A 72,089-nucleotide genomic window follows, 5' to 3' on the forward strand; every position below is an offset into this window, starting at 1 on the left:
GTGAAGAAGATCTGACATGTATGATGGTACCATATCATTTTGTGATTTATATACAAGTACAGTACGATATTTGCATCTATATGTAAACTTTTACTATTTTCACTCCCGCTTTAATACACACGACGATGACCGTTTTGGTCTTTTTAATATTAGTCTTGCAACCCTTCTTTGTAAAGGGCATATTTTATTTATATAGTCACCATTGCCTTTACTTCAAATATGACAAAATAGTAATGGAAGCATATATGAATAGTAGACAATACATGGCATACCATCGATGAGATAATAAATAACTTTTTTGAATAGCGAAAAAAAAATCGTACTGACCAAGTCAATCTGAGAATGCCATTTGAAATTGCTATTGGTACGAATACAAGGAAGCTTTTGATTATTTTCATTTTCTGGAGACGTTCCATCTATAGCTAAGTGACGGTTGGATGCTCTAGACTGTTTTAATGACTGTTCCGATAATCAAGCATTTTGATGAATTAGAATGTAAATACATATTATTTACCTTACATTATTCTTCTATGCCTTTCATATTATATTGAAGCTTATGTTTAATTTCTATTAATTTGAAGCTTGCTCCATGCAATATCGAATCATCTGCATATGTCTTCATTTATCTTATCAGTGCACAAAGCAATGTCATTTATATAAATAAAAGCAATAGTGGTGTAATTGTATACCCTTGTGGTACACCCGCAATTCGTTTAGTTTAAACACAATTTAAATACAACGATTGAGAAACAAGTTATTACAACATTATAGCAATCACTATCGTTGGCACGATTTCACGCGAGAGGTTGGGAAACGGTAGTACCCCGAGGAAACCCACTTAGTGACCACAAACAAAACTTGCATACGCAGTTGGAGTGGTTACTTATACAGTCTTTAAATGTGGGTTGCCTGTTAGTTAGTTAAGACTTAAAGACTGTAACGAACTGTAAAACTGGTAATTTTTGAGTGTTTGCAAACTAATTTCATGATCCATATAATCAAATGCTTTCATCAGGTCAAGGAAAACAGTTCAAATAAGTGTGTCCCTGTCCACATATTTATCCATTTGTAGGACCTGTTAAAGCGGTGTTACAAGAATGATTCCCCATTATCCCGGATAGCTTATTTTGTATAGTATTTGTTTAATGAAAGTAAGACTGAATTTGTTTGAAACAGCCAATTGTATTCCGATATTGTAAGTCGATAGCTGTTGGATCGTTTTTCGGTTCTTCTTTAAAGAACAGTGACACTCGTGCATTAATAAGTTTACCTGGAAATGTCCCCTTGCTATAACTTTTGTTTATAATGGAAGCAATACATGGTGTTTCTATGTCCGCACAGAACTTAATACTCTTTGGACCAATTTTATCATCCAGCAGATAAGCATTTTTACTGATCTTCATGGTACATATATTATAATGAGCTGCGGGAATATAGTTACTAAGGGCCAGTTGAACATGCTATTAAACTTATTATTAAATATACTTATGTGTTTATCTTAAAAGTGAGTTTATAAACACATTTCTTTAAACCAGATTATTTTCATCAATTTAAAAGACAACAAAATGTTCCTGTTCAGAGTGCACGAAAGAGGAAGAAAACCGTTTTTGTTACAACAGGTCAGTGTACTGGAGTACCGGGGTAAGGCGGTTGAATTCAACATGGTGGCATAGGTTGTCCGGTTAGCGCAGTGGTTAGCGCACTCGCTTCTCACCAAGGCAACCCGGGTTCGATTCCCGGCCTGGGCGCATGTGAGTTTGGTTAGTGGTCACCAAGCCGAGGAAGTGGGTTTTCTCCGGGTACTCCGGTTTCCCCCACAACACAAGATCACACTCTCGCGCAACATCGTGCCAACGAGAGTGACTTAGTATAAGATATCATAGCTTGCTTCACAATCGTTGTAAAATATATAATGGTTAAAGTAAGTCCCCATGCCCATGGTGTATAAGATTTGCATCGACACTCAAATATTGAACAAAGTGTTAGACATAAACTAGAAAACCTTATCTGTCTTTATGAAGTCATTATACCATATGACCGCGTAACAATTCTTCAAAGAACTTAACCATTTTATTTAGTTGTCAATATGTGATAATAAAGAAACAGAATAAAGACAGCTTCAATGTCTTAGAACAAATTACCTAACGTACTGCAATCATTTTCTCAACGTTAACAGCATGGAACAAAAGAGTTCTTTGTTCGATTATGAGAATGGCAATAGAATGCTATTGGTGCTTTTCAAATTGAAAAGCTTTTATGCATCGAACTAAATCCATTATCATACCATGTTATAGATTGCGTGAATCTTTACTGAATACTGAACCCTTCACATACACCCACATACTATAACACATGCACGCACGTTCACGCGCACGAACACACACGCGAACCGGAATGGTGGTTTGAAGATTTCCAGTGTTTTAAAGTACTTGTACAGCAGAACTATGTTTACATGCAATTGATCTGTCTTTGGAGATTTTTCACATTTTCAGTTTTTAGTATTAGACTTTTAAGGAAAACCAACAATTAATATCAATTTTGCAAATGCATATGTGAACAATAAAACCTTATATGCACAAAACAACCAACAAGTAAGTGTAAATCAACTGTTTAACTGCTCTAGTCACCGGAATTACGTTGATAAAAGAATGTTTAGATAGTTTGCTTTTCGAAGAAATTTCTGTTAACATATTTCAGCTATGGTTTGCATTTTACGAAACTATAACACGTTTATGGCTACAGCTATTTGTTTTAATTGTACAAACCAGTCATTAAACTAGTGATCCAGCTGAATGGTTTTTCTTTGTTTCAACAGAGAAAACAAATCAGATAGTTTACAGCTCAAGGCTTCAAACCCACTGACATAATGTTACAGCAGTTTGTTAAACAACGGCGTTACTATCGCGGATATTTAGAAAAGTTAAATTTAATTATTTTATCCTAAAGTGAATGTTTAAAAAAAGAAGGTGGAAAACATTTCTCTCCGATCAATGTATCAGCCTAAATTGAGCTGAACGCGAATCAACAAATAAAGTCGAGTCAGTTAAATAATTAAGTAAGTAGTATAGCGGAAACAAGAAGAAAAATGACTGACTACTAACACTTTACTATCGTCCATCTATGTATCTTTTCAGCGTCAAAACATTGACTTGCAAAATGTCGATAATTTGCAATTACGACCAAAGGCCTTCCCGTATATGGAACCATTGTTTGATACTTAACAAGCAGGATAAAGTCTATGACGCTATACTACGATAGTATATTGATGAATTTACTTATTTGTTCTATAGCTGTAACTTCAATAATCTTTGAACGCACATTAACATTCTGATTACTTTAATTTTTTCTTTACCAATATATGTGTGCTCGATATTTTCAATTGTGACTTTTATATCTGATTTGTAGATTGATTCACTGAAATTCTTCATTAGTATATGAGAGAACACAACTATGGATCACCATATATATTCACATTATCTCACTATTACCAAGGTTTAGTAGCTTCTCTGTGCGGGTTATTGGATTATTCCCACACCGGAAACCGGCAGTCACGAGGACGCGACGGTAACTGGTGGAAGGTGCTCTGCTAATCAAATGATAGTAATGGTGCCCGACAGCTCAAAATGTTTCTGTGGTGCACTCATGGAGTTATTAATAAAGAACAAGAAGGTCATCAATAGTAGTATGTGCTTTATGTCAGACCTCAACAAATACAAATAATACAGATGGACTGGCTTTGTATGCACTTTAACTATTTCGCGTTTCATAAGAACTGTTAGAACGTATATGTTACCAATGAAGCTAAGTTTTGATTAAGAGCAAATATGGATACAGATATAAAACCGATGTACATACATGCAAACACAATCCGCGAGAGGAACGATAAAGGCGAGTCGTCTGATGGGAGCGACGTGGAATGCACATGCAAAATGTGTTCGGTGCACACGAACTCAAAATGTATTGAACGTAAGAGAAGAAAGAAACACGTGATTTCATGGTTGTTGCGTTGGAATGGATGTGATAAAAATACAATGTTATTCGGGTTTATAATGTGCTTGACTTTAGTGTTTATAATTTATGTAGCCCATTTAACTCGTGAGATAAATATAATTAAAGAATCGTGTTTATTCAATGATGTAGATGAACACATGCTTGATCGAAATATGGAATCATTGCTCATTTCATTTACTAAATCGAAAAGACGTATCAAACGAGGAATCAAGAAAGAAGCTAGTAAAACTAAAACATCGCACCGGCACAAAAAGGTATGCCAAACACTGTCGTTACTTGTAAATTGACTTGTAAAATTGACCAGGCCCCACCTTCTCGAAGCTTCTTAAGCTAAACAGGCTTAAGTATCTTATTTCAATTAGCAAAAACACAAATTTTAATTGAATTTTGATGTTTGAAAATTAGTTTATTGTGATTATCGTAAAGATAATTCATATCTTAAGTATAAAAACTCTTAAAGAAGTAAATATTACGCAAATTAATGGAAAAAAAATAGTGAGTTTAGCTTAATCCTGTTATAAGAGACTTAAGAACTTTCGAGAAATTGGGGCCTGGGGTGGTATTCAATATATGACTTATGGTCATACATCAATGAATGCATTCACTCTATTGGTCAGTTATAAAATCAAGTAATCCGATTAGCTACATCGTTCTTAGATCAGCGTAAGAGCAATATTGAATACCAGCCCTGATCAAAACTTATTACGAAAAGCATGATTGTGGTCCGGATTGTATCCATGTTTCCGATACAAATGTTCATCGGTTTATCCTTCCTGTGCAATGATTAAACACTACGGCCCATGTTTCCAATGACATTCTGTTCCTTTATTTGAGTCACGGTCGACTTTGGATGTTGCCGATTTGTGGAAACGAAGTGTTGGCCCGTTGACGACAGATTTTTCTGCCAGCAGACGTGCTCTTTTATCACCGTAATTTACATTGAACAAACCGGGCAATCTCAGACAATATCATGTATCCCAACATCTGACTGCTTAACAAATTTATCGTGGTCTTTCGCTGAATAAGATCAACGCAATATCAATTTCCCAGAATTAGGCTCACTTTAAAACAGGAAAGTTTAACCTGCTCTTACATCGCTAAATTGTCCATAGCGATAGGAAAGAACTCACATTTCAAATAGACGCAAATGTCAGTGTAACATTGCATTAATTTCATCAGTACGTTTTGGCTTGAACGGTTTAGACATTTATCATAGTTTCCTTCCTAGATTCTCGTCTTTGTTTTAAACTTTATTTATTGTACAAGGATTGTGAAGAAAGTTATGTTTACTTATACTAAGTCACTCTCGTTGACACGATGTTGCACGAGAGTGTGGTCTTGCATTTTTGGAGAATTTAAAAGGGACTGACCGGAGAAAGCCCTAACAAAATCATTGTTTCTGCTATTTATTTCATTTTAAATTATATTCGCTGAATTGGACAGAGAACAAAATGCATTAAAAAGACAATAACTTTTGCCAATCATTGATACGAATAAGTAAATGTGAATGTAAAAGGTTAAATCAAATATGGTCCAGTGTATTGCCGTATTGACGACCCAAGCTGCATGCTTAAAATTGAACATCAATCCAAATCAAAATATACAATAGTTTAGAAGCAATCTAAAATATCGTCAATTTTTTGGGGCAAGTTTCGTCGTTGCACAGACAATGCGATTGATTTTCAGCCAAAACTCATTTTGCGATGATGGCATGGACATTTGTTAGTGTCAAAGTGAATATGTTTCACTGGCATTTGACGACGTCCCAATCTAATTTCTTATCATTTCGTTCTTGTTCTGGAATTACAATGATCAACAGAGTCAACCATATACGCACACGCCTTCGGGGTTAGACGAAATATTGCATTCAGTATCTCCCAATAGACTGAGCCTAAGGTGTAAATTCTTATTGACTGACAGATAGTGCCCATAATGAATTTTGGCAGAAGGTAATATAATTGAGTATGACTTGGAAAACTCAATTATATTGCCAGCATGCGCGAGTAAACTGCAGTGTGCTGGGTCTGCATTTTCAGAACGTTTTTTTAAATATCGGTATTGTGGATGATTTAATTCTCTTTCTATACTGTTATGGTTGCATTCCTTATTTATAAATGTTGGAGCAATTGTGAGGTGGTTGATTTTTACTCCAAATGTTTTAGCAATTTTAGGGGGTTGGTTCAAACCGCACAGTTGGGCCATTGTGAGGCGGTTGGTTCAAACCGCACAGTTGGGCCATTGTGAGGCGGTTGGTTCAAACCGCAAAGTTGAGCCATTGTGAGGCGGTTGGTTTAAACCACAAAGTTGAGCCATAGTGAGGCGGTTGGTTAAAACCCCAAATATTGGAGCAATTGTAAGGAGGTTGGTTCAAACCGCAAAGTTGAGCCATGGTGAGGCGGTTGGTTTAAACCCAAAATGTTGGAGCAATTATGAGGCGGTTGGTTTAGACCCAAACTGTTGGAGCAATTGTTGGAGAATTTTGAGGCGGTTGGTTTTAACCCCAAAATGCTGGAGCAATTGTTATGTTGTTGGTTTAAAGTAAAACCAAAATGTTCGCGTTGTCAGGCGGTCGGTTTCAGCCCCGAATGTTGGAGCAAATGTTAGATAGTTGCTTTCAACCACAAGTGTTGGAGCGATACGGAGGCGGTTTGGTTTAAACCCCAAAGGTTGGAGCAATTGTGAGGCGGTTGGTGTAAAGCCCAAAGGTTGGAGCAATTGTGAGGCGGTTGGTGTAAAGCCCAAAGGTTGGAGCAATTGTGAGGCGCTTGGTTTCAACCCCAAAGGTTCGAGCAATTGTGAGGCGCTTGGTTTCAACCCCAAAGGTTGGAGCAACTGTTAGGCGTTTGGTGTAAACCCCAAAGGTAGGAGCAACTGTTAGGCGTTTGGTGTTTCAACCCCAAAGGTTCGAGCAACTGTGAGGCGCTTGGTTTCAACCCCAAAGGTTCGAGCAACTGTAAGGCGGTTGGTTTCAAGTTTCAACCCCAAAGGTTGGAGCAAATGTGAGGCATTTGGTTTCAACCCCAAAGGTTCGAGCAACTGTGAGGCGCTTGGATTCAACCCCAAAGGTTCGAGCAACTATAAGGCGCTTGGTTTCAACCCCAAAGGTTCGAGCAAATGTGAAGCGCTTGGTTTCAACCCCAAAGGTTCGAGCAACTGTTAGGCGTTTGATTTCAACCCCAAAGGTTCGAACAACTGTTAGGCGGTTGGTTTGAACCCCAAAGGTTCGAGCAACTGTGAGGCGCTTGGATTCAACCCCAAAGGTTCGAGCAACTGTGAGGCGCTTGGATTCAACCCCAAAGGTTCGAGCAAATATGAGGCGCTTGGTTTCAACCCCAAAGGATCGAGCAAATGTGAGGCGCTTGGTTTCAACCCCAAAGGTTCGAGCAACTGTTAGGCGTTTGGTTTCAACCCCAAAGGTTCGAGCAACTGTTAGGCGGTTGGTTTCAACCCCAAAGGTTCGATTCGAGCAAATATGAGGCGGTTGGTTTCAACCCCAAAGGTTCGAGCAAATGTGAGGCGTTTGGTTTCAACCCCAAAGGTTGGAGCAACTGTTAGGCGGTTGGTGTAAACCCTAAAGGTTCGAGCAACTGTAAGGCGTTTGGTTTCAACCCCAAAGGTTGGAGCAATTGTGAGGCGGTTGGTGTAAACCACAAATGTTCGTGCAACTGTTAGGCGTTTGGTTTCAACCCCAAAGGTTGGAGCAATTGTGAGGCAGTTGGTGTAAACCCCTAAGGTTGGAGCAACTGTTAGGCGTTTGGTTTCAACCCCAAAGGTTGGAGCAATTGTGAGGCAGTTGGTGTAAACCCCAAAGGTTGGAGCAACTGTTAGGCGTTTGGTTTCAACTCTTAAGGTTGGAGCAAATGTGAGGCGCTTGGTTTCAACCTCAAAGGTTGGAGCAACTGTTAGGCGTTTGGTTTCAACCCCAAAGGTTTGAGCAACTGTAAAGCGTTTGGTTTCAACCTCATGAGTTCGAGCAAATGTTAAACGTTTGGTTTCAACCCCAAAGGTTCGAGCAATTGTGAGGCGTTTGGTTTCAACCCCAAAGGTTGGAGCAACTGTTAGTCGTTTGGTTTCAACCCCAAAGGTTCGAGCAACTGTTAGTCGTTTGGTGTCAACCCCAAATGAGTTCTTATTTTTTTTTTTATTAAAAGACCACACCATGGCGGTAATCCCAACATTTACCAATAACGAATTGATCTTTGTATGTTTGTTCTGTGTTACATGGCCTTGATACGTGGATCTTAGTTCAATGTTTGGCCTTAGTCAACACTCTTTACGAAACTGCAAGCGATTTATGCCAGATAAACTATAATGCGTTTGCTTAATATGTAGATAATACCGACGAAAGACCCAGTAAACGAACATTAAAACGCCCCGAACTATTTAGAGGCACAGGACAAAGGCCACAAAGACAATTAACTAGAGACGAAACGTGTAAACACCACATACACAAAGACAATTAACTAGAGACGAAACGTGTAAACACCACATACACAAAGACAATTAACTAGAGACGAAACGTGTAAACACCACATACACAAAGTCATTCACCAAAACAGACCTGGCATTCATCCAAAAAGCTTTTCCGATAAATGACGATAGTGTAGAGCCAAGGTAGTCTGTTTTCAGTGAACTAGAGTTTTACTGACCGTTCAAAGGTGGACAAACCATCATGGTGTTTGTACATGTGTTTGTGGTGAGTGTTTGTGTCTACAGTTCAGTGTCATTTGGACCATTACCCCGCGCCTCTTAACAGGTTTGGTTTGTAGTTTTAATTGCATTTCTAGAAGTAATTGTGAAAGAAACAAATGCTATTATGCTTAGTTCAAATTCACTTGTGATTGCCCTGTTTGGTTTGTAGTTTTAATTGCATTTCTAGAAGTAATTGTGAAAGAAACAAATGCTATTATGCTTAGTTCAAATTCACTTGTGATTGCTATTATCAAAGGAAATGTGTGTATTGTTTTATTAGATACAATGTCTACCTACTTAAGCTATGTGAGTACAAGCGTATTTCTAAACATCTGTATATGTTTTTTTGCAATTTCAGGAAAAAAGAAGGCGAAGACGTGAAGAAACAGTAAGTTACTTATTTAGCAATAATAAGTTGGCGAGATATGAGCGTCAAACAGATTAGTAAGGATTTCTCCCTACGTAATAAATAGCACAATAAAACTGTCCGCACTGTTAAAGAACTTAAAACACTAAACGTATATGTATTCTTCATACTTAAGACTATAACACTCCTCTTATTTCAGACAATATTTATTTTCCAAGCATGCCCATTATGCCTTCACTAACGAAACAAAGGTTGATTCTCAACAAGGCGTTGTAGGTTTATTTGTGTATTTCTGATACGTTGTCCTTTTCAATTTGAAAACAAAAAAATATTTATAGTGAGCTATTGGCTATATAATATGTGTCACCTGGTGCTGCAATGGCGTTATAATAATTTATTTGTACTTCAAACTATGCCATTTGAAGTACATAAGCCTTAGCTGATATAACGCATAGGGAAACATACATTTACTGTTTTCATAAGGTCAACGCGCTGTATATTTATATCCTCGCATAAAACAGTAAATGCAGCATTTTTATCTAGTCTTTACATGCGCAGCAAATGCAACTGTTCTGCTTTTAACATTTTTACAACTCGAACTTAAATTATTGAATCTGAAAAAAACACACTGTTGATATGCACTATGATTCCATCGGTGATCGATGAAAAACAAGTCACCGACCAATCCCTGACCAATCATCTCGGGAGATCAATAATCTCATCTAGTGTTCCCCATATCGCGGAAAGGTAATTGCTGCCAATATCCTACCATCTTAAACAACATATTAATTGAAGAATCATATATATAATGTTTAATGGTTCTATGTGCAACTGAAAACCTTTAATGTAACGACAAAAGCCTGTTTACGATCTCTGACTTCTGACTTTCGACTAGTAGTAGTCGGAGGTCGGCTATCACTCGTAGCTTGTATGTGACCGACGTTTTAACAACTATTTTAAAGATAATTTTCATACAAACAGTGCAATAAATTAACACGCCTTTGGTCGAATGAATGGTCGTTCCTGTACATGGTGTGCGAATTTCGACAAAGGCAAAATTTTCCTGTAAATTTTCATTGACTTAAGAGCTTTAATAGCAAATTGACCCTGTGGGTATTCTAGAAACACACTTATTCCGTTGCTTGATAAATGGCTTTTATTTTGCACAACATTAATATATAACGACAGCCGTCAGAGTGTTTAAACTTTAATTAAATGAAAGTACATATAGTAGGTCAAATTTTATGTTTCGGTATATACACCAAATATTTATCATTAAGATTGCTTTGATTGAAACTGTGATTTAAAAGTTTCAATATTGCGACACTGAAAGCGCCCACAAACAGTGGCGTGCGGCGCAGTAAAAGTCCCCTTACACCGGAGTGCGACACTGTCAGCGCCCACAAACAGTGGCGTGCGGCGCAGTAAAAGTCCCCTTACACCGGAGTGCGACACTGTCAGCGCACACAAACAGTGGCGTGCGACGCAGTAAAAGTCCCCTTACACCGGAGTGCGACACTGTCAGCGCCCACAAACAGTGGCGTGCGGTGCAGTAAAAGTCCCCTTACACCGGAGTGCGACACTGTCAGTGTCCCCAAACAGTGGCGTGCGGCGCAGTAAAAGTACCCTTACACCGGAGTGCGACACTGTCAGCGCCCCCAAACGGTGGCGTGCGGCGCAGTAAAAGTCCACTTACACCGGAGTGCGACACTGTATACGTCCAGAAAAACCAGATTGCGACAAGGTTAACGTCCGGAATGTGACACGGTCAAAATTAAGTAACACCGGAATGTGACACGGTCACCATTTAGTAACACCGGAATGTGACACGGTCTACTAAAAGTAGCACAGGAATGTGACACGGTCAACGTGCAAAAACACCAGAATGTGACACGGTCTACGTACAGTAACACCGGAATGTGACACGGTCAGCGTGCAAAAACACAGGAAAGTGACACGGTCTACGTACAGTAACACCGGAACGTGACGCGGTCGGCGTGCAAAAACACCGGAATGTGACACGGTCTACGAACAGTAACACCGGCAAGTGACACGATCAGCGTGCAATAACATCGGTATGTGACACGGTCTACGTACAGTAACACCGAAATTTGACACGGTCAGCGTGCAATAACACCGGAATGTGACACGGTCTACGAACAGTAACACCGGCAAGTGACACGATCAGCGTGCAATAACATCGGTATGTGACACGGACTACGTACAGTAACACCGAAATTTGACACGGTCAGCGTGTAATAAGACTGGAATGTGACAGGGTCAATGTACAGTAACACAGGAATGTGACAGGGTCAACGTACAGTAACACCGGAGTGTGACAGGGCCAACGTGCAGAAGCACCGGAATGTTACAGGGTCAACGTTCAGTAACACCTGAATGTTTCACGGTCAGCGTGTAATAAGACCGGAATGTGACACGGTCAACGCCGCCTAATACCGGAGTTCGACACGGTCATCGTCCAGTAACACGGGATTGCGATACTGTCAACAACAGAAGTACCAGAGTGTGACACTGTCAACGTTCAGTAATACCGGAGTGCGACACGGCAAACATCCAACGACACCGGCGTGCGACACGGCCAACACCCAGTGACACCGGAGTGCGACACGGCTAACATCCAGTGACACCGGAGTGCGACACGGCAAACATACAGTGACACCGGAGTGCGACACGTCCAACATCCAGTGACACCGGAATGCGACACGGCAAACATCCAGTGACACCGGAGTGCGACACGGCAAACATACAGTGACACCGGCGTGCGACACGTCCAACATCCAGTGAGCCCGGAGTGCAACACGGCCAACATCCAGTGACACCGGCGTGCTACACCGTCAACGTCCAGTAAAATCGGAGTGCAACACGGCCAACATCCAGTAAAATCGGAGTGCGACACGGTCAACGTCCAGAAAAATCGAAGTGCGACACGGTCAACACCCAGTAACACCGGAGTGCGACACGGCTAACGTCCAGTAACACCGGAGTGCGACACGGCAAACGTCCAGTAACACCGGAGTGAGACACGGTCAACATCCAGTAACACCGGAGTGCGACCAGTTCAACGTCCAGTAAAATCGGAGTGCGACACGGTCAACATCCAGTAACACAGGAGTGCGACACGACCAACATCAAGTAACACCGGAGTGAGACACGGTCAACATCCAGTAACACCGGAGTGCGACACGGTCAACGTCCAGTAAAATCGGAGTGCAACACGGTCAACATCCAGTAACACAGGAGTGCGATAAGACCAACATCAAGTAACACCGGAGTGCGACACGGTCAACGTTCAGTCACAACGGAGTGCGACACGGTCAACATCCAGTAAAATCGTAGTGCGACACGACCAACGTCCAGTAACACCGGAGTGCGACACGGCCAACATACAGTAATATCGGAGTGCGACACGGCCAACGTCCAGTAACATCGGAGTGCGACACGGTCAACATCCAGTAAAATCGGTGTGCGACACGGCCAACGTCCAGTAACACGGGATTGCGATACTGTCAACAACAGAAGTACCAGAGTGTGACACTGTCAACGTTCAGTAATACTGGAGTGCGACACGGCAAACATCCAACGACACCGGCGTGCGACACGGCCAACACCCAGTGACACCGGAGTGCGACACGGCTAACATCCAGTGACACCGGAGTGCGACACGTCCAACATCCAGTGACACCGGAGTGCGACACGGCAAACATCCAGTGACACCGGAGTGCGACACGGCAAACATACAGTGACACCCGCGTGCGACACGTCCAACATCCAGTGAGCCCGGAGTGCAACACGGCCAACATCCAGTGACACCGGCGTGCTACACCGTGTATAATGTGGAGGCGGAACTGGCTCTCGAGTTACGGCTATATCTGTATTATGTGGAGGCGGAACTGGCTCTCGAGTTACAGCTATATCTGTATCATGTGGAGGCCGGACTGGCTCTCGAGTTACGGCTATATCTGTATAATGTGGAGGCGGAACTGGCTCTCGAGTTACGGTCATATCTGTATTATGTTGGCGGAACTGGCTCTCGAGTTACAGCTATATCTGTATTATGTGGAGGCGAAACTGGCTCTCGGGTTACGGCTATATCTGTATTATTTGGAGGCGTAACTTGCTCTCGTGTAACAGCTATATCTGTATTATTTGGAGGCGGAACTTGCTCTTGAGTTACAGCTATATCTGTATTATGTGGAGGCCGGACTGGCTCATGAGATACAGCATTATCTGTATTATGTGGAGGCGGGACTGGCTCTCGGGTTACGGCTATATCTGTATTATGTGGAGGCGGGACTGGCTCTCGAGTTACGGCTATATCTGTATAATGTGGAGGCGGAACTGGCTCTCGAGTTACAGATATATCTGTATAATGTTGAGGCGGGACTGGCTCTCGAGTTACAGCTATATCTGTATAATGTGGAGGCGGAACTGGCTCTCGAGAAACGGCTATATCTGTATTATATGGAGGCGGGACTGGCTCTCAAGTTACGGCTTTATCTGTATATATCTGTATTATGTGGAGACGGGACTGGCTCTCGAGTTACGGCTATATCTGTTTTATATGGAGGCGGGACTGGCTCTCGAGTTACGGCTATATCTGTATTATGTGGAGGCGGGACTGGCTCTCGAGTTACGGCTATATCTGTATTATGTGGAGGCGGGACTGGATCTCGAGTTACGGCTGTATCTGAATCATGTGTAGGCGGAACTGGCTTTCGAGTTACAGCTATATCTGTATAATGTGTAGGCGGGACTGGCTCTCGAGTTACAGCTATATCTGTATAATGTGGAGGCGGGACTGGCTCTCGAGTTACAGCTATATCTGTATTATGTGGAGGCGGGACTGGCTCTCGAGTTACAGCTATATCTGTATAATGTGGAGGCGGGACTGGCTCTCGAGTTACAGCTATATCTGTATAATGTGGAGGCGGGACTGGCTCTCGAGTTATGGCTATATCTGTATAATGTGGAGGCGGAACTGGCTCTCGAGTTACGGCTATATCTGTATTATGTGGAGGCGGAACTGGCTCTCGAGTTACAGCTATATCTGTATCATGTGAAGGCCGGACTGGCTCTCGAGTTACGGCTATATCTGTATAATGTGGAGGCGGAAATGGCTCTCGAGTTACGGTTATATCTGTATTATGTGGAGGCGGAACTGGCTCTCGAGTTACAGCTATATCTGTATTATGTGGAGGCGAAACTGGCTCTCGGGTTACGGCTATATCTGTATTATTTGGAGGCGGAACTTGCTCTCGTGTAACAGCTATATCTGTATTATTTGGAGGCGGAACTTGCTCTTGAGTTAAAGCTATATCTGTATTATGTGGAGGCCGGACTGGCTCATGAGATACAGCATTATCTGTATTATGTGGAGGCGGGACTGGCTCTCGAGTTACGGCTATATCTGTATTATGTGGAGGCGGGACTGGCTCTCGAGTTACGGCTATATCTGTATTATGTGGAGGCGGGACTGGCTCTCGAGTTACGGCTATATCTGTATAATGTTGAGGCGGGACTGGCTCTCGAGTTACAGCTATATCTGTACTATATGGAGGCGGGACTGGCTCTCGAGTTACAGTTATATCTGTATTATATGGAGGCGGAACTGGCTCTCGAGTTACGGCTATATCTGTATTATATGGAGACGAAACTGGCTCTCGAGTTACGGCTATCTGTATTATGTAGAGGCTGGACTGGCTCCCGAGTTACAGCTATATCTGTATTATATGGAGGCGGGACTGGCTCTCAAATTACGGTTATAGCAGTATTATGTGGAGGAGGAACTGGCTCTCGATTTACAGCTATATCTGTTTTATGTGGAGGCGGAGCTGGCTCTCGAGTTACGGCTTTTTCTGTATTATGTAGAGGCGGAACTGGGTCTCGAGTTACAGCTATATCTGTATAATGTGGAGGCGGGACTGGCTCTCGAGTTACGGCTATATCTGTATTATGTTGAGGTGGAACTGGCTCTCGAGTTACAGCTATATCTTTATAATGTGGAGGCGGAACTGGCTCTCGAGTTACGGCTATATCTGTTTTATGTAGAGGCGGAACTGGCTCTCGAGTTACAGCTATATCTGTATTATGTGAAGGCGGAACTGGCACTGTATTATGTGGAGGCGGAACTGGCTCTCGAGTTATAGCTATATCTGTATTATGTGGAGGCGGGACTGGCTCTCGAGTTACGGCTATATCTGTATTATGTGGAGGCGGGACTGGCTCTCGAGTTACGGCTATATCTGTATAATGTGGAGGCGGGACTGGCTCTCGAGTTACGGCTATATCTGTATTATGTAGAGGCGGGACTGGCTCTCGAGTTACGGCTATATCTGTATAATGTGGAGGCGGGACTGGCTGTCTAGTTACAGCTATATCTGTATTATGTGAAGGCGTAACTGGCACTGTATTATGTGGAGGCGGAACTGGCTCTCGAGTTATAGCTATATCTGTATTATGTGGAGGCGGGACTGGCTCTCGAGTTACGGCTATATCTGTATTATGTGGAGGCGGGACTGGCTCTCGAGTTACGGCTATATCTGTATTATGTGGAGGCGGGACTGGCTCTCGAGTTACGGCTATATCTGTATTATGTAGAGGCGGGACTGGCTCTCGAGTTACGGCTATATCTGTATTATGTGTAGGCGGGACTGGCTCTCGAATTACAGCTATATCTGTATTATGTGGAGGCGGGACTGGCTCTCGAGTTACAGTTATATCTGTATTATGTGGAGGCGGGACTGGCTCTCGAGTTACGGCTATATCTGTATTATGTGGAGGCGGGACTGGCTCTCGAGTTACGGCTATATCTCTATTATGTGTAGGCGGGACTGGCTCTCGAGAAACGGCTATATCTGTATTATGTGGAGGCGGGACTGGCTCTCGAGTTACGGCTATATCTCTATTATGTGTAGGCGGGACTGGCTCTCGAGAAACGGCTATATCTGTATTATATGGAGGCGGGACTGGCTCTCAAGTTACGGCTTTATCTGTATATATCTGTATTATGTGGAGACGGGACTGGCTCTCGAGTTACGGCTATATCTGTTTTATATGGAGGCGGGACTGGCTCTCGAGTTACGGCTATATCTGTATTATGTGGAAGCGGGACTGGCTCTCGAGTTACGGCTATATCTGTATTATGTGGAGGCGGGACTGGATCTCGAGTTACGGCTGTATCTGAATCATGTGTAGGCGGAACTGGCTTTCGAGTTACAGCTATATCTGTATAATGTGTAGGCGGGACTGGCTCTCGAGTAACAGCTATATCTGTATAATGTGGAGGCGGGACTGGCTCTCGAGTTACAGCTATATCTGTATAATGTGGAGGCGGGACTGGCTCTCGAGTTACAGCTATATCTGTATTATGTGGAGGCGGGACTGGCTCTCGAGTTACAGCTATATCTGTATAACGTGGAGGCGGGACTGGCTCTCGAGTTACAGCTATATCTGTATAATGTGGAGACGGGACTGGCTCTCGAGTTATGGCTATATCTGTATAATGTGGAGGCGGAACTGGCTCTCGAGTTACGGCTATATCTGTATTATGTGGAGGCGGAACTGGCTCTCGAGTTACAGCTATATCTGTATCATGTGGAGGCCGGACTGGCTCTCGAGTTACGGCTATATCTGTATAATGTGGAGGCGGAACTGGCTCTCGAGTTACGGTTATATCTGTATTATGTGGAGGCGGAACTGGCTCTCGAGTTACGGCTATATCTGTATTATGTGGAGGCGAAACTGGCTCTCGGGTTACGGCTATATCTGTCTTATTTTGAGGCGGAACTTGCTCTCGTGTAACAGCTATATCTGTATTATTTGGAGGCGGAACTTGCTCTTGAGTTACAGCTATATCTGTATTATGTGGAGGCCGGACTGGCTCATGAGATACAGCATTATCTGTATTATGTGGAGGCGGGACTGGCTCTCGGGTTACGGCTATATCTGTATTATGTGGAGGCGGGACTGGCTCTCGAGTTACGGCTATATCTGTATAATGTGGAGGCGGAACTGGCTCTCGAGTTACAGATATATCTGTATAATGTTGAGGCGGGACTGGCTCTCGAGTTACGGCTATATCTGTATATTGTGGAGGCGGTACTGGCTCTCGAGTTACAGCTATATCTGTATTATGTGGAGGCGGGACTGGCTCTCGAGTTACAGCTATATCTGTATAATGTGGAGGCGGGACTGCCTCTCGAGTTACGGCTATATCTGTATAATGTGGAGGCGGGACTGGCTCTCGAGTTACAGCTATATCTGTATAATGTGGAGGCGGGACTGGCTCTCGAGTTACAGCTATATCTGTATTATGTGGATGTGAGACTGGCTCTTAAGTTACGGCTATATCTGTATTATGTGGAGGCGGGACTTGCTCTCGAGTTACAGCTATATCTGTATTATGTGGAGGTGAGACTGGCTCTTAAGTTACGGCTATACCTGTATAATGTGGAGGCGGAACTGGCTCTCGAGTTACGGCTATATCTGTATAATGTGGAGGCGGAACTGGCTCTCGAGTTACAGCTATATCTGTATTATGTGGAGGCGGAACTGGCTGTCGAGTTACAGCTATATCTGTATAATGTGGAGGCGGAACTGGCTCTCGAGTTACGGCTATATCTGTATAATGTGGAGGCGGGACTGGATCTCGAGTTACAGCTATATCTGTATTATGTGGAGGCGGGACTGGATCTCGAGTTACAGCTATATCTGTATTATTTGGAAGCGGGACTGGCTCTCGAGTTACGGCTATATCTGTATTATGTGGAGGCGGGACTGGATCTCGAGTTACAGCTATATCTGTATAATGTGGAGGTGAGACTGGCTCTTAAGTTACAGCTATATCTGTATAATGTGGAGGCGGGACTGGCTCTCGAGTTACGGCTATATCTGTATTATATGGAGGCGGGACTGGCTCTCGAGTTACAGCTATATCTGTATAATGTGGAGGTGAGACTGGCTCTGAAGTTACAGCTATATCTGTATAATATGGAGGCGGGACTGGCTCTCGAGGTACGGCTATATCTGTATTATGTGGAGGCGGAACTGGCTCTCGAGTTACGGCTATATCTGTATTATGTGGAGGCGGGACTGGATCTCGAGTTACGGCTATATCTGAAGTATGTGTAGGCGGAACTGGTTCTCGAGTTACGGTTATATCTGTATAATGTGGAGGCGGGACTGGCTCTCGAGTTACAGCTATATCTGTATTATGTGGAGGCGGGACTGGCTCTCGAGTTACGGCTATATCTGTATATTGTGGAGGCGGTACTGGCTCTCGAGTTACAGCTATATCTGTATTATGTGGAGGCGGGACTGGCTCTCGAGTTACAGCTATATCTGTATATTGTGGAGGCGGGACTGGCTCTCGAATTACTGCTATATCTGTATAATGTGGAGGCGGGACTGGCTCTCGAGTTACAGCTATATCTGTATAATGTGGAGGCGGGACTGGCTCTCGAGTTACAGCTATATCTGTATAATGTGGAGGCGGGACTGGCTCTTAAGTTACGGCAATATCTGTATTATGTGGAGGCGGGACTTGCTCTCGAGTTACAGCTATATCTGTATTATGTGGAGGTGAGACTGGCTCTTAAGTTACGGCTATATCTGTATAATGTGGAGGCGGAACTGGCTCTCGAGTTACGGCTATATCTGTATAATGTGGAGGCGGAACTGGCTCTCGAGTTACAGCTATATCTGTATTATGTGGAGGCGGAACTGGCTCTCGAGTTACAGCTATATCTGTATAATGTGGAGGCGGAACTGGCTCTCGAGTTACGGCTATATCTGTATAATGTGGAGGCGGGACTGGATCTCGAGTTACAGCTATATCTGTATTATGTGGAGGCGGGACTGGATCTCGAGTTACAGCTATATCTGTATTATTTGGAAGCGGGACTGGCTCTCGAGTTACGGCTATATCTGTATTATGTGGAGGCGGGACTGGATCTCGAGTTACAGCTATATCTGTATAATGTGGAGGTGAGACTGGCTCTTAAGTTACAGCTATATCTGTATAATGTGGAGGCGGGACTGGCTCTCGAGTTACGGCTATATCTGTATTATATGGAGGCGGGACTGGCTCTCGAGTTACAGCTATATCTGTATAATGTGGAGGTGAGACTGGCTCTGAAGTTACAGCTATATCTGTATAATATGGAGGCGGGACTGGCTCTCGAGGTACGGCTATATCTGTATTATGTGGAGGCGGAACTGGCTCTCGAGTTACGGCTATATCTGTATAATGTGGAGGCGGAACTGGCTCTCGAGTTACGGCTATATCTGTATTATGTGGAGGCGGAACTGGCTCTCGAGTTACAGCTATATCTGTATCATGTGGAGGCCGGACTGGCTCTCGAGTTACGGCTATATCTGTATAATGTGGAGGCGGAACTGGCTCTCGAGTTACGGTTATATCTGTATTATGTGGAGGCGGAACTGGCTCTCGAGTTACGGCTATATCTGTATTATGTGGAGGCGAAACTGGCTCTCGGGTTACGGCTATATCTGTATTATTTTGAGGCGGAACTTGCTCTCGTGTAACAGCTATATCTGTATTATTTGGAGGCGGAACTTGCTCTTGAGTTACAGCTATATCTGTATTATGTGGAGGCCGGACTGGCTCATGAGATACAGCATTATCTGTATTATGTGGAGGCGGGACTGGCTCTCGGGTTACGGCTATATCTGTATTATGTGGAGGCGGGACTGGCTCTCGAGTTACGGCTATATCTGTATAATGTGGAGGCGGAACTGGCTCTCGAGTTACAGATATATCTGTATAATGTTGAGGCGGGACTGGCTCTCGAGTTATGGCTATATCTGTATATTGTGGAGGCGGTACTGGCTCTCGAGTTACAGCTATATCTGTATTATGTGGAGGCGGGACTGGCTCTCGAGTTACAGCTATATCTGTATATTGTGGAGGCGGGACTGGCTCTCGAGTTACGGCTATATCTGTATAATGTGGAGGCGGGACTGGCTCTCGAGTTACAGCTATATCTGTATAATGTGGAGGCGGGACTGGCTCTCGAGTTACAGCTATATCTGTATAATGTGGAGGCGGGACTGGCTCTTAAGTTACGGCTATATCTGTATTATGTGGAGGCGGGACTTGCTCTCGAGTTACAGCTATATCTGTATTATGTGGAGGTGAGACTGGCTCTTAAGTTACGGCTATATCTGTATAATGTGGAGGCGGAACTGGCTCTCGAGTTACGGCTATATCTGTATAATGTGGAGGCGGAACTGGCTCTCGAGTTACAGCTATATCTGTATTATGTGGAGGCGGAACTGGCTGTCGAGTTACAGCTATATCTGTATAATGTGGAGGCGGAACTGGCTCTCGAGTTACGGCTATATCTGTATAATGTGGAGGCGGGACTGGATCTCGAGTTACAGCTATATCTGTATTATGTGGAGGCGGGACTGGATCTCGAGTTACAGCTATATCTGTATTATTTGGAAGCGGGACTGGCTCTCGAGTTACGGCTATATCTGTATTATGTGGAGGCGGGACTGGATCTCGAGTTACAGCTATATCTGTATAATGTGGAGGTGAGACTGGCTCTTAAGTTACAGCTATATCTGTATAATGTGGAGGCGGGACTGGCTCTCGAGTTACAGCTATATCTGTATAATGTGGAGGTGAGACTGGCTCTGAAGTTACAGCTATATCTGTATAATATGGAGGCGGGACTGGCTCTCGAGGTACGGCTATATCTGTATTATGTGGAGGCGGAACTGGCTCTCGAGTTACGGCTATATCTGTATGATGTGAAGGCGGGACTGGATCTCGAGTTACGGCTATATCTGAAGTATGTGTAGGCGGAACTGGTTCTCGAGTTACGGTTATATCTGTATAATGTGGAGGCGGGACTGGCTCTCGAGTTACAGCTATATCTGTATTATGTGGAGGCGGGACTGGCTCTCGAGTTACGGCTATATCTGTATAATGTGGAGGCGGGACTGGCTCTCGAGTTACGGCTATATCTGTATAATGTGGAGGCGGGACTGGCTCTCGAGTTACAGCTATATCTGTATAATGTGGAGGTGAGACTGGCTCTTAAGTTACGGCTATATCTGTATAATATGGAGGCGGGTCTGGCTCTCGGGTTACAGCTATATCTGTATAATGTGGAGGTGAGACTGGCTCTTAAGTTACGACTATATCTGTATAATGTGGAGGCGGGTCTGGCTCTCGGGTTACAGCTATATCTGTATAATGTGGAGGTGAGACTGGCTCTTAAGTTACGGCTATATCTGTATAATGTGGAGGCAGGTCTGGCTCTCGGGTTACAGCTATATCTGTATAATGTGGAGGTGAGACTGGCTCTTAAGTTACGGCTATATCTGTATAATGTGGCGGCGGGTCTGGCTCTCGAGTTACAGCTATATCTGTATAATGTGGAGGTGAGACTGGCTCTTAAGTTACGACTATATCTGTATAATGTGGAGGCGGGACTGGCTGTCGGGTTACGGCTATATCTGTATAATGTGGACGCGGGACTGGCTCTTAAGTTACGACTATATCTGTATAATGTGGAGGCCGGACTGGCTCTCGAGTTACAGCTATATCTGTATAATGTGGAGGCGGAACTGGCTCTCGAGTTACGGCTATATATGTATAATGTGGAGGCGGAACTGTCTCTCGAGTTACGGCTATATCTGTATAATGTGGATGCCGGACTGGCTCTTAAGTTACGACTATATCTGTATAATGTGGAGGCGGAACTGGCTCTCGGGTTACGGCTATATCTGTATATGTGGAGGCGGAACTGGCTCTCGAGTTACGGCTATATCTGTATAATGTAGAGGCGGAACTGGCTCTCGAGTTACAGCTATATCTGTATAATATGGAGGCGGGACTGGCTCTCAAGTTACGGCTATATCTGTATAATGTGGAGGCGGAACTGGCTCTCGAGTTACAGCTATATCTGTATAATGTGGAGGCGGGACTGGCTCTCGAGTTACAGCTATATCTGTATTATGTGGAGGTGAGACTGGCTCTCGAGTTACAGCTATATCTGTATAATGTCGAGGCGGGACTGGCTCTCGGGTTACGGCTATATCTGTATTATGTGGAGGCGGGACTGGCTCTCGAGTTACGGCTATATCTGTATATTGTGGAGGCGGTACTGGCTCTCGAGTTACAGCTATATCTGTATTATGTGGAGGCGGGACTGGCTCTCGAGTTACAGCTATATCTGTATATTGTGGACGCCGGACTGGCTCTCGAGTTACGGCTATATCTGTATAATGTGGAGGCGGGACTGGCTCTCGAGTTACAGCTATATCTGTATAATGTGGAGGCGGGACTGGCTCTCGAGTTACAGCTATATCTGTATAATGTGGAGGCGGGACTGGCTCTTAAGTTACGGCTATATCTGTATTATGTGGAGGCGGGACTGGCTCTCGAGTTACAGCTATATCTGTATTATGTGGATGTGAGACTGGCTCTTAAGTTACGGCTATATCTGTATAATGTGGAGGCGGAACTGGCTCTCGAGTTACGGCTATATCTGTATAATGTGGAGGCGGAACTGGCTCTCGAATTACAGCTATATCTGTATTATGTGGAGGCGGAACTGGCTCTCGAGTTACAGCTATATCTGTATAATGTGGAGGCGAAACTGGCTCTCGAGTTATGGCTATATCTGTATAATGTGGAGGCGGGACTGGCTCTCGAGTTACAGCTATATCTGTATTATGTGGAGGCGGGACTGGATCTCGAGTTACGGCTATATCTGTATTATGTGGAGGCGGGACTGGCTCTCGAGTTACGGCTATATCTGTATTATGTGGAGGCGGGACTGGATCTCGAGTTACAGCTATATCTGTATAATGTGGAGGTGAGACTGGCTCTTAAGTTACAGCTATATCTGTATAATGTGGAGGCGGGACTGGCTCTCGAGTTACGGCTATATCTGTATTATATGGAGGCGGGACTGGCTCTCGAGTTACAGCTATATCTGTATAATGTGGAGGTGAGACTGGCTCTTAAGTTACAGCTATATCTGTATAATATGGAGGCGGGACTGGCTCTCGAGTTACGGCTATATCTGTATTATGTGGAGGCGGGACTGGCTCTCGAGTTACAGCTATATCTGTATAATGTGGAGGCGGGACTGGATCTCGAATTACAGCTTTATCTGTATAATGTGGAGGCCGGACTGGCTCTCGAGTTACAGCTATATCTGTATAATGTGGAGGCCGGACTGGCTCTCGAGTTACAGCTATATCTGTATAATGTGGAGGCGGGACTGGCTCTCGAGTTACGGCTATATCTGTATAATGTGGAGGCGGGACTGGCTCTCGAGTTACGGCTATATCTGTATAATGTGGAGGCGGGACTGGCTCTCGGGTTACAGCTATATCTGTATAATGTGGAGGTGAGACTGGCTCTTAAGTTACGGCTATATCTGTATAATGTGGAGGCGGGTCTGGCTCTCGAGTTACAGCTATATCTGTATAATGTGGAGGTGAGACTAGCTCTTAAGTTACGACTATATCTGTATAATGTGGAGGCCGGACTGGCTCTCGAGTTACAGCTATATCTGTATAATGTGGAGGCGGAACTGGCTCTCGAGTTACGGCTATATCTGTATAATGTGGAGGCGGAACTGGCTCTCGAGTTACGGCTATATCTGTATAATGTGGATGCCGGACTGGCTCTTAAGTTACGACTATATCTGTATAATGTGGAGGCGGAACTGGCTCTCGGGTTACGGCTATATCTGTATCATGTGGAGGCGGAACTGGCTCTCGAGTTACGGCTATATCTGTATAATGTGGAGGCGGAACTGGCTCTCGAGTTACAGCTATATCTGTATAATATGGAGGCGGGACTGGCTCTCAAGTTACGGCTATATCTGTATAATGTGGAGGCGGGACTGGCTCTCAAGTTACAGCTATATCTGTATAATGTGGAGGCGGAACTGGCTCTCAAGTTACAGCTATATCTGTATAATGTGGAGGCGGAACTGGCTCTCACGTTACAGCTATATCTGTATAATGTGGAGGCGGGACTGGCTCTCAAGTTACGGCTATATCTGTATTATGTGGAGGCGGGACTGGCTCTCGAGTTACAGCTGTATCTGTATAATGTGGAGGCGGGACTGGCTCTCGAATTACAGCTATATCTGTATAATGTGGAGGCCGGACTGGCTCTCGAGTTACAGCTATATCTGTATAATGTGAAGGCGGGATTGGCTCTCAAGTTACGGCTATATCTGTATTATGTGGAGGTGGGACTGGCTCTCGAGTTACAGCTATATCTGTATAATGTGGAGGCGGGACTGGCTCTCGAATTACAGCTATATCTGTATAATGTGGAGGCCGGACTGGCTCTCGAGTTACAGCTATATCTGTATAATGTGGAGGCCGGACTGGCTCTCGAGTTACAGCTATATCTGTATTATGTGGAGGCGGGACTGGCTCTCGAGTAACGGCTATATCTGTATTATGTGTAGGCGGGACTGGCTCTCGAGTTACAGCTCTATCTGTATAAAGTGGAGGCGGAACTGGCTCTCGAGTTACAGCTATATCTGTTTGATGTGACTGCGGGACTGGCTCTCGAGTTACAGCTATATCTGTATTATGTGGAGGCGGGACTGGCTCTCGAGTAACGGCTATATCTGTATTATGTGTAGGCGGGACTGGCTCTCGAGTTACAGCTCTATCTGTATAAAGTGGAGGCGGAACTGGCTCTCGAGTTACAGCTATATCTGTTTGATGTGACTGCGGGACTGGCTCTCGAGTTACAGCTATATCTGTATTATGTGGAGGCCGGACTGGCTCTCGAGTTACAGCTATATCTGTATTATGTGGAGGCGGGACTGGCTCTCGAGTAACAGCTATATCTGTATAATGTGGAGGCCGGACTGACTCTCGAGTAACAGCTATATCTGTATTATGTGGAGGCCGGACTGGCTCTCGAGTTACAGCTATATCTGTATTATGTGGAGGCGGGACTGGCTCTCGAGTTACGGCTATATCTGTATTATGTGGAGGCGGGACTGGCTCTCGAGTAACTGCTATATCTGTATAATGTGGAGGCCGGACTGGCTCTCGAGTAACAGCTATATCTGTATTATGTGGAGGCCGGACTGGCTCTCGAGTTACAGCTATATCTGTATTATGTGGAGGCGGGACTGGCTCTCGAGTTACGGCTATATCTGTATTATGTGGAGGCGGGACTGGCTCTCGAGTAACAGATATATCTGTATTATGTGGAGGCCGGACTGGCTCTCGAGTTACAGCTATATCTGTATTATGTGGAGGCCGGACTGGCTCTCGAGTTACAGCTATATCTGTATTATGTGGAGGCGGGACTGGCTCTCGAGTTACGGCTATATCTGTATGATGTTGAGGCGGGACTGGCTCTCGAGTTACAGCTATATCTGTATTATGTGGAGGCGGGACTGGCTCTCGAGTTACGGCTATATCTGTATTATGTGGAGGCGGGACTGGCTCTCGAGTTACGGCTATATCTGTATTATGTGGAGGCGGGACTGGCTCTCGAGTTACAGCTATATCTGTATAAAGTGGAGGCGGGACTGGCTCTCGAGTTACAGCTATATCTGTTTGATGTGGCTGCGGGACTGGCTCTCGAGTTACAGCTATATCTGTATTATGTGGAGGCGGGACTGGCTCTCGAGTAACAGCTATATCTGTATGATGTGGAGGCGGGACTGGCTCTCGAGTTACGGCTATATCTGTATGATGTTGAGGCGGGACTGGCTCTCGAGTTACAGCTATATCTGTATTATGTGGAGGCGGGACTGGCTCTCGAGTTACAGCTATATCAGTATGATGTGAAGGGGGACTGGCTCTCGAGTAAGAGCTATATCTGTATTATATGGAGGCGGGACTGGCTCTCGGGCTACGGCTATATCTGTATTATATGATTGATAGCGATAGTATTAAATTTGTGAAAAGCTATAAATATCTTGGAAATCTTTTCTCCAGTAATTGAAGCTTTAAATCAGCAAGGCATTATATACCTAACCAAGCAAACAAAGAAATGCACTTACTATTATTAGGTATACATAACCTTGATATTTAATAGACTCACAATTTAAACTTTTTAACAGCACTATTGTAACAATACTTACATATGGATCAGAAATTTGGGGGTTGAAATATTGATATAATTCAAAAAGTACATAATGAAGCTTTGAGGAAAATCAACAGCTCAAGGGTAGATTAGACTTGTGTGCATGTTCTGTTTGTATAAATGGCTACTGTTACTAGTAATTGATCACATTATATCATGATTCATTAAGTACAAACATATTCCGTCCGGATGTATTCGGATATAAACATACAAACTGAACTTTTGTACAATGTTATGAACAATTATATTACTTTTTAGACTTTAAACTTACATGAATACTGTCGGAGGATGCGAGATCTGTGTGACTTCAAGCGCATAGCAGGGCCTCCAGGTGAGCCGGTGTTGGTTGGACCCCCCGGGCCGCCCGGGCCTCGGGGGCCAAAGGGTGACATCGGAGACCCAGGCGAGAGAGGGATTCCAGGCACGCTAGGTTTCGATGGACTACCAGGTGTTGATAGTGTAGCTGTTACCGTAATATCAAAATATCAGATATATTTGTTTATTTATGCATTGGAGTAGTTGGATTTATACAACCAATCCCATGAGTTGAGCATCATAATAGGTAAAACAGAAGCAAAATATTTAAACAAAGGGCACATGTGTTTTGGTCTACTGTACAGTACCTTTGCCCGTTAATCTTAAAAATGTCTATTTTATGTGATGCTGATTCAAGTAAACTTGATTACGTTGTTCCTAGTTAAGAATGAGTTTGTTGCTTGAAAACAAATAAACTAGTAAGACCCGACTCATTCGCTAGAGCCGCGGATATCGTTGAAATAAACAGAGAACTTACTGACACCATGCATTCCCATGTGTTCTTGAACTTTCCAGCTATTCCGTGCATATGACTGTCGGCATAACTTCAGTTTATTTATATCAACATTTGAGTGATTTAATGGTGGATCGAAAAAGTTATATAAACCATCATTTAAACAGGCTATGTATGGGGTGATCCGACCAAATAATGCAGTAGAACAATAGGTCGGAAAAACTTTTGAAACCATAGTATACTTGCCCAATTAAATATGTTTAAATCAAACTTAGCGATGTCTAAAAAATACTAGAACAACTCTTAACAATAAATACATACACCATAGGTCATTAACATCGTGTCAGGATAATTTAGGTAGTTCGGTCATGTCACTTGTAACAAATCTGGTTTTAAAAATCCTTAAAAACGCGTCATTATAAAACTTATTCGTAATTCAGGGTCACCAGGGGAAGATGGTGAACCAGGACCTAAAGGTGACAGGGGGTTGCTTGGCTTCCCAGGACCAAAGGGCGATACAGGTAAGTCAAATACAGTCCATGTGGATCACATTTTCGTTATTTGTTACATAAATTATGTAATTAAGATTATCGGGCGCCAAATAAGCATAAACCATTATCACTTTGATTTCATAGACACGTTTGGCATAGTTGTGTGACATGAAATACATATTATCTCATAGCAAACGCCCATGCATGTTGAGTGTGAGGTTGGGTGTCCATGTTGAGTGTGAGGTTGGGTGTCCATGTTGAGTGTGAGGTTGGGTGTCCATGTTGAGTGTGAGGTTGGGTGTCCATGTTGAGTGTGAGGTTGGGTGTCCATGTTGAGTGTGAGGTTGGGTGTTCATGTTGAGTGTGAGGTTGAGTGTGAGGTTGGGTGTCCATGTTGAGTGTGAGGTGGGGTGTTCATGTTGAGTGTGAGGTTGAGTGTCCATGTTGAGTGTGAGGTTGGGTGTTCATGTTGAGTGTGAGGTTGGGTGTTCATGTTGAGTGTGAGGTTGGGTGTTCATGTTGAGTGTGAGGTTGGGTGTTCATGTTGAGTGTGAGGTTGGGTGTTCATGTTGAGTGTGAGGTTGAGTGTGAGGTTGGGTGTTCATGTTGAGTGTGAGGTTGGGTGTCCATGTTGAGTGTGAGGTTGGGTGTTCATGTTGAGTGTGAGGTTGAGTGTGAGGTTGGGTGTCCATGTTGAGTGTGAGGTTGGGTTTCATGTTGAGTGTGAGGTTGGGTGTCCATGTTGAGTGTGAGGTTGGGTGTCCATGTTGAGTGTGAGGTTGGGTGTCCATGTTGAGTGTGAGGTTGGGTGTACATGTTGAGTGTGAGGTTGGGTGTTCGTGTTGAGTGTGAGGTTGAGTGTCCATGTTGAGTGTGAGGTTGGGTGTTCATGTTGAGTGTGAGGTTGGGTGTTCATGTTGAATGTGAGGTTGGGTGTTCATGTTGAGTGTGAGTTTGGGTGTTCATGTTGAGTGTGAGGTTGGGTGTACATGTTGAGTGCGAGGTTGGGTGTACATGTTGAGTGTGAGGTTGGGTGTACATGTTGAGTGTGAGGTTGGGTGTTCATGTTGAGTGTGAGGTTGAGTGTGAGGTTGGGTGTACATGTTGAGTGCGAGGTTGGGTGTACATGTTGAGTGTGAGGTTGGGTGTTCATGTTGAGTGTGAGGTTGAGTGTGAGGTTGGGTGTTCATGTTGAGTGTGAGTTTGGGTGTTCATGTTGAGTGTGAGTTTGGGTGTTCATGTTGAGTGTGAGGTTGGGTGTACATGTTGAGTGCGAGGTTGGGTGTACATGTTGAGTGTGAGGTTGGGTGTTCATGTTGAGTGTGAGGTTGGGTGTTCATGTTGAGTGTGAGGTTGAGTGTGAGGTTGGGTGTACATGTTGAGTGCGAGGTTGGGTGTACATGTTGAGTGTGAGGTGGGGTGTTCATGTTGAGTGTGAGGTTGAGTGTGAGGTTGGGTGTTCATGTTGAGTGTGAGTTTGGGTGTTCATGTTGAGTGTGAGGTTGGGTGTACATGTTGAGTGCGAGGTTGGGTGTACATGTTGAGTGTGAGGTTGGGTGTACATGTTGAGTGTGAGGTTGGGTGTTCATGTTGAGTGTGAGGTTGAGTGTGAGGTTGGGTGTACATGTTGAGTGCGAGGTTGGGTGTACATGTTGAGTGTGAGGTGGGGTGTTCATGTTGAGTGTGAGGTTGAGTGTGAGGTTGGGTGTTCATGTTGGGTGTGAGGTTGAGTGTGAGGTTGGGTGTTCATGTTGAGTGTGAGGTTGGGTGTTCATGTTGAGTGTGAGGTTGGGTGTTCATGTTGGGTGTGAGGTTGAGTGTGAGGTTGGGTGTTCATGTTGAGTGTGAGGTTGGGTGTTCATGTTGAGTGTGAGGTTGGGTGTTCATGTTGAGTGTGAGGTTGGGTGTTCATTACTTTAACTCCTCAGTGAACTCCAGTTTCTCTGACGACCGCTGTACACAAGAATTTAAGTACCTTTAAATTCCAGTAGAAACCACTTTGTTGCAGCACTTTTTGTCAAACTTATAAAGCGCTCAATATTTTCTTATTTTATCCCAAAACTGTTTTATGTCAAAACACAATACAAGCCAAACACAATACAAGCCAAACACAATACAAGCCAAACACAATACAAGCAAACACAATACAAGCCAAACACAATACAAGCCAAACACAATACAAGCCTTACGTATTCAGGGCCCTCATATTTCATATTATACCAATATGCTCGCCAGTACCGAAGTCGCGATGTGAAGATAAATAACATGTGAGACAATGTGTAATTACGTTTTGGGTGTATTGGGATATATTTATACGCCCTTACCCTCCTATTATGTGCTATGTAGAGAGAACATTGCAACGGAACAATTGCCGCCTGAGCCAGACACAAATAACATATTTTACCAGGGGAAATTTATTCTGTAACACGTTGTTTTTCCCAAATGCAACTAGGTCAAGTAAAAAAATTATTCGTTTTTATAATTTGTTCACAGCAACGTTAATGTGTTATCACAATTGACTACAAATACTTAGTTATTGCCATAATGTATGAGAATAATGTGAGCATTGTTGTCCAAGAAGAGAAACACATGTTATTTTGTTCAGCAAGTACAGTCTTACTCTGATGCTGATAAATTCAAATACATCCCTGGAATGGTATTTATTTACGAAAGAAAAACATGTTTTTGTTTAAACCAGTCTCTGTCAAATATCAAGAAATAACAGTGTTATCATATACAGACAGAAAATCCTACTATGTATAGTTAAACATATCTAAGTCTGGACCATGGACACATTACGACTTATCGCTGTTTTTCGACTGGCGCTAAGTCTTGATCAATTGCTTGGTTTATCATACGTTGCAATGCTGTTACTGGTGTATTCCGATAATCACCAATGGACATTTATATTGACATTTGAACATTTTTAAAAGCTGTATTTAACCAGTTTCAAGTTCAGTTATTCCGGATAATATCAAGATAATAATTCAAACCATTATACTGTTCAAGAACACGTGAAATGCTTTTTAAAATATAGAGGTGAAAGCGGAAACTTTCTGCATGTTTCCTTATTGAATAACACTTAGAACCTTTCGCTTTCAACCTTCAAATCATGAACTGTTCAGGCGACGCTGGCTTACATGGAGAACGCGGCATACCTGGACTGCCGGGAGACAGAGGACTTCCTGGAAACTCTGGACCTCCAGGTAAACAACAGTTTTGTCAGTTAATGTGTTATGTCGACAGGAAAGTTATGTATTTTCGGAAGAAACCCACACTATATTACTGTTTTAATTCCTCAGTGCTGTTATTTGTTAAATGTCATTCTTGATCATTGAAAAATAATATATCTTAAAATTAGAATACTGATTGATCGGGTATTACGGTGTTAACATGGTTGCACCTTTATTTTTGTTCGATCAAACCGAAACTGCGTACACTGTTGTCATGTTTGTGATGTAGTTTACTCCTTTTCAGAATGTATTTATATAACCTTTTCTGGCATTGTGTACTTCTCGTTCAGTGACATTGTGCATCTCTGAGATCGTTATTACACGAGATTATCCCTGTATTACACGGAGTTTATCCCTGTATTACACGAGATTATCCCTGTATTACACGGAGTTTATCCCTGTATTACACGAGATTATCCCTGTTTTACACGAGATTATCCCTGTTTTACACGGAGATTATCCCTGTATTACACGGAGATTATCCCTGTATTACACGGAGTTTATCCCTGTTTATCTATCCCTGTTTATCATACGTTGAAAAGGCATTGTGTAGTCTTTAATGCATATCGATTCACTTATGAACTAAAACTAATATTTAATGTATCATAATTAAATAATGGTCTTAAGCATGGTCGTCGACGGGTCTAACAATGTTTACCCAACTTGCTAGGGATTTTGGCAAATTACGCTCTCTGGTACATTTCTTTTGTTCCTATGGACGAAACCTTCTAGTCTTTTCTATGACGCCTTTATTACAAATAAGTAGGATCGCTTATTTAACCTCGTAACTGGCGTTTAAATTATTAATAACGGTATTTCGGAGCAACTGATGTTTTATACAGTACGTTCACAGTCCAAAGTTTGTACCCTAGGCTCAACTTTGGTAAAATGATTGAAAAAAACGATTTCTCTAGAGCTTTTTTGTTTAATAACATCGTGTAATTTAATACAATACAATGCAATACAAACTTACAGTAAACTACAATAAATATTTTGTTTTGTGTTTGATTTTCGACTTTGTTGCTAAGCTATTAAAAAGATTAACAGACGAGTTGAATAGAAGCACAATTTGTTTAACATTATTTGTACGTTTTAGAAACTGTAATTTGGCAATATAATCTAAGAAAATGTCCACGTGTACCTGCGGTTGTCGGTAAATATATACCATTTAAATTGCCATAGTATTCTCTATAGTGAACGGATGACGTTCCTTGATCGGTGATAGGACTTCTTTATTTCTTTCATTGATGCACATTGATCGATCTCATCTGACCAATGAAAAACGACGTTTTAAATGTCCACCGTTACTCTTTACATGCGTAAGCTGTCGATAACATATTTACTTCTTGAATTTAACCTGAACTCATTTAAAATCATTAAAAGAGACATGGTACAATGTAAATGTAAGAATTTAGTGGTATTTCGCGTGCGTTCATGTCTTATGTAAGCTCGGGTGTGATTTTGCTTATTTCTCAAGACGCGCTTACACATTTCCTTGATTTGCAAAATCTCACCTCACCATATGAACGCACTTAATATAGCATTCACTTTACCTACACTCGACTATATCATGTGCAAGTGTAATAGACTTCCTTTAAAGGACGTTAAATTATTGTCGCAAATTTCCCAACAAGATCAATCGAGAATAAGACAATCTGAAAGTATTTTTGTTTGTTTGCTGGGATATTTGTGTAAATAAGGATTGACAATTCACGTCACATCCAGTAACGGGTTAAGTCATCGTTTCCATTCAGCTGACAAGTCCATAATTCACCTCCAATATTTAACTTGACTTGAATGGAAATGAGTTGACGGAACTTTTCTCCATGAGTACATATATCAAGCAATATTTTGACGTCGTTTATTCAATAAAATATTTTATTAAATTTCAAATGTGAGTATAAGCCCTAAACTATATAAACACAACTTAGCCACTAATGATGATGTTCATAAGGCAAATATTACCAGTTTGGAAGTTTAGAATGATAAGAATACTATTTTCTTACACCATCTTGTATACTTACAACATATCACGATATTTACTCTTTTGAACAGGACCATCAGGTCCTACAGGCCCTGAAGGACCGGATGGAAGACGTGGGCGGCCTGGCGATGACGGCATCAAAGGCACCAAGGGTGACAGGGGCACGGACGGGATCCCAGGGGTGCCTGGGTTCAAGGGACCGAAGGGGGATTTAGGGGACAGAGGCCCGCCCGGATATGGCATCAACTGCGTCTGTAAGTTGTCGCTGTCAATGGATGTAATGTATTATTAGTAAACGTTGCATTAAATGATGTAACAGAGGATTGTTATATGGCACAGCGTACGCGCTTTATGTAGAAAACGATTGTCAATATGTGGAAATTAATCTGCTGAAAAGGTTCCATGATATCTTGTTTTGCTAGTTTAATTAAAACCTTTAGAACATTTGCATATAAAGCGTTCCTTTAAAATGAAAAACGAATGAACTATGAAAACTATGAAAACCTGTATTACGTATCGCTGGTGCAACACATACAATCCAATCAAAGTTAACAAGGAAAATGTATTAACTTCATTTTCATTCAAACAATGTGGCTTCCGTCATACGATATCCTCCCCTTGGTCTGCAATGTAGTCAATTAAGGCATGGCGAGAGTCTATGGTAATTTTGTCAAAATATTTCTCAGCCAATCATAAAGCAAGAAAAGAAAATTTCGTATAAGCTAGCTTCCGGGTTTGCTGTTTTTCGCTATGATACAACTTCCCACATAATCAATTTGTAGTAACGACATCGGCAGCGTCTGTTAAGTTGGCGGCGCGTTCATCGTCAGCATTACGTTGTGCAGACAATATTTTTAGTATATTACTATTTTACCATGAACACACTTGGTTGTAGTCTTGGTCAGGTTGTTACCATCCCCCCATAGTTTTTAACCAGGGTTTCAACGAAAACCGGGTTATTAGAATGAGGTTGTCGTTGGGCGGGCGGGAGGGCGGGCGTCAAACATTGGTTTCTGTTCAATAACTTTAGTTAGCATTGATAGATATTGATGAAACTTGGTGTGTAGGTAGCTTATGGGAACAGCTAGCTTTGGATTGCTTCTGAGGGCGGTGGGGCTAAGGTCAAGGTCACTGTTACTAAAAATAGAAAAATGGTTTCTGCCCAATAACTTTAGTTAGCATTGACAGATATTGACGAAACTTGGTGTGTAAGTTGCTTATGTGAAGAGCTAGCTTGGGATTGCTTTTGAGTGGGGAGGGGCTAAGGTCAATGTCACTATTACTTAAAATAGAAAAATGGTCAAGGTCACTGTTAGTTAAAATAGAAAAATGGTTTCTGCCCAATAACTTTAGTTAGCATTGACAGATATTGATGAAACTTGGTGTGTAGGTAGCTTATGTGAAGAGCTAGCTTGGGATTGCTTTTGAGGGGGGTTGGGCTAAGGTCAAGGTCGCCTGTTACTAAAAATAGAAAAATGGTTTCTGCCCAATAACTTTAGTTAGGATTGATAGATATTGACGAAAGTTGGTGTGTAGGTAGCTTATGTGAAGAGCTAGCTACGGATTGCTATTGAGGGGGGAGGGGCTAAGGTCAAGGTCACTGTAACTTAAAATAGAAAAATGGTTTCTGCCCAATAACTTTAGTTAGCATTGACCGATATTGATGAAACTTGGTGTGTAAGTTGCTTGTGTGAAGAGCTAGCTTTGGATTGCTTTTGAGTGGGGAGGGGCTAAGGTCAAGGTCACTATTACTTAAAATAAATAAATGGTCAAGGTCACTGTTACTTAAAATAGAAAAATGGTTTCTGCCCAATAACTTTAGCTAGCATTGATAGATATTGATGAAACTTGGTGTGTAGGTAGCTTATGTACAGAGCTAGTTTGGGATTGCTTTTGAGGGTGGTGGGGCTAAGGTCAAGGACACTGTTACTTAAATTAGAAAAATGGTTTATGCCCAATAACTTTAGTTAGCATTGACAGATATTGATGAAACTTGGTGTGAAAGTTGCTTATGTGAAGAGCTAGCTTGGGATTGCTTTTGAGTGGGGAGGGGCTAAGGTCAAGGTCACTATTACTTAAAATAGAAAAATGGTCAAGGTCACTGTTACTTAAAATAGAACAATGGTTTCTGCCCAATAACTTTAGTTAGCATTGACAGATATTGATGAAACTTGGTGTGTAGGTAGGTTATGTGAAGAGCTAGCGTGGGATTGCTTTTGAGGGGGGTGGGGCTAAGGTCAAGGTCGCCTGTTACTAAAAATAGAAAAATGGTTTCTGCCCAATAAATTTAGTTAGGATTGATAGATATTGACGAAAGTTGGTGTGTTGGTAGCTTATGTGAAGAGCTAGCTTGGGATTGCTATTGAGGGGGGAGGGGCTAAGGTCAAGGTCACGGTAACTTAAAATAGAAAAATGGTTTCTGCCCAATAACTTTAGTTAGCATTGACCGATATTGATGAAACTTGGTGTGTAAGTTGCTTGTGTGAAGAGCTAGCTTTGGATTGCTTTTGAGTGGGGAGGGGCTAAGGTCAAGGTCACTATTACTTAAAATAGAAAAATGGTTTCCGCCCAATAACTTTAGTTAGGATTGACAGATATTGATGAAACTTGGTGTGTAGGTAGCATGTGAAGAGCTAGCTTGGGATTGCTTTTGAGTGGGGAGGGGCTAAGGTCAATGTTTTTTGCCAAATAACTTTTGATAGCATTGATAGATATTGATTAAACTTGGTGTGTGGGTAGCTTATGTAAAACGCTAGCTTGGGATTGCTTTTGAGGGGGTGGGGCTAAGGTCAAGGTCACTGTTACTAAAAATTTAAAAATGGTGTCCGCCCAATAACTTAATTGACTATAATTTCTGATTGCCCATAACAAAAACCTGGTTTCGTCGCATTTCGGCGCTTCTAGTTATATTTATAATTTCTTGGTCAAATCTTATCTTGGGGTTACTAATCGCCTTACTTCAAAATGATGCCATTATACATTAAAAATAGGTTTTATGGCTAGTGCAGACAATTAATAAAGTATTTGTAATTGTAATAACAAGGCATTTTAATCCAATTATTATGAAACTTGACAATCTTTAAGAATTATACAGCTGGCTTAATTATTGGTTAAGGGTACTTAATCAAAGTTTTGAATCTTTGAATGATGTTTTGACTATGATGGGCACTTAAATCAAGAGTCACATCTTAATCTTTGGGATTCTAGTTAAACAAAACTTAGCCAGTATGTTTTGTCAACACAACTACGATACTTTTATTTAATAAAGTTAAGAATTTTAGAGATTGGTTTAGCAGTCATTACATGGTATTGCAAGGAAACAACAACGAACAAACCTTGTTTTACAATAAGAACGAAATTAGTTTGTAACTTAATGTGTGTGAAGTTTGCTCAGCCATCGGCAATCGACAATCGACATTTGAAATTATATAGTACAACTACAATGTCGAGCTGGAATGTCGAGCTGGACGGAATTCTAGCTCGACATTTGAAATTGTATAGCATATCTTCAATGTCGAGCTGCAATGTCGAGCTTGACGGAATTCTAGCTCGACATTCGATATTATATAGCAAATATTTAATGTCGAGCTGCAATGTCGAGCTGGACGGAATTTTCGCTCGACATTCGATATTATATAGCATATCTTCAATGTCGAGCTGCGATGTCGAGCTGGACGGAATTCTCGCTCGACATTCGATATTATATAGCATATCTTCAATCTCGAGCTGCAATGTCGAGTTGGACGGAATTCTAGCTCGACATTTGATAATATAAAGATCATTTCTAATGTCGAGCTGCAATGTCGAGCTGGACGGAATTCTAGCTCGACATTTGATAATATAAAGATCATTTCTAATGTCGAGCTGCAATACGAGCTGGACGGAATTCTCACTCGACATTCGATATTATATAGCAAATCTTCAATGTCGAGCTCGAATGTCGAGATGGACGGAATTCTAGCTCAACATTTGATATTATATAGCAAATCTTCAATGTCGAGCTGCAATGTCGAGCTGGACGGAATTCTAGCTCGACATTCGATATTATATAGCAAATCTTCAATGTCGAGCTGCAATGTCGAACTTGACGGAATTCTAGCTCGACATTCGATATTATATAGCAAATATTCAATGTTTTGCTGCAATGTCGAGCTGGACGGCATCCAAGCTCGACGTTAGATAATATAAAGATTGCCAATTTTATAAATAGTAATCTGATGAACTAAAAAAGGTTTTCACTCATGTTGGAATTTCAAATCGGCTTGATGTTGCTAATTTGATATTTGTCAACCGTAAAGCAAGTTTCTTGCTCTTAATATAAAACTATACTTATTTTAGCTCTGTTGTTTATCGGACAAACGTCGAGGTATTTTCATTCCCCTGACGTTGGCGTCGTCTTCATATGATAGACGGCGATGGAGTAATGCAAAAACATGTTATTTACATTCGAATTACATGTGAATACGAATAACAAACCGTTTTTTCTTGTAGTATGACCTTTATCAACCTTCAAACTTCAACATGTGTTAAGTTATGCTCCTCAACCAGCTGAGAGAAATTGAGACAAGCCTTGTAATCCTCTTGCAATGTGTATTTGTGGTGCTGTTTTGTATGGATTAAATGTCACCCGACTTTGTAGCATCTTTATACAGTTGGTGTTATACTTAATTGTGAGTATGGTCGTGTATATATTTTACAGGTGAAAAGGGCGATAAGGGGGAGAAAGGGCAGCGAGGTTTGATTGGCTTTACGGGTTACAAAGGCGACAGAGGTTCGTTTTGGAATATATTCGCATATTAAGATGTTGAATTTGATTAAGTCCACAGCTTGAATATCGCCTACTTAAAGCACTCATATAGGATAGAAATTGGTCGTAATTACTCGTCGAAAAAAAATAATAACGCTGAGAATTTAGCATTCAATTTTAAGATTAATTGTCGGTTTCTTGTTTCAATTTTGTCCTGGCCTTTTACGTTTGGACATTATATTACAATGGAACAATAAATGAGTGAAATTGAATGTGAATAATAATAGCATTTGTGAAAATAATGACTATAGCTAAGACAATAATACAAAGTAATTTCTGGACACCAAAGTTTTGCGCTTGGGACGAATATTTATCATTCATCTTAAGAACTTGATAAACTATTTATGCCTCGTTTCAACAATGCTTAGCTTCGCTTCGGTTAAGTAGAATATTAAGTAATATTTTATAAAGTAGCATTTCTTGTTTGTAAATATTAGCAAAGCCTAACTTGTCCAATGGAAATATGATATTTAGAGAGTATATCATTGTTACAGGAGACGAAGGCTTGATAGGAGGATTAGGTTTGACCCTTTATTATTTCGTTTGGCTTTCATTGTTTATCTCCATGTGCATCACAAATAATGGATTGCCTATATTCTCCTGCTATGATAATAACTCATTATATATTTTTTTTATATTCTTTCTGACATGTAACAAAGATTCCGTAAGGGTGAACACCACACGTTTTTAGTGATTGCATTAGATGCTATCTAGCCAATACAAATATGGTCATTACAGTTAGAAGCAAAGCATGCTCAACGACTCTGGCGACATGAAACACGAAGCTGAAACATAAAATACCGATCCATAATTAAGTCATCATTTTCAGCAATTAATTTGCGAACTAACTTAACACACACACACAGACAGATACAGAGAAAGTGCACTCGAGCGGAATACAAGTCAGACTCAATTTTGAAATGCCTCCTTCTTTAAAATTGTTACATATGCAAAAACTGCACACGCCAAAACATATAGCTCGGTCGAATGTTCTCGACAACATTACACGTGTACAAAAAAACGTAAGTAAATATGTCTTCATGTACATAAGTGGTTACTTTGACTGTATTTTCATGAATTGCCATATTTTGAAGGGTTGAAGACCATTCTTTCTTAAGTGCTCTCAATACATACATATATATTACCACGTTTAAAAACAATGTCATGAGTTTGAATATGTTTTCATCAAATTGCATTACCTGCTTATAGTATTGAAAAGGTATTCTGACTACTCTGTATAAACAGTTTGCCTAAACTATGTACTCATAATATTTTCTGTTGCCATAATTACACTACATCTCAAATTCCTAATTTCATAGCTTTTCGACGTACACATTAAAACATTATGAACATGAAATGGATGCAAGAAAACCAATCTCGATATTCAAGATAATGTAACTAGATATTGCTGATTTAGATAATACATGTATCCACTTTTTTCAGTTGAATGCTGAACTTAACATATAACTTACAACTGTGTTTCTGTCCGTAGGTCACAGCACTAAAGGCGAGATCGGACCACAAGGACCTCCGGGAATACAGGGACCAAAGGGCATCAAGGGAGACTGCGATGGTATATATGGCCATACTTTTGCCACCAATGTATAAACATGCACATATATTAACTTTACTGCGTTTTTAATTAGGAATCTCAACGCGACTCTTTAATCAAGTAGGCGTACATGTTTGATTGTTTCGAGACACTAACATTGAACCATCTATTTCAATAATAATTTTGACCGCATTACACTTTAATCAATTGTATTGGCGTTTTATAAACATATCCGTGATCATAAACAAAGACTACCGACCATAACCATACTATTTGTATAAAGTCCATGGGGACAATAACACGTACGATTATTGGCTCTATTGTATGCCATACAAGCCTTTGATCTGTACCCATGGTTCAATAACATTACTGACTAGACATTATTTATTTATTACGATAAACTTTATTGCGCATGTCAAAGTGTTTGCTCACATAGTTGAGATCCAATGATACAGATAAACTTCACTATCTTGTACTATGTTACTCTCGTGTCATTTAGTTCCTTTTTTGTAATTTGCAGGACAATTTCCTCTTGTTTCATTCAAAAAACGTTTGTATGTTTGCTAATGAATAACTAAAGCAGGGTCGTACTACCGGGAATAGTGAGGCGTTAATAAGACGAAACCTGTCGATTTTCCCATTTCGAAATGATGAAGTTGTCCTAACTTTCCTTTTTAATCGATACGGGATCCTGGCCTTTTCGCAACTTTACATCCTCATCTCTTGGAATTCATTTCGTTGACGGATTAGTATCCCCAATATGCCCGACTAATTGAATTGTAGCAAATCCTTTCCGGAGACGCATCTACGGCCTTACGTGTAAAAGTATTAAGGAAGATGTCCTCTTGGCCTAGGGCGCCCCCACCTTGTGAAGTGTGAGAATGGAGGCGTTAGCTGTCGGCTTTTATCTCAATGCTTGACATTTTATTGACAACTTAAGTATTTTTTAAAGTAACTGGAGCTTTGCGGGCAAGCTTTCACGACTAACTATTGAGAATTGAGCAGGTGACTTTTGATCTCAACATATACATTTGTGTACAGCGAATGACGGTATTTTTATAGTTGTGTAATGTTCGCTGTCTTGTAGCGTTGTGTCCCTCACTTGTGTGGTGTTTGTTTGGTCGTGATTGCCTTCCGTTTGTGTCCCTGCTGTTGTCACCGTTATTTTATTTATAATGCAATACGGTATTCAAATAAATGTTGTCAAGACAATCATTTAACCACTGGTTTAAAAGCAAGAGGATGTTTGTGTCTTTAAAATTATTTATCATTTGTGTTTTTGAATTATACTTCACCAAGTTGGCTATGTATGTACTGTGGTTTATGCATGCATGTTAAAACATATTGTATTAATAAGGCTTGTGTTGTGCTTGTGCTAGCAGATATACTCAGCAATGTAATAAGAGCATGTCCTATTACATTTGCCCGAAGCATTTAACTTTAGGGTCTGATAAATATCACATTAAAATGTCACCTTACAAAATACGGGAAGCAGAGGTAAATGTTCTGAAAACAAAACATTGTAGACAAAATCTTACAGTTGTGTTGCTTGTGGAAAAATGATGAACAAGAGATTACAAATGGTATTTTCGGGAAAATGCTAGGGTTGAATGGAGTGTCCCCTTTGAAATACAATGTAAATGCCTAAAAAACAGAAGCAGGACAGAAGCATATCTGAGTAAGCACGTAGGTTTAACTGAGCCTTAAACGGTTGTTTTTGATAAAACGTATATAATGTAAGGTTAGGTTATTTAAAACCGGTTTGATCATACCTCGCATGATAACCATCGTGTACGCTCAGTAATCAAATGCGGTTCTCAGTTTAATTGAAAACGTAATTTCACTGAAACAAAGATACTCTGGGAAGGAGCCCTTCATCCAAACACTAAGTAGTGGGATATGGCAGTAACAGATATTGAAAACAACTGTCAAAACCCGTCACACAGTCTTTAGAAGTGTAATTTATAAGCTGTGTGAAGTTGGCTAAACATACGACATTTGACATTGGACATTCAAGATCGAATGTTGTGCTGGCACGACATTGGACATTGGACATTCATAATTGAAAGTCGTGCTGGCACGACATTGGACATTGAACATTCAAAAATGAATGTCGTCCAAGCACGACATTGGACAATGGACATTGGGATTTCAAAAATGAATGTCGTGCTGGCACGACATTGGACATTGGACATTCAAAATCGAATGTTGTGCTGGCACCACATTGGACATTCAAAAGTGAAAGTCGTGCTAGCACGACATTGGACATTGGACATTCAAAATCGAATGTTGTGCTGGCAAGACATTGGACATTGGACATTGGGATTTCAAAAATGAATGTCGTTCTAGCACGACTTTGGACATTCAAAATCGAATGTTGTGCTGGCACCACATTGGACATTGAACATTCAAAAGTGAAAGTCTTGCCAGCACGACATTGGACATTGGACATTCAAAAATCGAATGTTGTGCTAGCACGACATTGGACATTCAAAATTGAAAGTCGTGCTGGCACGACATTGGACATTCAAAAATGAATGTCGTGCCAGCACGACATTGGACATTGGGATTTCAAAAATGAATGTCGTGCTAGCACGACATTGGACATTGGACATTCAAAATCGATTGTTTTGCTGGCACGACATTGGACATTGGACATTCAAAATTGAAAGTCGTGCTGGCACGACATTGGACATTCAAAAATGAATGTCGTGCCAGCACGACATTGGACATTGGGATTTCAAAAATGATTCAAAATCGAATGTTGTGCTGGCACGGCATTGGACATTTAAAATCGAATGTTGTGCTGGAACGACATTGGACATTGGACATTCAAAATTGAAAGTCGTGCTGGCACGACATTGGACATTCGACAGTCATAAATGAATGTCGTGCCAGCACGACATTGGACATTAAAAAATGAAAGTCGTGCTGGGACATTTAAATTAATGTATGCCATGTTTTATGAATGAATGTTTTCTACCGACTTTAAATTAATTCGGATGGCATGCAATTTTCGGAATTAATTTTTTTGATATATTGTCTTAAAATTATTTGAAAAGGGTTAGAGATCACAAAAGCAATGTCTCAGTATGAATTTATAAACACCAAATGAGCATTGTCATTACGATTCCATCGCAATATTTGAAACTCAAGCATGATTCCGATAGACATGATGTCACATATGCAGAGAAAGATTCAAATGAATATACTTATGAATGGTCGTGGATTATATGAAGACAAACAGTGATAATGCTTTCGAAATGGCCTACTTTTAATAAGCTTAATTGTTTACACACCACTGCTACACATCCAGTACCATTTATAAACGAAGTGAAGATAATTATATTCACAGTATATGATGACATATGGAAAATATACACATGCATTGATGATTCCAAAAAATATAAATGTAATCGTTCCTACATCTACTTTATCTGGTTTTACGTATTATAACACGAAATATTGTCAATGATCCGATTAAGTAACCTATTACTGCCTGTCGACTTATTTTTTATCGACTCAATTAGTCACAACAGTCGATTTTGAATGTCCCATGTCCAATGTCGTGCCAGCACAACATTCACCTTTGAATGTACAATGTCCAATGTCGTGCTAGCACCACATTCATTTTTGAAATTTCAATGTCCAATGTCCAATGTCGTGCTGGCACGACTTTCACTTTTGAATGTCCAATGTCCAATGTCGTGCCAGCACAACATTCGATGTTGAATGTCCAATGTCCAATGTCGTGCTAGCACGACATTCCTTTTTGAAATACCATTGTCCAATGTCGTGCCAGCACAACATTTGATTTTGAATGTCCCATGTCCAATGTCGTGCCAGCACAACATTCGATGTTGAATGTCAAATGTCGTGCCAGCACAACATTCGATTTTGAATGTCCAATGTCGTGCCAGCACAACAATCGATTTTGAATGTCCAATGTCCAATGTCGTGCCAGCACGACATTCATTTTTGAAATCCCAATATCCAATGTCCAATGTCGTGCTGGCACGACATTCATTTTTGAATGTCCAATGTCGTGCCAGCACGACTTTCAATTTTGAATGTCCAATGTCCAATGTCGTGCTAGCACGACATTCATTTTTGAAATTCCAATGTCCAATGTCGTGCTAGCACGACTTTCACTTTTGAATGTCCAATGTCCAATGTCGTGCCAGCACAACATTCGATGTTGAATGTCCAATGTCCAATGTCGTGCTAGCACGACATTCATTTTTGAAATACCAATGTCCACTGTCGTGCCAGCACAACATTCGATTTTGAATGTCCAATGTCCAATGTCGTGCCAGCACAACATTTGATGTTGAATGTCCAATGTCCAATGTCGTGCTAGCACGACATTCATTTTTGAAATACCAATGTCCAATGTCCAATGTTGTGCCACCAAAACATTCGATTTTGAATGTCCAATGTCGTGCTAGCACGACATTCATTTTTGAAATTCTAATGTCCAATGTCCAATGTCGTGCTGGCACGACTTTCATTTTTGAAATTCCAAAGTCCAATGTCGTGCTGGCACGACATTCATTTTTGAATGTCCAATGTCGTGCTAGCACGACTTTCACTTTTGAATGTCTAATGTCCAATGTCGTGCCAGCACATCATTTGATTTTGAATGTCCAATGTCGTGCCAGCACAACATTTGATGTTGATTGTCCAATGTCCAATGTCGTGCCAGCACAACATTCGATTTTGAATGTCCAATGTCCAATGTCGTGCCAGCACAACATTCGATTTTGAATGTCCAATGTCGTGCCAGCACGACATTCATTTTAGAAATCCCAATGTATAATGTCCAATGTCGTGCTGGCACGACATTCATTTTTGAATGCCTAATGTCCAATGTCGTGCCAGCACGACTTTCAATTTTGAATGTCCAATGTCCAATGTCGTGCCAGCACAACATTCGATTTTGAATGTCCAATGTCCAATGTCGTGACAGCACAACATTCGATCTTAAATGTCCAATGTCCAATATCGTATGTTCAGCTAACTTCACACAGCTTAATCTATATTAAATAATTCCGAAGTACCAGGACATCGATTAATACGATGTTGACGTTCTTTCCTTGTCTAATTTCCGTTTTGCTGCTATTAATAATTAGTGCTTGTTTTGTTTCATTCATTATACCTCTTGATGCCAATTAGAGTAACGTAGTTATAGGTGTTTATCTTCTTTCTTGTATTTGTCTTGATACTGCGTTTGTCATTGAATGTGGCTAACATTTCGACCCCTTATAGCTCACTAGTATTAAAGCCATAGTTTATGGATTAAATGTTAAAATTCAAATGAAAACTCCAGTATGTGAGCCTACAGGGTCTTTCTGAAAACAAGAATGCGTTTCTTTTTTTTAGTCTGGAACAAGGAACGCCACAGTCTTCGCGTAGTTAATACAGATAAGATAGGTAACTATACTTAATGCAAGCAACAATACAGTTTTAAAAGATAATTGTGTACTAATGGTCATCTTTTATATGGGTTACAATAAAATCTCACTGTATTGATTTGAGTATTATTTAGATATTTGTAGAATCCTCTACGATGATTTTTTTTTCAAGCGAAATGCCAATGAACGCATGACTGTCCTGACACGAGACACGTTCGTGCACAGCAAACTTCATTCTCTCAAAGCAAATGGAACATTCCTAATTTTTTGGAAAGGGTTTCTTAAGAATGCTTATGTTGAGTTTTAATAAGGACACAGTAGCAAGAAAGTCATAATCGAAAATGAAGAAAGCAACATATTATATCTACTATAAAACAGATAAGTCAGATCAAACGCTTTAGACCATTTTGTTGAATTGATTCATTAGCTTAGATTGAATCTATTGATGAACTCAAGTTGAATGCTTTTTGTGATAGTGATTATTTTCCGATACAGACGAGCGACCACAACAAGACTATCGAGCCCCAAAAAATCCTGGCTCAGAAAATGCTTCCGGTGCTAGAGGTAAGACTAAGCCTGTCCTACATTAATTCAGGTTTGTGTATATATTGTCTATATTTGTTAACGTTTAAAATTCTGTTTAATCATAAACAAAAAAAGAAAAAAACTATTTGGTAAATACATCAACTAAATGATTAGACTTATTGTCTAGACAACATTTGTTTCTTAGATTTTAAAACACAATGTTTGAATACTAAAGCGGCGTGCACGTTTCTTTGAGTACACTAACTTAATCATTTGTTATCGTGTGATCACCTTAACCAGCTATACATATATTTATATCATACACTTCCGTTGATCAATGCCGTGTAAACAATGCGTGTATGCATTGTATGTAAGATTATCAGAGGCGTCAATGGTGTGTTTATCCTTCAAGGTTCCCGATCGATCGGTACCAACTCCGACAATCTTGCTACGGCAACTCTTTCATCGGTCCTGCCCTTCCTTTGTTCAATCTCACTTCATGCAGTTATAGGAACTTTGTAGGTATTCACCATTCACGTCAATTTAAACTTAACTTAACTCGGGAATTAACGAACGAGTTCTGATACTATTATATTTAGGGATATAACAATAAATGAGGATTGTCAAAACTCGATCGTCTGCATCTGGGGTTAATGTTCTCAGGTATAATTTTCGCAATGTGGCTGTATTTTTTTTTAATCACTACTTCTAATTTTTGAGCTATTGAAGCCTCCATTTAAAAAAATGGCATTGTGGTCACAATTCAATAACATATATAACATATATTTAAAAAAATGCATTATTCACGTGATAATAATGTAAATACCTTTAAAATAAATGCATGTAATTGCTACTTATTATTTCAGATCTCCATTTTGACCAAATGTAAGTTTTCTGGCGTGACTAGACAGGCTCATAACTCGCAGTAGGATAAACATTAGATGAATAATCGACCTGGCACCGCTGGCATTGTCGACGCCCTGACGCAAAAGCCGTGCGTTTATGCAAACAGGAGAAATTTAAGACAATGTGGTTTTAATAGACAAAAGCAATTTAACGGTCAGCTCTTTGCATTCTATTCAAAGTGACCGCTCTTCGGTTTCAAACATCTGCAGCGTGTGTTTCACCTAGATGTGGGGATGGGCGACGTTTAAACGGAAAAGTATATGAACCGGAGTCGTTTCTTGTGATTAGTAAACCACTATCGTGGTGCATTTTGCTCAAGAGAACTGTTAGTTGTCTATATTGATATAACTTGTCAGACGTAAGTGTTTTTCAATTAAGGTTAATACACGGGCTCAACGGTTGTTTTTATTACGTGAGCATATGCATATTGAATGTATCCCGAATTGCAAAACTACCAAGTGATATCTTACCTTGTTTCGGAAATTCATTTTCATAATCCAGATACATTCCAGACATAATAACGTCTAAGCAATTATCGTATTCTAAATAGAGTAAGGTAGTATTCGCTTTTTTACATTTATTTTCATATTGTTTTATATCACCAAATGTGAGCTTTGTGGGCACTTTCCTTACAAGTTAGTTGTTCGAGGAGCGTTTAATTAGTAGTGGCAACATAGCTGTAAAATTACGGTTTCCTTGTGCACATACAAATAAAGCATACTGCTGAAGAGTTTTAATTTTCAAAAGGCCTTTCCAAATTGTACATATTTTCCACGTTAACAAATAGTTCAATGCCAGTTTTATGGCAATATAGCATTTTAAGCTGACTGTAATATGGCTGAATCTGGCGAAAATATCGGAAAGCAAATAGCATATCATAAGATGCGCAGCTTACTAGGTTAATTACTAGAAATTAAAATAGATCTAGACAATGTGTATAGGGAAATTGGTATTTCGTACCGTAACGTTTCAAGGTAAGAAAGGAGAAAACAGCGCTAAAGAGGAGTCGCTGCCCTGCCCTCAAAATGCTCGTCTTACAATGGTAGACTGATAGCAGCGAACGTATCTGGGATAAATACGTCAAAGGTGTCACTCAATTTAAAAGAAACAATAAAAATGCGTAAGGTTTGCGTACGTTCGATAACACTTGTTGACACCAGAAAGAAGCTTGCACGTGATGAAAAGGGCCGTATTGCGCTCTTCATTCAAAGACAACCCCCCTCGGTCTTTATCCGACCTTTTCTCTTTAGCCCACTAATCAAAGAAAATAACAAACTGTGGGTGGGTGAAAATAATGAGCGTTCTTCGAAAGCCAGGCCCAGCAAGAGACACAGACGGGTTTAACACGCCCTATTTGTTGACAGCGACGTGATTGCAGCCCGAGTCCCAGTCCCAAGCGCCCACGAACCTTGGTGTGCGGCGTCAAGTTGTTTCACGACGATACGCCCGCGCATCTGTCTAAACTGGTAACAGAATATTTACAAAAGCACAATACAAAATGTTTTGAAACTTCCATCATAATGCCCAGGCCTTGTGACTTCTGGTTCAATCTCCACATCAAGATTTTAGTCTACGCAGACGTCGTTTAGAGTCTTGCAGAACCGTTGAAAGTGCCTTATATTAGTAAATTAACTGTTTACCAACAGGGCTCGACGTTAACTTTTAAATCCACTGGTCCATTCGGACTAGTAGATATATTTTCTACTGGTCCTGACCTAATATCCACTGGTCCAGACCAAATTGATACTTTTAATTCTTTGCCTGTGAAGGTTTATTATATACACACATGATGAAAATAATAGTGAGCTTTTAATTTTAATATAAAACTTTAACTGGTTAACATTACAACAATGAAACAATAGTATGAGGATTGACTAGAATATACGTTGGATTATCAGGCAGCAATAAAAGATATATAGTACATATCTGACTTGAATGTACATTAAAATTTGTCAATCACATTAGCAAATGGCTTTAATTTACTATGCATACGATAAATACTTAAAAACCAAATTTAATGCTATAAATATGGACGAAATGATTTGCTAAAATAAGTTATTGGAATTTTACATCGTAATAAAGATTGACCTAATTCCGATGATTTCACAGCTATCGTAAACTGTTCTGTGCTGTTTACTTCCGGTCGCAGATGTAACGCATGCGCAAGGGGATGTAAATAAAAACAACGAACGCTGCTTGCACTGCATTTATTTGTTGGATTATACATATTGTCAGATTTAGTCAGGGATCGTGCTTAACATTTCTGATTAAATTATTTCTTCTTGGAAATTTCACTGGTCCAGTCGGACTAGCCAGAACTGGTTTCTACTGGTCCGGACCATGAATCTGGTGGTCCCGGACCATCGGACCACCGTTAATGTCGAGCCCTGACCAAGTTTGCAAAGGCATTTTCAGACTGGATGTTACGGCTCAAAACGTGTGTGAATGCCAATAGGGATTACTTTGGGGGACTGAAATTTACGTTTGTCAAGCCACAAGCTTTAACGGTAATGAGCCGATGTTGCCACTCGTTATAGAACACTCCTCGTATGTGACGAACTGCATATTATTTTTATTTTTTATTAAGCAGCTCTGGTTCGATATGGTGTACATTAATTGTAGAAACATTAAGACACTGTCTGTGTGGTTATTAATGAACTTGTATCATTAGGTTCATCTTAATCCTGTTTAAATTGGACTATTCAAGTGTAAGTTCTTTTACGCTTAATATTACATATTGTTTTGAAGAGCGAGTTATACACATTTGAATTATGTCTTTAAACTTTCTAAAATTTCTGAACTTAGAAGAGGATTTGACTAAAACAATGTTGTTATTTACCTAACCGAAACGTTCTACGAATTCTGGTTATAGGACACAGTATACCCGTGTTCACGTAGTTTAAACTATTGCAATACATTTATCGTTACAGTGACGTGTATTGTGCGATAAAATATGCAAATTGATTTATTTCAAGGTGTTGTCTTTTTAAAATTGTAATATTTTTATGAAACAAGGTTGTCGATAAAAATGGAAAGAAATCGAGATTTGCCTTCAAAATATTTGTTAGTCTGAATGTGTCCTTTGATGTGTATAAAAGAGAGAATTATATTACTGTTCAACGTGTTATTCTTTTAATTACTAGTATGCAGATACACTGAATTGATTCAATGACACCTGTATAGAGTATAACAACACACTGATGCTATAGCATTTAATCCAAGTGATGGCGTAAACTACATTAGTGTTAAGGTTTTTAAAATGACACATCACATAATTACTTATTTGCTTGTCGCTACTACCTTGATTTGATGATGTTATTGAGGGAAAACCGCGCCCTCGGGTGTATTTGATGATGTTATTGAGGGAAAACCGCGCCCTCGGGTGTATTTGATGATGTTATTGAGGGAAAACCGCGCCCTCGGGTGTATTTGATGATGTTATTGAGGGAAAACCGCGCCCTCGGGTGTCTGTTTTCCATCGATCAGACCTCAGATCAATGAACATTGATCCATCGAAAGCATTAACGATGCAGCCCTTTTTCTCTGAAAACATCCCTTTTTGTCAACTAGACAAAGACAAAACATAGGCATCCTGCTGTGATATCAGGGCAATTAACAGGGGATGATCAACTTGTTATATCATGTGTGCTTCACAGGGCGATGAAGTTTAAAAAGGAAATCGAGGTTTGATTGGCTTAACGGTCTACAAAGGCGACGAAATATACTCACGTTCAAATTGAAAATAAATTAAGATGAACACCACATCTTGAATATTGCCTACTTAATGCACCCATAGAGACACTAAATTGCTCTTAGTTGCTAGTCGAAGAAAGACATGAAATAACGCTGATTTTGACATTTAATTTCGAAACCATATCTTGGTTTATTATTGCAATTTCGTTTTTGACTATTACTTTTAGGCATTATTCTAGAATTAAACAATTAATTTAAGACACACCTGCATGCTGGTCAGCAGGGATATTACTGTATTTCAAATTCAGGCTTTTCACTCGGTTACAAAGCATGACCGTCCAATAGAACTGTTTAAATTTAGAGTAAAAACTTGTGGTCGACCCTTTATTGTTTCATTTCATAGGACGTGCATTATTAGTCTGCGTATGTGAATAAATAAATATTGAGCTTCATATGATCGCCGCACATTGATATCATTATAAACATCAGTCACTAACGAAGTAAAGAAAGTGTCTTTATAACGGATGCAAACAAATGCAAACCATACATATCTTGCTAAAGTTTAGGGTAATATGTGCCCCCAGGATTCTGAATAAGTATTTCGTATTTGAATTGTGTCTCAAAAGTGAAAATTAACATCGTTTTACAATAGAGTTATAACTTAACGATTTACAACGGACATGGATAAAAGATAGGCAGAAAGGGCTGAATATTCGAGAGAGTATACATATACGTGCTAAATTAGGTCATGTCTACCTTTTTCAGGGTTAATGCTGCGCTTACCGTTTGATAAACACTTGTGTTTCTGTCTATAGGTCACAGTCTTAAAGACCTAATTGGGCCACAAGGACCATCGGGAATACATGGACCAATTGGTATCTAGGGCGATTGCGATTGTGTCTATGGTCTTAATTTATACCACCAATTAATAAAACCATAGCTTTTTGCGTATTGTATAGCTATATCCGTTAGGCTTTTTATATCTTGCATGTTTTATTTATGTGCACACAGTCAAAGTTTGTCCTCGAGGACAACGCACGATTACCTGGTATGTGTGCCTTTCAAGCGTTTGATCTGTAATCGCGGTTCCATTACATGACCGCATTATTTATTTAGTATATGAGACACTATTTGCATGTGGAAGGGTTTGCCTACATAGTTCAGATCCGAGATACAGATACACTTTTACCACTTTGTGGTCATGCACCACGCCTCCCGCGTCGTATTTCGCTCGTTTAAGTTATTTATAGGACAACGTCTTGTTTTATTTCACAACGTTTGATTTTTTTTCTCAAAATATGTCGTTTTTCTCCTTTTGAAATTTGAAGGGGTCTTTACTCCATTATGTATCGATACGGGGTCTTGGCCTTTTCGCGACTTGACGTTTTCCTCCTCTCCTGGTGTTCATTTCTTTTACAGATAATTGTTCCCAATATAGACGCCCGACTTATTAAATTGTAGCAAATCCTTTCCAGGAACGCATCTACGTCCTAATATGTAAACCACTCATGGAAGATATACCCTTGGTCAAGATAAAGCGTGAGAATTTCGGCGTTAGATGTCTTTATTTATCTCAATACTCATTTTGATGACACATTTAGCGTTTTGTGTGAGGTTACGAGAACTTTGGTGGATAAGCGTTCACGACCAAATATTGATGCTAGAGTAGGAAGGCATACTTTTATGAAAGTTATATCATAAGTTGGGAACTATGTACAGCTTATAGAATTGTTTCCATTAGAAACTAATGTCATCACTAGTCTAGTGGAATAAACCATCGCCTCATAATTTAAATACTCGTAGAAATAATTTGTTCTCATAAAAGTTATTTATTTTTTATTTTATGTTAGTTTTTAAGATGCAAGCCAGATAAGTTGTTTTTTTTGTTTCGTAAAAATTGTGAAAAAGAGGTAACACATTTTATTTGGCGGGAAAAGGCTAGGGATGAAATGAGTAAAAATGTGTCTGCGTTAACATATTCTTTGTACTCAGAAGGCAAAAGCAAAGCGGAAGCGTATTTGACAAAGCAGGAATGTTAAAGCAAATCATGTGAACTGAGCCTAAAACGGCTTCATTAATAAAACATGCTATGTTTTGTTTTCTTAAACCGTAATTACCATTTACTGCACGACCACAGCGTCGGTAACACTGACTATGCAAAAGCGGTTCGTGGTGTATTTAAAGACGTATTTGCTTGAATGCAAGTACACTCTGGGAGTGATCTTTAGGACGTATGGTATGCATCCAAATCATTAGTAACGACAGTAACTCTGACGGTTAGAGAAATTGCCAAATTCTCAAACCCCTAAGCACAGGTGGTAAATGATTCTAAATACTCCGAAGGACCAAAATTAGATAAATGCGCTATTTTTCCGTTGCGTTTACAAAATTCGTGTTTGTTTTGTATTTTTCATTAGACCTCATAGTAAAATTAAGAGTGGCGATGATATAGGTGTTAATTTATTTACTAGTATTTGTCTTGCCACGACATTTTTCCTAGTAGGAACATTGGGATTATGTTATTACACAAAAAAAATGTAGTTTGCAAGCGTTATGAACGAGGTATTTCTGACTTCAAGTATTTAAAAGAATGAAAAATGTATTCTAACAAGCTAGAATTAGATGAACTTAACGGTGTTTTATCTGGTGGCCATAACAAGAAAGGTGGCTTATACAGCCGGCGATAGGTGGCTTACTTATCACTTGCTCTCAATAATAATGAGCCGCAATAAACCCACGACTTCTGTTTCCATAATTCGGATATGTGGTTTCTCAGAATATAATTATTTAGCTGTAAATATAACTTTTTGTGCTCGTAAAGCGCCGTTCCGTAATGATTACAAGGAAAACCTTGCAATGATATGTTGTCTTCCGAAGGTTGCCTCTTCTGTATTTATGTTTTACCTATGGCTGTCGTTAACTTCAGTTTGGCCATCGTAGAACATCAACCGCTACTTCATTCATTACATATTCTAAAAACCATTCAATTTATATATGTGAGAGAAGTTATGCTCTTTCTTAAACAAAACATCATTTTTTCTTTGCGTCTAAAACAGGGTTCGTCATCGTCTTCGCCTTCCTCGGGCTACACATAAGAAGGTTTTTACACATATATGTATCTTTAACCATGGCAACTATACTACTAGCTTTTACGAAATTTCAAATTGTGAAAACCAGATGCTGCTGGCTATAGATATATTTAGAGCACACTAATTCGATGTTGTGTTAACAATGCTTTTATGCAGCACGAGTACAGCAGTTGTACATGTAAATGCAGTTGACCAAATATAACGTTTTTGGCATGACTGACCGGACATACGCAATGCTCATAGTGTGGTGAAATATTTGATGTATAATCGAGCTGACACCACAATCATTTCGAACTGACGTGCATGTAGGGAGGAGGTTCGACCGAAGTTTAAACGGAACAAGTATATAACCGGAAGCATTTACCACTATCGAGGTGCATTTTGCTCACGACCATTGTAAGTTAACTATACTGGCTTATCAGTTGTTGGTATCACTTGAGTATGTATCTTTAATGTATCCTGAATTCCAAAACCTAACGCAATATCTAATTTTGTTTCAAAAATCCAGATGCATTCCAGATGACAACGCCGAAGCAGTTATCGGATTCTAAATAGCGAAATCGGATTCTAAATAGTGAAAGAGGATATACACCTGTGGCATTAAGTTTATTCCTTTTGTTGTTACACATTATCTCAATGTTTGTATGTAATTTAGTGAAATGTATCATTAAATATTGGTTAAACTAATATCAATTAATTTTCAATTTGTCCTTCTGCATATTAAAGTGGTTAAAATTTCACTAGTGTCCAATTGTAGTACAAACGCTTATGTTCTTATGTTTACTTATGGTTTTGGGAAGCATAATTATACACATTTAATTATATGTTTATATTTCTTAATTTTCTCAATTTTAAAGTGTTTTTGACTAAAACATTTATGTTTTATTCCAAACTTAAAAGTTCTTTGGCATGAATACAACTACTTACGATTTTATTGTTGCAATTGGATTCGAGGAATTGTGCGATAAACATGCATAATGTTTTAAAATAAGTTTTATCGGCAGACGATAGGTATTCCTAGAGATGCTAATTATTCCTGTATTCGCCTCTACTTGCAAACCTGTTTTGTTTATATTTTTACGAGAGTGAATACATGTTCAACATCTGTAAGTCCGGAGACCTTGCGCTTTCTGAGAAATTTAACAACACGTCTAGGTACCTTGATGACATTTTCAGTATGGATAATCCCTCATTTACGAAAAGTATTTAATTAAATGACCCTTTAAAATTCAAACATAATAAATCAAACAAATCCGATCAAAATGCTTCGTTCTTATACTTTAACTTAAAGTTACAATTTGACCACCAAACCGTATGACAAGCGGGATGACTTTAACTTTAAAATTGTAAATTATCCGTCTTTGGATGTCGACATTTTAATGTCATCGTCTTATGGTGTATTCATTTCGCATAAACGTGTATGTGTCACCAAACAGTATCTAATTATGTAACAATTATTCCGCAAGTCACAGACAACAGGTCATGGTTGAAGACCATGATTGTTTACAATCGGCACATATTCAATGGATTTAATTCATTTTGATATTAAAGAATAAAGTGTTGGATTTTCAGAACTGCATCGGCAAAGAGAGCATTTCATTACAGAAATGGAATTCACTATCTTTGTGTGCTGCACATTTTTAGCATTTGCGGGATGGTGAAGTGCACACGACTTTTGTACATGATGTAGATTTTCTGGCCGATTTTCTTTACCAGTGTCTTTATCCTGCATAGTAATGGAACTTTCTTGGTTAGTTGCTATTGAGGTCGGTTGTTCGAGAACTATTTATAAGATTCGTAAGCAACATTTGTGCTTTTTTATGGTGGCATACTTCTGCCACCAGATAACCATATAACTAACTAGTTTAATTAAGTGGTTAACTAGTTACGTACCTAGTCGTACCGGGTCGTTTGTTTGAACAAAAAACTTCATTTATATAAATTTCCTCTTGTTTTGTGAAATAATTTTAGAATACTTTTGCAGATGGAATCACACCCATCAACTGAAGATGGTGGTTAATTCCCCCAAAGACTTCGTCTAATGTCTGCGATGACTAAAGTGTGACTGTGTATCAATGCAATGGAGCAAAACAATGTTATTTATAGATAAGTGATAACTGGTTAACTAGTTACGTAACACTTATCAAACATATCGCTAACTGGTAAGTGATTAACTAGTTACGTAACTAGTTAATCACTTAACAAACTAGTTAATTATGTGGTTAACTAGTTACGTAACTAGTTAACCATTTAACATTAAGCTGGTAAAATAAAACAAGAATGGCAATAATTTATTGAAAAAAATAACTAGTTACCTAACTAGTTAACCACATAACTAACTAGTTAATTAAGTGGTTAACTAGCTACGTAACAATTAAGTGGTTAACTAGTTACGTAACAATTAACTTTTTAGTTATATGGTTATCTGGTTGCAAGTCAATTCAATTTCAATTCAATAGTTTATTAGCACAAACATTCAAGTTCATCGCCTTTACTTCTGGCGGTAACATTTATTTACATACATGAGAAGAGCATGATATTATAATACACGTATTAATAACACTATTAGGATATAGATAATTCACGTAAAAAAGTAATCACTAACGTGAAATTTCTTGAACATTGGCGTACCTTAATCCTTTACAGAACATTATCGATAAATCCTCAACTTACAAGAACGATTGGAGCGCTTAGCTTCTCTTACTCTAAGTTCAACCATAACCATACGTTTTTGCTATATAAAACAACAGAGCAAATAACTTGTCAAAATTTTATTTTGTTTTATTTACATTTAAAGTTTGGATTTAATGGCGGGGCTCCATGTTATTTACACAAGCACGAATTCACAAGCATGAACAGCGAACGAAGCAATCTCGTCACCTGCCAACTTGGCGTATTACTGGCGACCGCCCCAAAGGGCAAAGCAGCAGTTTTGAATAGCCCCCACTGGGCTTTACGAGTTTGATTATGAAATAAACTTAAGTATTTGAACGTGAATTCCGTCAAGGTGTACTATGGCCGGAACTCACAAACTAGCATTTTAACTTTAAGTATACTGTCTGTATTTATATAATTCCAATAGCTTAATAAATATCATAATTTAAGTGCTGCCGAACGCTAATCACAACTCATAAAGCATTATATACATGTCAAACACAAAATATCACGATTTTAATAGGAGCCACGCCGCTGGTAAATTCACGAGTTGTCCATCCGATGAGAGTTTAGGTCCCACGCGTGAAGAATATGCACCTGTGTTTGCGTAGTGGTCAGCGACTTTTCAAATTCGTCGTGGTGGCTTTATACGACCATGGATGTTTTAGCTCTGCTGAAAACAGATATGCAAAACGGGCGCAGACAAATGCAACACATGCCGCTATTTATGAACATAAATTTAAACTAATCAAGAGCTAAGAAGCAAAAGGCACGGCAATTGGGTGGGTGGGAGGGATTTTTTTTTAAATAGCAATCCTAGCTCTTAAAAAACTGACCTTTCGGTTCGACTGTCTGAACGAAAGTGAATCGGTGGGGTTGCGCGCTCGATTTAGCGCATGCGCTGAATCTCTTTTTAAGTTTTAACCAATGAAATGCTTTAACGAAATGGCGGGCGCGGGAATCTTTTGATTACGTAATACTGTAAGGCGCCCTCAAGCGGATCTGTTGAATGATTAGATGTGTATTGCTAACGTAAACATAAAGGTGATGAAACGGGTTGATTATTCTCGATAACAACAGCTATTTTATAGTTAATAGCTGGTATTATCTATAAATTGACCACCCTCGCTAATGCGGTCAGGCATGTTTTGACAGTAACGGGTATGTTAGTGATGAAAAGTGATCGTTGTAAGGCCACTGTTCAGAGCATAATTATTATTTGTTTTAGTTCACTGATCAGACTTAAGAAGAAAAAAGAATAAAAACAACAACAACAACAAAAAACATTGTTTCAAAGCAAGCAATAATAGCAATACAAGAAAAAAAGAAATAAAATAAAATAAACATTTATTGGTTTATGATACTTTCTCGTCTTAAAGTTGAAAGATATACATATTTAGCAAGTTTAATTTGTGTAGTATTCTGCTCAGCTGACATTAATAATTTAAATTTTTGCATTGTGGGCCAATGACAAAAATATCTAGGTAAGCATTCAATCCGTATGTCTCTGTAAAAAGGACATACAAGCACAAAGTGAAACTCATCTTCAACAACATTCATTTGACAAAATATACATTTACGTTCAGATTGTTCTATATTTCTAAAACGGCCTTCTTCGATTGCAAGTTTGTGAGCTGAGCATCTTAATCTGGTTAGCGAAATACGATGCTTGTCGTTTTTAATACAATTAAGATAATTCTCGTAACCAAACCTACGCTTTATACTACAATAAGTTTTTAATTTGGATGACGTGCCTAATAGGGAAAACCAGTGTTGGCAATACTGATCATGTACTCTTTGTATGACACTGTTTAATTGAAGAACGGAAATGTTATTAGTGTTCCATAAATAGCTAAAACCCAAACTTTTAAGCAATTGCTTTACCTCTAATGCCCATGACCCACGAATATTATTATTCACTTGATCCCAATACACTTCGTGTACCAAAGAACCGTGATGCTTAGTTAAAATTGTGTACCAATATTTCAGAATTCGCTCTTTACGTGCAATATCTAAGGGAAACCTCCCAAGCTCACCATAAACAGAAGCGTTTGTGGTTTGAATTCTCACCTTTAATACCTGTTTAAGAAATTTAAAATATATTCTTTCCATGTCAGGGGCTTTATGAGAACCCCATATTTCTGCTCCATAATTAAATATAGGCATGATCATGCTGTCAAATAGTTTAAGTTTTTCATTTATCCCCAATGACACAACGTCAAAAACTGAATTCAGTGAATAAATAGCCTTTAATGCCTGGTCGGCTAAAGCCTTTTGCGACTGATAAAATTTGCCATTTGAAGATAGGATGACTCCTAGATATGTAAATTTTGATACACAAGTAAGCCTATTATTATTGTAAAATAAATCAATGTTTTCAACTCGAGTTCCCAATTTGCAAACCATTGCTACAGTTTTCTTGGTGTTAACAGTGATATTCCATTTTTTGCAATAATCATGAAGCTTGTTTAAGAGTATTTGTAGGCCAGAAGCAGAGTATGAAAACAAAACAGTGTCATCTGCAAACAACAGAAGGAATATCTGTAATTCGTTAAGTGACACAGTATCAGCATCATCATCATATATATGGGTAGACATATCATTTATAAACATAATGAACAGAAGTGGCGACAAGGTTTCCTCATGTTTAACACCCATATAACTTTCAAAATAGTCCGAGCAATTGCCACTTGAACGAACACATATTTTGACAGACTTATACATAGATTGTAACATTTTAACAAATTTTGAGGACACATTATTGTTGAGGAGCTTAAACCATATGCCGTTTCTGTAAAATAGATAAAACGCCTTTTTAAAGTCTACGAATGCGCAATAAAGCTTTCGTCGTTCATGTTGTATAACTTTGTTAATAACTGATTGTAAAACAAAAATGCAATCAACTGTACTTTTATTTTGCCTAAACCCAAATTGATATCGTGTCAGTATATCGTTATCTTTCGCCCATTTTCTTATCCGAGTATCTAACATAAGTGGAAATATTTTAGAGAACATACTAGTAAGCATTATTCCTCTGTAATTATCAACTATATTTTTATCACCTTTATTAGGAACAGGTATCAAAATGCCTTTCGTCCATGATTCAGGATAAGAACCCGTATTGTATATATGATTAAAAAGTGTACACATTATCGGTGCTAAAATATGTTTTGACTCAATAAATATATCGGGGGTTAACAGATCACAACCGGTACTTTTTCCTCTCTTTAGACTATTTATAGCCTTAATAACATCATCGACATTAAATCACAGTAAAGCTGATCTATTATTTGATCACCAAACGTGTCATTATTAATAACGTTTTCGACATCATTATCAGTGAAAGATTCAGAATCAGAAAATAAAGTTTTGAAATGTTCATAAAATTCCTGTGAAGAAAGATCGCTGTTTTATTCTTATATTTATTTTTATATTTGCGAATAAGATCCCAGAACTGCTTGGGATTATTCGTTGCTGTATTATGTAGCGTTTCACGTTGACTTCGGTTATATTTAAATTTAGCGCGACGCTTTGCCTGTCGAAACAAACGACGCTTACCAATAACCAAATTAATGCATTCAGTTGTCGTAAGTCTACGGTATTGTTTATTTGCATACGTTAAATCACGCCTAGCTTGTTCGCACTCATCCGTATACCACGGACTTAATGCTTTCTCCGAGGGGTATTAAGATTTGTGTTTACAATGCGTTTTGTAACCCCAAATACACTAAATGCACTTGTATACAGCACCTCTGCAAAATTATTTATACCATTATTAATATCAACATTAGATGATACAATATTGGAGACAATTTCATTAAGATGGTTTTCTTCATTTAACAATATTTCTTTAAAATTTTCAGCTTTCATATTATCCCATACTAATTTATCTATGCAAACAGGGTTGGTATTTTCATTAAGATGATTTAACATAACCTTAAAATTGATCTGTATTGGCGCGTGGGAAGAGCAGAAAAACTGTCATGTACTATAAAATTTTCAATCAAAGGAAATAATTCACATTATGCAATAGCGTAGTCAATTACACTTTTCCCGGTATATGCCATAAAAATAAAACGCCCAATATCACCATCGTCCCCATGCCTACCATTGACAATTCTTAAATCCGTTCTTTTACATATATCAAGTAATTTTAACCCAGATGAGTTTCATATCTTATCTTCACTGGTTCTAATAGGTACGTAAATGTTATTGTCGTCTATTTGAGTATCTATAGTATGAATATATCGTTCAAAAGTATCCGAATCGTATGAAAAATCGTCACGAGAAGCTGTCCTAGCGTTGAGATCACCAATTACTGAAATCTTTCCAATATTTCTATATTTTCTTGTTCCAATTTCTAGTTGTTCAAAAAAACCTACATCATGCGATTTGAAATAAATGGAATCGTTTGGAGGAATATACGCAAAACAAATACACATATCATTATCTAGATTAAAATTGTTTTTGTCTATCTGTATCCATATGTAACCATTGCTATCTTTTTCTACTACATTAATACCTTTTAACACATTTTCTTTTATAAATAGACATATACCCCCATGACCTCTTTGACTCTTGCGTTTTACAGACATACTTTCAATTCTAGGTACACACACACTTTCATAACCTTTTAAATTAAATTTATCGTTTTTACTCTGCCAAGTTTCGCTACAAAATACTATGTCAAAATTATTCACAAAGTTTACGAAATCACAATCATTTAGACAGTTCTTGAGGCCTTCAACATTCCAACTAACAATAGAAAGTTCAGTCTCTTTTCGGCCCCCCTATGCTTCACCAGGCGTGTATGGCTTGTTGTTCACGAACAATTTATCCCGGACGAGAAATGCGCGCTTACCCTCAGCTGTTAATTTTACCATTTCCGGGATGAGTGCTTTTCTGCGCAGTTGGACTTCCTGTGGAAGCTTGTCAAAAACATTGAACGGCGTGCCTTTCAGATTGAGAGCTTTCAGTGCGTTTTTGATTTGAATTTTGGAGTTCGTATCCGCCACTTTCACCACGATTGGTCGAATTTTAAAGGGCGATGGTGCGCCCATTCGATGGGCTCTGTCAATCCGGATTTTGGATTTCACATCAGGAATTTTCAAGACTGATTCGCAAAAATCAAGTTCTTTGATCACACAGTTTTCACCTGTAGAAGCTGTAGCTTGTGCATATGTGCCAGGGCCCTGACTAGTGGTTTCCATGTCGTCATGATTTGTACTTGGTGGTTGAGAAGGGACAGTACTCTCAGAGATGCCAAGAAATACCAGGTTGTCCCTCATTGAACGACATTTGAGATCAATGACATCCTCTTGCAGTGTCAAATTTTTGTTATGCATTTTATAATTATTTTCATTTAAAACTTTTGTCTCACCCTGTAGTTTGTGTATGTCATTCTTGTTCACAGTGGTCGATTTCAATATCGTGTCATACTGGCCACTAACAAATGTTTGGCTTTTTCAATGACAAGACAAGTCAAGTTTCCTTTATTTCACTCATTCAAATACAAACATGGATAAATGAGGTAACATCAAATGATAAATGTTACAAAGGCAAACGAGTGAAATGGGTACATTTAAAGTTTTTTTTTTATATTACAAACGTTTGACAATTAATATTATATATAGTATATAGTAAATTACCAGTGTAATCAATCTGGTTATTGTCACATACATTAGTGGATAAATAAATAAATGGAGAGTCAATAAAATATCGTAGCAATTAGAAACAAAATGGCTCAAATTCTGTATATGTCAACAGGCATGTCCTACAACTATAATGATTTCAATAAAATTGCTTTAACAAACAGTATTAAGTTAAACATCTGCGTTTTATTCCGGGTATTTATAAGTTTCTCTAGTTTAAAAATATTCGCGTGTCTATAAAAGGAGGGTTTCAAATATTTCTTTCGCTCTTCATCAAAAATTCTACATTCTAAAAGATAATGAAATTCATCGCCTAATTTATCGCAATGTGTACACACTTTCATTTAGAGGCGTTCTGTTCCAGCTACCAGTTTCAATTGGGAGTCTATGGTTTCTTGTTATGAATTTAACTACAAAATGTAAGTTTTTAGTCGGTTGATCTAAAATGAATGGCTCAATGCCGAATTTTGTTTTCAATATTCTGTAAAACGTTGCTTTATTGGATGTTTCAGTGGTACTAAACCATTCATTAATAAAGAGATCTTTTAACTTTTGCTTAACCGTTGCCTTCAACCACTTTTGATTCACAAAGTTTTGGCCTTCCCATATATTAATTAAACCACATTTACTTAAAATACATTTTAGATGGTAGATGATGGAAATTTTCTTTTTAATACTTGCTCACTATAGTTGATTGAGTAATTATAAATACTCTTATTTGCAATATGTACTTTGCATTTTTGAAAAGAACCAGTTCTACTAAAGTATATACCGAGGTATTTATATTCATTAACTATATCGAGTTGGCTTGCTTGAAATGAGAAATTAAATGTAACCGGTCTTTCCTTTCCAAATACTAGTATTTTAGACTGCATTATTAACTGTTAGTTTCCATGAATCGCAGTATTATGCGTATGTATCGAGTGCATTTTGTAAACCTGTTGGAGTTTCAGACATAATTACTGTATCATCAGCATATAGAAGTATGAATATTTTTATGAAATTTTGCAAATTTTGAATATGGTTCGGATTTGATAATTGTTCACTGCTGTCTATATTGTTACTTATAAAATACTCGTATAAATCGTTAAGAAACATGGAAAAAACAGAAGTGGAGACATATTTTCCCCCTGTCTGATACCTATATTACTTGGGAAATAATTTGACAATTCTGAGTTTACTGTGACACAGGATTTGATATTGTTGTACAATTTTTTAATAAGAGTTAAACATTTTCCGTTTATATTGCATTTTAAAAGTTTCACCCAAAGCCCTTCTCGCCAGACAGTGTCAAAAGCTTGTTTAAGATCAATAAACGCGCATAATAGCTTTTTTTTGTTACTGTTCAAATATTAAATTATGTGGTTTATGGCAAACATGAGATCTGATGTCGAAAAACCAGCTCTAAAACCTGCCTGACATTCATGTATGATATTATTAGATTCGACGTATTGTTTTAGTCTATTATTTATTACGCAAGTAAACAATTTCCCCATACAACTAAGTAGAGTAATAGATCGATAGTTTTCAGGTTGAGTAGGGTCACCCTTATTTTTGAAAATAGGATTAATAACTCCAACAGTCCAAGATTGAGGTATAACATCATATTCAAAAATTAAGTTAAATAATTTGACATATATGTTCTTAAGAGCGTCAAAAGTAGTTTTAATATGTTCATTTGTTATTTTATCTAGTCCACTTGCTTTGTTATTTTTTAATGATTTTGCAGCTTTTTCAATTTCTTCCAATGTAATTGGAATATTAATTTCATCATTAGTTACCACATTTACATTAAGTTCACAAGACTGGTTACTTGTGGATTGTATATCCTTATAGAAACGCTTTTGAAGAAATTAGACAGGTCTTCAAGTCCTGCTTCACTTTTGCTCTTACTTTTGTTATTTAATATTTTCCAATATTTACGAGGTTCTGTAACCTTAAGATTTTTTAACTTTAATATGTCTTTATTTTTATGTTTATTATGAAAAGTTCTCATTGTATTTTTATACATTTTACTTTTTTCGTTTAAGTTATTTCTATTTGTTTCGGTTTTTCTGATTTTATAAAGATATCTTGCTCTATGGAAAACTTTTCTTGGCTTATTGCATTTTGGACCAAACCATCCCCGTGTAGATTTGCAATCAGTGCTATTTCGAAACGTTTTGAAGCCAAATGTCGTTTTGCAAGCATTTACAAAAATGCCGGAAATATTATTTACAATTAGATTAGCATCCTCTTGCGTGAATAATTTTGATTCATTATGAGTATCAAGTTGTTTTAATATATCATTTAATTTATGCGATTTAACATTTTCTATTAACTCATTTTTTGTGTTATCCCATAATTTTAATTTTGGCTCGATCGTTTCTTGGTTCTGTTTGTATTTAGACAAATTAAAATTACATGTCAACGATATAGGATTATGTGCATCCGAATAAAGAGAACAAAATTCTTGTATATATAAAGATAATACATACTTAAACATGTTAGCGTTGCACAGGAAATAGTCCACAGTACTGATTCCTTTACATGTTGCTTTATCTGGAATATCACTCTTTGTTCTACCGTTTAGAATATATAAATTATTTAACTGGAAGAACTCAATAAATCGGTTTCCATAGTTATTAGCAGATTTGTCACAACTTTCTCTGTTTAACTCTAATTAAAATTTAGTTATAGTGCTGCCTCACTGTGATTGAAAAGTACTCAGATAAGCAATTAAGGACCATCATTGCCCTTTTTTTAATTCTTGCAGAAAAACCAGATGGACTAGAAAGTCTGTTACAGTTTGTAACTGGTCTAGATGTGGCATCAATTCTTGGTTTTGACCCGTCTCCGGAACTGAAATTCAGCCATCCTGATGTCGACAATTCACTTGATGGGACACCTTATGCCAACACATGCAGCAATTCATTAACAATTCCAGTCCTTCAAAGTTATGAGATCTTTGTGGATAGGATGAATATGGCCCTAGCATTTGGTACTCTCTTCACAAATGAATAAAGCAGAATTGTCGTACATGTAATTGGCATTACATTTATTGTCCTATGAGTATTCATAATGAACACTTAAGAAGCAAAATCATTAACAACAACAAATAAGTCGATTGTAAATATGTTGTATCATAATTGCTTGAACATTTTAACCTTGCCGAAGGTTGATTTTCAGCAAAATTGCTACAGGTACTGTATTACACTGAGATAGCATATTAGGAGGTAGTACAGAGTGCAATAAAAATAACACCACCTTCCTTATTTTATGCTCCCCAGAGTGGAGGCATATAGTCACCACTCGTTCCGATGACCCTTGTCTAGAGCAATACTGATGGAATGTGAATGAAATTTAAAATATAGATAGATGGCAATAAGAGGAAGCGCAGTGCAGAATAACCATAATCATACCATGCATACTTCTTGAGTTATCTCCCCATAGCCATTTCCCATTATGGGTGCTTGTCCAGGCCTTATCTTGGATATTACTGAAGGTCTTCCCCCTTGACCTTATATTTTTCTGTAATGGGTGTTTTCTTGGTATTACTTTGGAAATTACTGAATGGATTTATATGAAACTTGCTACATACACAGATGCTAAGGAGTGTTTCACCTTCTTTCGACATATCGAATTACAATTTCTGTCTTTTCATAGACAAACAGCATTTATGGAGCATCCATCGCTTCCAGCGATACTCTTGTTTGAGTAATCCCCTTCATCAGATTTTCTTTATTTTTTTGTCCCGATCATAATTCCAAAAGTAGTTAAGGGATTTTCTTCAAACTGCATACACTGACAGAGCACAAAAAGAGAAATAATCTCAGTTTGTCCATGTGTGTGTGTGCTTCCGAAATAATTTTATCCGGAGCATAACTGCAAAACTACTTGAGGGATTTTCTTCAAACTTCATACACTGAGAGAGCACATAACAATAACAATAACTCTTCATTTTCTATTTTTAGCTCACCTGAGCAAAAAGTGCACAGCGTGAGCTATTGTGATTGGGTGATTGTCCGTTGTCCGTCCGTCGTCAACAATTTGCTTCAAAAAACTTCTCCTCCTAAACCACTGGGACAATTTCAACTAAACTTCACTGAAATTCCTTGGGTAGTCCTCTTCCAGATTCAGTCAATAAAAGTGGTTCCATGCAGAACTCTGGTTGCCATGGCAACCAAAAGAAAAAAACTTTGAAAATCTTCATCTCAGAAACCAACATAATTTCACAGAAATGATCCTTCACCCCATGTTGATTTGTCTACAAACATGGCCGCCAGGGGGCGTGGCTACTTTTCACTATATATGTTTATATGGAAAACTTTGAAAATCTTCTCCTCAGAATCTGCTGAACTGATTTAAAAACAATTTCATATAAATGATCCTTAGGTGACCCTCTATCAAATGCCTTCATCCCATGTTGATTCGTAAAAAAACATGGCCGCCAGTGGGCGGGGCTACATGTGTAGTCGTTAGGGTCATGTTGGTTAACATGTGTGATAAGTATAAAGGTTATACGTCGAAGGACTTTGAAAATATTTCAAATGGTACGCATACTTGGCTCCCATGCTCTCACCTCGACTAAGCGTTCTGTATATCGAGCAGAGTCTGCAGTCCTCATGTCATCTAGGATGCGCTACCAGCAAGGAAACAAGTCCCTGTATACACGACCGTCAACCGCTAGTGCGGGTCTCCTTATTTTCTCTAGGGAAATACCAATGTTTGTGCCAGCGAGCCAGTTAGCCCTACCGAGAACTTTGTAAGCATAGTTTGAGTCAAAAATGAAATCAGAATATCTCTTTGGCGCGCGTAGCGTTCAGTGTGAGTAATTGGCATTACCATACGTCCAAGACGTCTGGCATCACTGACATAAATATACCTTCTGAAAACTCCAAGTCGTTGCGTAAGACACCCATAAGAGGAGTTTCGTCTTTTTTTAATAACACCGGAAAATATCAATTTCCTTTCTTTTATCCGTGCCGCAAATTCAATACTTTTGTACTCTTATACTCTGAGTATTCGGGTAGAGAATCTCGCTGTGGCCCACTGTACCTGTGCAATGTTATCATACATTGACTTTAATTCGAGTGTGCTTTTGATAAGAATTGCAACCAGTGTGTCAAAATCACCTGTGGGGCATACCCCACCCACTGTAATGCACGAACTTGTTGCCAAATGGCAGGGGTTAGAAGGAGTCCAATCACTCACATAATTGCCCCTTGTGTTCAATGTATAGCTGCTACTCGGCATTATTCATATGAAGATATGATAAATTATCACCAAATAATCAAAATAAAGAAAAATAATTACTGCATGAGTTGTTGACACTTCTGCCCTTTTCGGATAATCTCGCCTCTCACTCGTGTCATCGTCGTGACAATTAAATAATATATTTGAAAAAAATGCATTACACAAGTGACAATAATGAAAAACCTTTATATCAAACGCAAGTATATATTTATCCATTCAAACAAAATACTCGCAGAATAATGAAAAAAATGCTAATTAATCGACCTGAAATCACAGTCAATGTCGACACCCTTATGAATTAAGTCCTACCGGTATAAACATGTATTGTAGGAAAACATAAGACCATGCGGTTTTGGTGGAGCAAAATTCACTCATCATTTTGTATTCTTTGTTTGTTTCACTACTTAAGTCATTTAAGAATTATATGCCAAATATATACATGTGCGTTTGAAAATGTTGTGTAATGTGTTATGTTATATGAGTGTATTCGTGTCGCAGTTATGAGACATCGGCGGTCTATAAGCATGTCGTTTTTTTGTCACTATGGTTCCGAAATGGACATTTTAGTAGAATTATTCATACGAATTTGTAGGTCCAGTTGAAAGCCTCCATTCGTACGTTTACTTTTTTGTGGAGCTAAATATCGAAAACAAAACTATCGTTCAGGAAATTTGGTGAATACTGAAGATGCAAAATGCTAGCAAACCCAACAAGGTTTTGGTTGTTTCTTTTGCTAAGATTGTTTTAAAATATGTTTGACGAATCATGTATTTTTTAGTGTTTTTTTTTTTGTATTTCCCGTTTTGCTTCTGATTCTTAATCACTAAAACCCCTCATAGATAGAGGTTAAGCACTGAGTGTGTAGCTTCTTATTAAAATATACAACTGTAGTCTCTTTTAGAATGTGAACTCTCGCTAATACTGTCGAAGGATGCAAGGTATTATGCGTCTTCAAGCGCAATCCATGTCCACCTGGTAAGCCTGTGATGGTGGGACTTCCGGGTTTCAGGAGATGTATGATGTTTATGTTTAATAAATTGGCTACTTATGCTCAGATAGTAAATCGTCCACTAGATTTACACAAACAATAGGCAACATAATCAAATAGTAAGTTTCGACTCATTTGTAAGCCTTGAATATCGTTGAAATAAACAGAGAACTGAGTGACACCATCGATAATCCTGTGACCTTAAGCTTCCTTTCTCTTCAGTGCGTATTACAAAGTCGATATGATTGCCTTTAAGTATAATTACATGGGAATGTTATAATGATAATTGTGGATCATACAGAAGTTAATTAGGCCATAGGTTTGGAGCGTTTCGGCAAACATATTGCAGAAGATCAATGTACGAAACTACTTTTACATAGTGCCTAATAAAATAGGATTAAACGAAAACATAGCGATTACTGAATACTGGAACTACAGAAAACAAAAAAAGCAAACCTTATCAAAATCGGGTCGGTACAATGTTAATGATTTGGTCGCACTACTTCAAAAACATAGTTTAATGAATGACACATAGAATGCGCAATACAGAAATTGGTAGATCTTTCAAAAAGCTAAATAAATACATTAACAAGACGAATGTTGATGTTAGGCATCAAAGACGCGGCTGAATGGGGATTGACCCAAATGGATGTCATTATCACCGTTTACGTTACCATAGTAAACATCAAGCATACATTGCAGACAAAATAAATCATTTCTAAAACTAACGAATGTTGGCATATCATTATGCGATAAATATCGAGCCTCGTTTATACTTTCGACTATGGTAGAATACAAAGCATTTCCCTCATTCAGTATACAGTCTACATCGACAGGCGTTAATGAGGACTTGTGGTTGTGTTCGTAACTAAAAAAAGCCAATAATGCAACCAGAGCCATAGCGGTACATTGCATACCATTGTATGGAGAAAACAAAGTTTGCCCAAGGTGAAAATGTCCTAAAACACCTCTTACCATAGTGAGTTTTCGCGTTTTCTTTCCCCGCAAAAAGATGGAGGAGGATGCTGAATCGTTGTGTCACGTGAAAAACACCGATACCCAATTGGCTCAATAAAGTCATGTGACAATATATACAATTGTTAACATTCCGAATAAACACGAACATAGCCGAACTATGACAACTTTCTAGATCGTAGTTACTCGGTCGTCTCCGGCATGCGTAAATTATTTAGACTGGTACCTTGCATTATCACCGATAAAATTATTGGTGTCGGGTCGATTCGGCCGAGATATCATTTCGGCCTGATCCTTTTCGGCCTACTTTTATTCATTAATGTTTGTTTTAAATCGTGTGAATTACGCTTTGAACTTTCATTTTATATCAGTTAAATTTAAATTGTGTTAATTTCGTTATTGCGACTTATATTTGTTAGTAAAATCGTGTGAATTAAGCTTTGTACTTCCATTTTATATCACTTAAATTTAAAATAGTCAATTAATGTCGTGTTAAGGCACTTATATTTGTTATCAAATGCATAATTTAAACTAGTATTCACATAATGCCCGTAAATTCTCACATGCTTATTTACTACCACAGCGTGTATATAAATCGTTTTCACAGAAAGTAAATTTCTAAAATAACGAACTCGTATGTCCGGCGACCAGTCAATACAAAAACACAGAGAAGAACTTTTTTTAATTTCCTGTTAAAAACATTAGGCTTATTCAGTTTATATGACGTTTTGGTAGTTTTACACGCATTAAAACGGTTATTGACGACAAATTTTAAGACAATTGAATAAGAGTTGATATCATTAACAAATCTTTTTTTCATAACTAAAATTTATCCGTATACACTTCCTCATTGACAATTGCAAACATGTATCCCTATAGACGCGGCCGCCGCGTCTAATGATTTGACTGGAATTCTTCTCAGTATTTTATTATAAAGGGCTACCAATTGATAAGGGTGAGTGAGCGCAGCTTGGCTTTCAAGAACCATATACATACAGTCACTATTGATTGATTCGTCAGCTTGTATATACTACAGTTGTATAAGTAATTTGGATAATCGGAATGAAAGTAAGCATGTATCCTCCTGATAACTTTGGTTTTTGTACTGCACGCGAACTCTGATGTCCTTAAAACAACACCACTTCAGTAAGCCCCATAGCCTAAGAGAACTAAAAATACTGAACTGTAGCAACTGTCAACTGTTAAACTTATGAGAAATATGAATTCACCTTCCTCATTTCCTCTCAAATCTTATAAAATCCAACGTTGGTTTAAAACCGTTTTATTTCAAAGCACCCTTAAAGCCTAATCACTTTGCGGCCCTCATATTTCATTTTATGCAAATATGTTTGCCAGTAGCTAGGTCACGGTGTGAGGATAAATAACATCCAAGAAATACGACGTGCAGCTACGTATTGATTTTTTTCGGATAAATTGCTACGCTCTTGCCCTCCTATTATGGGACAAACAGGCAGAAGGTAATTGCCGTCTGAACCAGACGCAAATAACATATTTTACCAGGGAAAAATACACGTTATTTTTCCAAAAGAAAATGCCAAACATCAATACATTTTCAGGATGTGTTCACTGCGTTGATCTCTTATGACAAGTAATTGCCTGTGAATATAGTTATTGCCTTAATGAACTGGCAAAATATAAGCGATGTTTTGCAAGAAGGGTTGAAAAGGATACTTGGTTCAGCGCGTACAGTTGAACTCTTATCCTTGTCAGCTCAATTTTATCCTTAGACTTGTATATTGACGATGGGATACGGATTATAGCTGCCGTCCACTACAGCCCCGATGCTTTGCAGAAGGGTTGTCGATAATATTTTGTTAGTTTCGGGAACCTTTCGGGATCATATATTAAAAAATGGGCGGAGCTTTGCCATCGGGCCCGTTCGGCATGTATTCGCATGCATTCGCGGAGCGGCATACGAAAGGTTGCGGTATAAATGCCGAAACCTATCCGAAGTAGCCGAATGCGACGCAAAAATACCGACAGTTCTGGAATCGGCTCCCGAATGTTTCCCGATCGTGCGGAATGGTTGCGATAACATTGCAGATCATGCCGAAGAGTTACCGAATCGTTGGCGATAGAATGCTGAAATGTTGCGGAGTTGAAGGCGGGTAAATAGAAGATGCCGAACTACTCTTTTGTTATCAGTTGCTAGTGGGACACCATGGGGCATGGATGTTTGAGGCCTTCACCTTGTACTTCAGTTTGAAATCCAAACTGAAATGGATGCCATGCTTGCCTTGGTATTGTTTTTGAGACAGAGAAGAAGAAGACGTCATCGATGGTATGTCCGCCCCTGGCTCACAGACGACAGGAGGTTTCAGTATGGACAGAACAATACATTGATGCAAGAATTCCGAGATGAAGATCCTTCAAACGGTATTTCAGGATCACGCCAACAATGTTTGACGACATACTCAAGCGTCTAACGCCTCGCATTCAGAAAAAGGACACCATGTTCCGTAATGCCCTTCCTACTGGTCTAAAGCTTGCGATGACGCTGAGGCACATGACATCTGGGGTCACGTACGCCTCCTTGGCATATTACTTCTGTGTTGCTGCGGAAAGTGTATGCCATTTCGTCCCAGAAGTGTGTACTGCTTTGCTCCAGGAGTATAAGGATGACGTTCTGGCCATTCCCAATACTCCAGAGGCCTGGTGTGAACTGGCCGCCCAATTTAAGAGAAGGTGGAACATGCCTCATACTCTTGGTGCCCTCGATGGCAAACATGTGGAAATCAAGAAGCCACCGGATTCGGGAAGTTTGTATCACAATTACAAGGGCTTTTTTAGCATAGTCCTTCTGGCGTTAGTCGATGAAACTAAAAGTTATCTGGTGTGACCTGGGGGCATGGGTTTCATGTCAGACTTCCAGATCTTTAATGATTCTGAATTGAAGGAATGTATGGCTAAAAGATTACGAAGCATCGCAGAAGGCTTTCCGAAGATGCCGACTAAATGGCGATGGGTTCCCGAACGTCGCGAATGGTTCCCGATGGTTTTCCGAAGGTCCCGAAGCCGTCCCGAATAAAACCTTCGGCGTCCAAATTTTAAAGGTTTTAAAATTTGGATGCCGAAGTTTTTTCGCTCCCGATTTGGCCCGAAGGTTTCCAGAAGTGTTAAAGAAGGACACGGAAGGGTACCAGAACATTGCAAAGACATGCCGAATTATCCCGATTTTGCGAATTCCGCTTTCGGGAACCCTTCGGGGGCCTAGTGGACGGCAGGTATTAGTATATGGGAAAGTCAGGTGTCAAATATGATGTTGTTTTCATCAAAAGACAGAAAACCGACATGTAAGACATGTTTGAACAACACATTCAATTACGACGTATTGTTTTACTGTTCTCATGCTTGATCGATATGTTGTTCTTTTGTTAAATTGGCCAAAAAAATTGAAAGCTCATCCAAAGTACATTATTTGTGGATCTAGACAATATCAAATAATTATACAGGGCGGGAAAACTTGATATGCCCTTGTTAATCGAGGGATAAAAACGTTAAGAATCTGTCTTGGGGTAAGTTTTGAATTGTTCAGGCGATGACAAGTTTCCTGGAGAACGTGGGCTACTGAATTGACAGGAGACACGTGACGTCATGGAAACTGTGGACATCCAGGTAACTGAAATAGTTCGTCCTGAAAATGATACATTAGTCCTTAATTTCCACAATTTAGTTATGTTTTGTCTTCTTCGAAAGAACGAAGTTTAATGTGTTCACGTCCACAGAATACTTTGATGATTTAATATCCACACTGTTATTATTTGCTTACTGTCCTTTTGGACCATTGAATATAATATATTATCTAAATGATTCTTGGATAAAAAACAGCGTTTTTAGCTCACCTTAGCCGTAAGCTGAGGGTGAGCTTTTAGGATCGATGATTATCCGTCG

General features: G+C 39.3%; 1 protein-coding gene across 1 annotated transcript; it reads left to right on the top strand.

Annotated features, from left to right (window-relative positions):
- The first annotated feature begins 3,811 nt into the window (after positions 1 to 3,811).
- Positions 3,812 to 45,050, top strand: LOC128225989 (collagen alpha-1(I) chain-like). Its single transcript, XM_052935882.1, has 10 exons — positions 3,812 to 4,265; positions 26,469 to 26,658; positions 27,420 to 27,500; positions 30,596 to 30,676; positions 32,759 to 32,941; positions 37,387 to 37,458; positions 37,989 to 38,015; positions 38,987 to 39,067; positions 44,429 to 44,479; positions 44,956 to 45,050. The coding sequence occupies exons 1-10, from the start codon at positions 3,825 to 3,827 to the stop codon at positions 45,048 to 45,050; spliced, it is 1,302 nt and encodes a 433-aa protein (XP_052791842.1). The 5' UTR covers positions 3,812 to 3,824.
- The last annotated feature ends 27,039 nt before the right edge of the window (positions 45,051 to 72,089 follow it).

Source organism: Mya arenaria, chromosome 3 (assembly GCF_026914265.1).
Source record: "Mya arenaria isolate MELC-2E11 chromosome 3, ASM2691426v1".
NCBI classification, from domain to species: Eukaryota; Metazoa; Mollusca; class Bivalvia; order Myida; family Myidae; genus Mya; species Mya arenaria.

Excerpts from the sequence above, each read along its gene's own strand:
- LOC128225989 (XM_052935882.1), top strand. The coding sequence starts at position 3,825 with ATGGATACAGATATAAAACCGATGTACATACATGCAAACACAATCCGC. Across the intron at positions 27,501-30,595 it reads AGGACCAAAGGGCGATACAG|GCGACGCTGGCTTACATGGA; the intron begins GTAAGTCAAATA and ends TGAACTGTTCAG. Across the intron at positions 32,942-37,386 it reads ATATGGCATCAACTGCGTCT|GTGAAAAGGGCGATAAGGGG; the intron begins GTAAGTTGTCGC and ends TATATTTTACAG.